This window comes from Herpailurus yagouaroundi, unplaced genomic scaffold (assembly GCF_014898765.1).
Source record: "Herpailurus yagouaroundi ecotype Mexico unplaced genomic scaffold, PumYag 100, whole genome shotgun sequence".
NCBI classification, from domain to species: Eukaryota; Metazoa; Chordata; class Mammalia; order Carnivora; family Felidae; genus Herpailurus; species Herpailurus yagouaroundi.
In genome coordinates this window covers 22,984,591-23,056,679 of record NW_024412391.1, presented here as the reverse complement: position 1 = coordinate 23,056,679, position 72,089 = coordinate 22,984,591, and the positions used below count along the sequence as shown (strand labels likewise).

Below are 72,089 nucleotides of genomic sequence, written 5' to 3'. Positions count from 1 at the left end.
TACTATTTCTCTTTTGTGATTATGAATATCTCTGTGAATTACAGGGTATAATAATGAACCAGTTACCGTTTCAATTTGCAATTTTCCTCACAAATGAGCTTATGCTGCAATTTTCAATTTTGCCACTGGATGGCACCAAACTTTACCTTTTAAAATCAATTTCCAATTGCAATTGAGACTGGTGCACAGCAGTTAATATTTAAATTATATGAGTTAATCAAGAACTAAACACTTCAATCAGGTAAAATCACATCCTGATCCCCCAATTCAGTGCTGAAAACCAATGGTATCACTGTATGTTCATAACTGAAAAAACAAATTATGTGTATAATAAATGAACATTTCAATTCAAAAGTGCTGATTCAAAGTAAATTCTGTATAACAACACTAATGAATGTTTAAACTAGAAATTAGATTAATCCAGAGGAAAACTGTTCAACTACATAAGTCACAATAAACTAATTCACGGTAAAAAGGCACAGAAAGCAACGCAAATATGCTCCAGCTTTGTGAATTCAGGTTAGACAATATGTAAAGCTTATGACCACATATTTTCTTTTCTTTTTTTCTTTTTAAAATTTTTTAAGTTTATTTATTTATTTTGAGACAGACAGCGTGAGTGGGGGAGGGGCATAGAGAGAGGGAGACAGAGAATCCCAATCAGGCTCCACACTGTCAGCACAGAGCCCAATGCGGTGCTTAAACCCATGAAACCATGAGATCATGATTGGAGCTGAAACCAAGAGTGGGATGCTTAACCAACTGAGCCACCCAGGTGCCCCGATAACTACCTATTTTCTCAAAAAATCTGCTCTGAGAGTTCACTCCAACGGTTTGTGCCCTTGATAGGTTTTATCTGTCTTGCTGTGATCTGGGAAGTCATCTTTTGATTTCCCTATCAAAGCAGTCTTCTCTTAAAGGGAATAAACCTTCAACATGTTCTTGCCTCATCCTTCCTCTTTCCTCTGGTGGTAATTTACACATTCAATCCAAAATTGTATTTTTTTTTTATAATTTTTTTTCAACGTTTATTTATTTTTGGGACAGAGAGAGACAGAGCATGAATGGGGGAGGGGCAGAGAGAGAGGGAGACACAGAATCGGAAACAGGCTCCAGGCTCCGAGCCATCAGCCCAGAGCCTGACACGGGGCTCGAACTCACTGACCGCGAGATCGTGACCTGGCTGAAGTCGGACTCTTAACCGACTGCGCCACCCAGGCGCCCCAATCCAAAATTGTATTTTAATCATTTCACAATATATACAATATATATTATATATACACAATATATATCAAATTGTCACATTCTGCACCTTAAATTTCCACAATGTTATATGTCTATTATATATGAATAAAACCAATAGTAAAAAGTTGTACTTTATACAGAGGTTGGTTATATATGCATTGTAACCAGCCCTCTTATGGACTATGAAGAAAAAATTATGCACAGAAGGAAGAAAACCAGAAAAGGATAGTGCATGGGAGGCAAGAGAAAAGTCCTTTTGGACAGTTCCTTCCTCCCAGTTGTTCAGACTGGAAATACATGAATTATCCTTGACTCCTCTCTTTTTCTCACACTGTAGATCCAATCCACTAGGCTCTATTTCTCTGCCTTCAGGACTACTATGCTCTAAATGTTTGCGTCCCCCTAAAATTCGTATGTTGAAATCCTAATGATCAATGTGATGATATTAGGATGTGGGGCCTTTGGGAGGTGTTTAAGTCATGGGGGTGGAGCTCTCGAATGGGATTAGTGCTTAAAAATAAAAAAAATTAAAAAAATATTATATATATATGCAATCTCTACACCCAACATGGGGCTCGAACTCACAACCCCAAGATCAAGAGTCACCCGCTCCAACAACTGAGCCAGCCAGGTGCCCCGGGATTACTACTTTCATAAAAAGACCCCACAGAGCTCGCTGGCCCTCTCTGCCATGTGAGGATGCAACAAGAAGTCTGCAAGCCAGAAGAGGGCCTCATCAGAACCCAAACATGTTGGCACTATGATCTTGGACTTCCAGCCTCCAGAACTGCGAAAATTAAATTCTGCTGTTTCTAAGCCACTCAGTGTGTGGTACTTTGTTATAGCAGCCCAAAGGACCATGACAAGGACCCGGTCACGTCACTCTATTCCTTCCCCTATAACCCTGCTCCAAGCCACTACCATTTCTTGCCTCAGTTAATTCAACAGCCTCATAACCAATCTCCCTGCCACCATCTTCCCTCCCTACAGTCCACTGTCAACACAGCTACCAGTGATCCTGCTAAATGTGAAATATCACTCTGCTGCTCAAAATCCTCCATTGGCTTTTTCTTCCTCATTGATTGGGAAGGTTGTGATTTTCAAGATGAATCTTTGTATTTCCTAATAGCAAAAATTTACCTTCCTAAAGCAAACCTGGAAAACAAGTCAAGTGGCTTTCAGCACAGTTCCTTCCTTAAAGCGTCCGTCTTTCCTATTGTAGTAAAACCAACATCAGCGATGGCGATGGTAATGACAACAGCTGACATACATTGAGCAGGTATAAATATGCCCAGGCTCCATGGTCTGTGGCCAATACCTTACCAAATGTTCTCAGCATCATTTGAGATAGGTGTTATCATTCTCCCCTTTTACAGAAAAGAATACTGAGTGCCTAGTAACTGCCAAGAGCAGTAAGCAATAGGACCATGTCTGAAAATTAGATCAGCCTATTCTTTACGCCCTTAGTCTCACGGTGCCCTCTTGTGTTGTCACAGGGAGGCCAGAGACCACATGGCTGGTCTGTGTCTGTGTTTCAGATTCCATCATTTCTTCCACTTCACTTGGATCAGAACTTCCCCATTTTGTGCCGCAGCTCTGGGCTGGAAATTTTTTTTAGCTGATCTCAAGGACAAAAACGTACTTGGTTTATGGATTCCAATGTCCATTTTTAAACACATTTATATGTGTTTGATGTAATTGTCTTGATGTAAACATGTAATGTCTTGAAGCAAAAGAGGGGCCCTGGTGCTGGACTCTGTGGCAGAGGGAGATAGGTTGGGCAGGCAGAGGTTCCCAGTACCCAAAAGATATTCCTTTGTAGGAAGCAGTGTTGGGGGAGGCAGCAGAAGAAAGCCCCTTCTGCAGGCGATTCCCACCACAGGACACTTCCTGTTATTACCTAAATGTTGCTCACGTGATCTTAGTCCTTACATCAAAGCGAATTCTCTCCATATTTTTTATTAATTCCATTTCACTACTCTCCTCCGACCAAGGAAATATGCTGGAAATACTCAGGAAATATGCTGAAACTGTAGGATACATAATACACACTAGTTATAGGAATAAAAGTTCCCCTATATTAAATCTTTGGTTCCATTATCTTTGAGGATCAAGGGAACCCCAATCTTTAAGAGTCTCATGCTCTACTGACTGAGCTAGCTGGGTAAATGGAACCCCAATCTTTAAAGGGTATTTTTTTTAATTGTACCAATGCCTATAATGTACTCTCAAAACTGCTCCCCTGCTTGTATGAACCAGACTTGGAACAGTTATACCTGGGAAGAGAAATGGACCTTCAGATTTCTCAAGGACTGATTATTTATGTTGCTTTGTAAGCTTCTTTGCATGTTTTTTACATATGTATTATATTTCTATATTGGTTAGAACTGTTAGTTGAAAATAACAGAAAGACACCTCAAACTGTTTTCTAACCAAAAAGGTAACTAGGAAGTTCAAGGGATGAACATACAGAGCTGAATTCAGGTGCCCTAACTCTGGCATCAGCTTTGGTCTCTCCTTCTGCTGTTTTTCAACTCAGCAAACTTTTGTACTGGCTTCCTTCTTGGGCGTGTGGTCATTGTTGCTGTTGTTTTGGCTTTTTTGGTGAGGTTTGATTTGGTTTGGTTTGGGTTTGGGTTTTGGTTAATTATGGCCCACGGACAGCTTCAGACTCAAATTTTCCTAGGGTAACAATCTGTAGAAAGAGTTTCTTTTCCCAACAGCCCCAGCAAAAGTCTCAAGAGTTTCAGAGTTTATTGAGCTGATATGGGTCCATGCTCAGACTTGAAGCAATCATGGTAGTTGGGAAGTGGTCATCTCTAAAAGGCCAGGTCTGTGACATAGATGCCTAACTCTGGAGAAACCCCAACCCAATAAAGAAATTGAGAGTAAGATGGTCAAATCATGAAATGGTGAGAAAAGGTGCTGGACAGGAAGAAAAGGACAAGAAAAGATGTTCTAAACTCTACAATGTCTGTGTCTTCACCAGGCTACAAACTTATCAAAAGTAAGGACTATATCTGATAATTATTTGTATTCCCCAGAAAGTACCCAAAATAGTACTATACATAGAAGTTCATGAATAAATGTTTACTTACAAATGTCCTAGCTACCTGGACTTCATGGGTTAAAAGGGGCCTTTATCTAGATCAAAAGATACGTTTCTCTCCCTAAATAAATTACTGCTTAAATTCCACTAATATCTATGTAGCAAAGAACATGCTCAAGGCACTATATGTAGTGCAATATTACTTATTACTTCATGTAATAATTAGTAAGTATTAATGCATAAGTATTATTTCTTTTTCAGAATAAGGAAATTGAGCTTCTGAGAGGTTATTTGCTTAAAGTCTCCCAGTTAATAAATGGAGAAACTTGGAGACGTTTTTGATTCTAATATCAAATTATTTCCACTAGACTAGAAGTAGACATTTAAATGCCAGAGAAGTATATGGACAGGAAGTTGTATTAAAAAGTTGAAATGGAATTCCTTTAGAAGAGACATGTAATCATATATGTATGGTATAGACCAATCTTTATTGACTTAGTGCTGACCTCCTTCTCTATTTATGATACCTTCATGGCTTCCAGAAGCATTTGAGTTGGGGCTCTGCATAGGACCATGATGGCCTCCTTTCTCTAAGAAGTCATTCACACTCCATAGCCTTACATCCGTTTCATTGCCTTGTTTAAAAAGTACAATATTTATATACTTTTGAAAATTACATCTAGGGGCGCCTGGGTGGCTCAGTCAGTTGAGCATCTGACTCTTGGTTTCGGCTCAGGACATGATTCGGGATCTGAGCTGATGGCGCAGAGCCTGCTCGGGACTCTCTCTTTCTCTCTGCCTTCTCTCTCCTCTCTCAAAAATAAATAAATAAACATTTAAAAAAAGAAAGCTACATCTAAATTATACAGTACTGGTAGAGTAAAAGAAAAATAGAACACAATGGAGGGTACAAAAACACACAAATCTATATGATAAAATAGCATTCTAACCAATAGGAAAGGATTGGCCATTCAGTAAGTGGTGTTATCACAAGTGGCTATTCATTTGGGGGAAAAATTAGATTCTGTTTACACGACACATAAAAGTAAATTCTAAAAGAAATGAAGTGCCAAAATAAAATATATTTAATATATTTATATATATATAAATATATATATAATATATATAATATATGTAATATATATAATATTTAATATATTTATATTTAATATATTTTAACCAATATAATTTGGTTTGGGGGAAAGTCTTTATAATAAGCAAATCATGAAAGTCAGAGCAATGAAAAAAAAATTGATATATTTGGCCAAATAAAATTAAGACCTTCCATGTGATGGATGGCATCAAAAGCCTATAATAAACTATGGTGGGCAAAGAGTGCCTGTAAAACTGATGAAATTAGAATCAACTATGTGGAAGGTGCCAATGTCAGTTTCCTGGTTTTGACAGTGTATTATAATTATGCAAGATGTCACCATTGGTAGAAGCTGGGTGAAGAGCTCCTGGTATTCTCCTATGAACTTTGTGTGCGTTTGTGGCAACTTTCTGTGTATCTGTATATAATGGTTAAATTTATGGGTCACCTTGACTGGGACATGGAATGCTCAGGTTAAACATTATTTCTGGGTGTGTCTGTAAGGGTGTTTCTTGATGGATATGCATTTGAAGTAGTGGGTTCAGTAGACTGTCCTCCTTAATGTGACTGGGCATCATCTAATCCATGGAGGGATTGAATAAGAAGAAAGGTGGCAAAAAGGGGAATCCACTCTCTCGGCCTGACTGGTTGAACTGGAACATCAGTATTCTCCTGTCCTTGGATCAGGACTTACACCATTGCCTGTCCGGTTCTTGGAAGTATTACCACTGGCTTTCCTGGGTTTCTAGCTTACAGACAGCAGTTCATGGGACTTCTCAGCCTCCACTATCATATATATATTTATATCCTCCTCCTGGGTCTCTCTGGAGAACCCTAATATGCTGCAATTATGTTAAAGTAAAAAGTTTAAAAAATATATAAATATGTGTGTGAACTGAACAATTTTAAAATTGTGTTTAATTGTAGGAAATGATAAATATATGAGTATCTGTAGAGAAGATAAGCAAATAAACTTAATATTTCCATGGAACAGCACTGTCAAGAAAAGCCAGGTTCTGAAGCCAACAAAACTGTGCTGGAGCCCTGGCTCCATAATCTTTGTATGCCTCAGTTTCTTATCTATAAAATGGACCTCATAATACCTACCACACTGAGGCTGTCGTGAGAATTAAATGAACTAATAATGTCTACAGAGCACTAAGCCCAGTTGCTGGCAAATAGTAAGGATACTTACTATTAGCACATAGTAACTACATAGTAGTTACAATTAGTAGTAACTTAGTAACTTACTTAGTAGTACATTAGTAACTACATAGTAGTTACAATTAAAATATAGTCATTCGTGTTTAAATATATTTTATAAGTACCAATACCTTCATAATATTGGATTTTTGTCATAGTTCTAAATCTGGTACAAGTATAAAAAATGTTACAAGAGCTATTTTCAACTCACTTTTTTACTAGAAAATAATTTATGAAATCCTTACAGGAGACCACTGGAGCTTTAATTTTCTTCACCCTCTACTTCTCAGCACGCTGGAAAGTATATTATGCTATTGGCTATTTGGTCTTGGAATTTTGTTCACACTATACTCGGGAAGTGTTGCCAAGGTGCACAGATGAAAATCAGAATTATGAATCTTTCTTATCCAAATCTCACTGCTAACTCCAGCTCTGATGGCTGGTCATATTAAAGACTAAAGTGAGTCATTATGATGTGACCTTTAAATTGCACAATCTTTTTATTTAAAAACCATGATTTATTCAAATGGCAGCAGAGAGCCCAGATCCCACAGTTACTTACAGTATTTTCTAATACAGGCAATTTTCTGTCCTGGAGATAAAACATGAATGGACCAGATATTGAAACGACTAATGAAATGATTGTGACAGACATCTAGATAAAAGATTAAAAGATAAGGACACAATTAAATGTCACTGACCAATCTCATTATCATTAGAACATCAGATTTTCTGGAACATTGTTTTCACAATCAAGTATTGAAAATTGGGTGAAAATGATCACCATTGGATGAAAGCAAACATAAGGAAAATTCAGGCTTAATATTCTTCATATAAGTCAATCAGTTCATTCCAAACTTTTACTATGAAATGTTTTTTAATTCAAATTTGTGTGTATTTACATTTTCATTTACAACTTCAGATGGGTCATGCAAAAAAATGAGTAAAGTTTAAATGTAAGTAGCTGTCAAACAATACATTCTAGTTAATTGGGAGACAGAATTGTATAAGCTATTGTCAGGAACATCAGGGATTCTAACTAAAATGATTAATTCCATGATATATGAATAAAGGTCTCATTTGCCCAGAGACCTTCAGTCTGCAGCAAGTAGTCAGGATTAAGCTTTTTTTTTTTTTTTAATAAAATGAAGAATTTGAAGGCTCTAACTTCTAATATTGATTATTCTAGCAACCAGGTATTTGAAATTTTCCAAATCTAATTTGTGAAAATTCTTAAAACTCCAAAGAAAATCTGGTTTGCCCAAACTGACCGGCATGTTATGGTTTTATTAAGGATCCAACTCTGGCCTCAATTTGATTTGCACAGCACTTATGGTTAAGCTGTCCTGGGGACTGCTCCCAAAGCCCAATTTAGTATCTCTGGACATGAACTACTTCTATTACTTCTTAAGATTGGTCAGGAGTCTTCTTACTGTGAGTGATGGAACTTTACTCAAACCAACTTAAAAAATAAAACAAAAGGAAATATATGGGCTCATATACTCATTTGTTCCATTAGAAACTGATGTTTACATAACACTCAACCCATTTTCCCATTCTTACCCCTTTAACCCATAAGATGTGACAAATTAGTTCATTATTATTTACTATTTATTCACTAGTATTTACATTATTCTTTAAACATATAAAACAACTGTAGTTGTTGTATTAAGCAACTATCTTGGCTAAGGAAGATTAAAAAGATCTAAAGTAACTGACCTAGCTCAGTCATTTGCTCAACTTAAACTAATTATGATGACCCAGATCTGTAATTTGGGACATTCTGATAGGCTATGTCCAAATTCTGTGCTCAAATCTTATGCTCTCCCAGATGAAGGGCGAAGGGGTACTAAACAGACCTAAAAAAGTGTCCAACTTTAAAAAATTTAATATTTATTGGCTATTTAAAACATGCCAGGCACTATAATTATAATGAATATAATTACTATAGTTATACCTACTCATACAAATATTTGTATATATAATAGGATAAATACATAATATATTAAATATAATGTAATAAAAATAATGCAATGCTTATTTATTTATATATCAATTATTAGATGTATTTATAAATATATAATTGTATATAACTTTGTATGTAAACATTATAACTTCATATTGTGTAACTTTATATATAATTATATAATAATATAAATAGGAGTATCATGCATATATAATGATGCTTATATACATTTACATAAAAATTATAATTATAATTAATATAATACATAAGCATCGTATCTGTAGGGTTGTTTCTCATCCTTACATCACCCCTAAGAATTAGATGTTACTCTTAATTTACAGACAAGAACACTGAGGATTCAAGGGTTGTTAAGTAACTTCTCCAAAGTCTCCCTGCTAGTGAGTAGAGGCATGGAGACCTGAGCCTAGGCAGTCTGAGTCCCTCCTGACTGTCACACTGTGCTGCTGGCAGGACAGTCACAGCCCTCTTTATCTTCGGGTGTCTCCTTATCTAGTAAATATCTGCAATCCCTTTGGTCTTCAAATATTTGGTCTTCACTTCTTTCCTATGAACTGCAAGGTCATTTTGACAGTCTGATCTATTACTCAGGACAGCATGGCAAAGAGAGAGGGCTCACTTTACACAAGTGAGAAAACCAAAACACAAAGATACCTAGTAAAGATTGGACAGCTCTGTCCTTTAAGCAGAAAGCAACCTGGAACTCAGAGCTCACACAGGGATGAAGAAAAGAAAGGGGATCCCAACAGCAAGTCCTAGTTAAGGCTGAAGCAGTCAAAGGTAAGAGGGCGAACTGGTTTTCACTTTCTGATATAACTATTTGCCTAGCACACACATTCAGGGATAGGATAAGAACACTTACACCCTAGTTCACACTGATATCAGTAATATTGCTCAGAATCTGCAAAGCAAATCAGCTTTACTCTTCTTTTTAAGTTATCCGAGCTCCCCAAATTCATGACTACTGAAAATGGAACCAACATACTGATGACAGCTGGCCTTCTGTGAATCAAAGAGAAGCTCAGGGCAGCATAAACAGCACTAGAAGAGAATAAATACAATCAGAAGTTCCTTGTTCTCAGTCTTTGATCATAACGTGATGAAACAGTCCCTAAAATGACATGCAAAGGGATTATACTAAATTCTTACTGAAACTTTCCTTTCACTGTTTCCTTTATTAACCAATTCTGAATTGGTATTCCAGAGATGGTAGTATATTTTATTAAAAGCTTATATAGAAGCATAAATATTATCCAAGGTATAAGCACAGTAAGGTGATAAATGACTTCTCCAGAAGTGCATGCAAATTAAATTAACATTGGAAGTGAAGTTCTTCTTTTTCAAAAGAATCCCACACAATCTACTGCTTTCCCCCCTGTTGAGAGTGCTAATTTATTTTTTCTTAACTAGAAAACCAGGAGAAGATCTCTCTTAAGACTGGGTTTTCTGTTTATTAATTTCTTTCATTGATTCTAAGACACTATAACAACAACAGTGCATCAATGGCTACAGTATTTTCAAGCTATTTAATCTAATGTCAGACAATATGTTTCATAGTGGAAAGAGAATCCCTTTGGAGTGTTCTGCAGTTTGCCTCCTTACATAAGGCATCAAAAGACAAACAGTAGCAAGTATTTATCGCTGCTTCAGAAACCCAGGGATTGGATGGAATTCTTCAGTCAACAACAGATACAGAGAGATTAATATTAACTTTCCAAGGATTTTATTTGTAAAGCAATTCATGCAAACATGTTCAGGTAAAATATTTAGTATTAACGGTGGTTGTTTATGACTTTTCCTTCTGTTCACAGGAGCTAGAAAGCTCAGGAAATTAAAAAAAAAAAATCCAGCACCTCTCTGCTTGTCAAATGTAATTTATATTATAGCTAGTAAGTGGAGACACTGGGTTAAATAACTTATCTATGTCTCCAGGCCCAAGACTCCAACTTGAAAACTGCTTCTGTTCTAAAAACCTGTAGCTTTAAATACTGTCAGGGTAGGATAGCATAAACTATTAGTTGTATGATATTGGCCAAAAACTTAGTTTCTCTGAGTTAATTATTCATATATAAAATGGACCCAATTTCTAACTTATAGGATTATTGCGAAGATTTAATGAACGCAAAATATTTAGTACACCTCCTGGTGAACAATAGATGCTGGATATAAAATAGCCCACAAAGGCCAGTGTGAACCATTTAAAAAATTGAAAACAAATATTAAATATGTTAGTATCCCAAGTGTTTTCAAGAATATACAGGTTGTTTTCTCAAGTTAACTTCTTACTGAAGTATAAATACATATAGTAAAGTACACAAGCAATAAATGAATTGCTCAATAAACATTTAAAATATAAACAGACCCAAGTAATCAAACTGAAGAAATAGAACATTACCAGAATTTCAAAAGCCCACTCCTTTGTACTTTCTCCCTGTCACTATCCCCTTCTCAAAGGTAATCAGTATTCTGACTTGTAACACCATAGATTAGTTTTGCCCATTCTTAAACTTTCCATAAATGGAATATACAGAATGTACTCTTGTGTCTGACTTCTTACCTTTCACCATTATTTCTTGAGATTTATCTATGTTGCTGTGATGTCACAGTATCTCATTTTCATTGCTCTATTGTATGACTATACCACAAGTTATCTTTCCAATCTAGCGTTGATGGATTCTCGGAGCTATTACCGGACAGTGCTACTATGAAGATTCTCTGTACATGCTTTTTAGTGCATATATGTATACATGTCATTGGGAGTGGAAGTGCTAGGTCCCTTACGTGTAATTTCAGTAGATATTGCCAAACTGTTTTCCAAAGAGGTTACATCAATTTACACTCCCAGCAGCAGCATATAAGAATTCCACATGTTCACAAACACTTGGGATTGCCAGTCTTTTTTATTTTAGCCATTGTGTCAGGGGTGTACCGATACTTATTTAATTTTAATTTTAATTTCCCGGCACTGTAATGAAGTTGAGCACTTCTTTATTGGAAATCCTCTTTTGTGAAGTACTTATTCAAGTTCTTTGCCCAATTATCTAGTGGTTTGTCATTTTCTTACTGATTTGTAGGTGCTTTTTTTTTTTAATTCTAGATATGTCTTTAATCAGATATATAGGTGCAAAATTTTTCTTTCCCTCTAATTTCTTTCTTTCCCTTTACTTTTAATTTCTTAATGGCTTTATTTGATGAATTAAAGTTCTTGTTTTTACTTTGGTCCAATTTATCTATCTTTTCCTTTTCAGTTACAAGACACATGAGTAACAAATTGCATTAAAACAAACAACAGATTCAGAAAACTGAAGTCTTCAGATATTGAAATTGATATACAATATAAAATTACTAGGTGGGAAATACGTTAAAATACAAAATATAATTTTTTTTAACGAGAAAAACAATTCTTTAAAACTTGCAACTGCCAGAGGGGAAGCGGTGGGCAGATGGGCCAAACAGGTGGAGGGGACTCAGATGTACAAACTTCCAGTTACGATACAAATGAATCATGAGGATGAAAAGTACAGCATAGGAATATACTTAATTACGCTGTAATAACTTTGTATACTGATAGATGGTAATTACACTTACCATGATGAGCACTGGATAATGTACAGAATTGTCAAATCACCATGTACTACACCTGAAACTAATATAACACTATATGTCAAGTATAGTAAAAAATAATTAAAATATAACAAAATAGCTTAAAAAATGAGATATCCGAGATGATTTAAAAACTTTTATTATTTTTATTAGAAATTAGGTGCACAGAACTGGCTTAATCATAACCCTTGAATCATGACACACTAGAATCATTTGCCAAGAACTGCCTTTTTAAATTTTATTCTATTTAAAAAATATAATGAACACTTGGAAATTCAACATCTAACCTGAGAACTAACTTACATTTATTGCTACTGCTACGATTACTAATAACACCTTAGTGACTATGTTAACAGCATATGAAACACAGTTGAAAGCACATTGAAGAACCAAAGAAGAGAGCTCAAGAATTAACATAATGCAACACAAAGAGACAGGAATATGACAAATACGAAAGAAATTTAAGAGATAAAATGTTGAAATAAGATGGTCTAATTGGAATCTAAGAAAAGACAAGAGGGAAGATGGAGAAAAGGGAAAATATGAAGAGGTAATGACTAACAATTTTCCAGAACTGATAAAAGATACCAAGTCTCACATTTTAAATATATCAAAACTAAAACAGAATATATAAAAATTCACACCTATAAATACTGTAACAAAATTGGAGAAGAAGGTGGAAGCAAATATTTTCAATTTAAAACTTTACATTTTAAGTATTTTTTAAATTTACGTTTGAGAGAGAGAGAGAGACAGAGTGTGAGCTAGGGAGGGGCAGACAGAGAGGGAGACAGAATCGGAAGCAGACTCCAGGCTCTGAGCTGTCAGCACAGAGCCCAACATGGGACTTGAACTCATGAACCATGAGATCATGACCTAAGCCGAAGTTGGACACTTAACCAACTGAGCCACCCAGGTGCTCCAAACTTTACATTTTAAAACAGCTGGAAAGCAAGAACTGATGGATAAACCAACAACCACTATGTGAGCATCCATAATTGTTAGAGAACGGTAAAATCATGTATTGAGCTCATTGAGGAAAAACCTAGAATTTTGGAACCATCAAAATTATATTTTAGGAACAAGAATGTTCTTAAATACCTGTCTGGGCTTAGTGTCATCTTTGAGGGAAGATACAGAAAACTGAGCACCTAGTGATAGAGATCTACTAAGGAACTTCCTAAAGATGTGCTTCAGGAAGAAGCAAAACAGGTCCAGAAAAGGTTTGAATACAAAAAGGAACAAAAGTTAAAAAATAAAAAGTAACTGTAGATAAAGCTACAGAAATGTTGATCAGAATTAAGATGTGCTAAGATCATTGTCTGGGATAGGGGTTAGGAATAAATTTTGGACTTTGTTAAATATAAATGGTAAAATTTCAAGAATAACAGCCAGTAGAATAAAATAGGGTGTATAACTTCCAACTAATAGGGGAAAAAAGTGTGTAATGAGAAAAAACAAAATAAACAGAAAAGGAAGAAAAAAAGAAAGTAAATCAAATATGAAGCACAAAATAGTAGGTATCAGTAAAAGATCTCAGTACTATACCAGGGGAAAAAAAAATTAGCCAAAGACAGTTGGGATAGGTATTTTAATATCAAACAGAATATATGATTGTTTTTAAAGATCACTGTATAAAGATGAAAAGTTCCATTAGTCAAGGCAGCTTAAAAATTTTAACTTTGTATACATCTAGTAAAATATCTTCAAAATAAGCAAGAAAAAAGATCATTAAAAGCACAATGAGGAATGGATAAATCACCTTCATAGGGGGGAGATATCAATATAGCTCTCTCTATTATTAAAAGGCTAGCAGACAAAAAAGATTTGAGCAATAAGCTAGATGTATATGGAATACTCCATCCAAAAAGATAAAAAAATACACATTCTTGTCCAGCACATAAGAAACAAAAAACTGACTGCAAGCCATAAAGTAGACTCAAGAAACTTAACTGAATTGGTATTATTCAGACCACAACTCAACAAATATTGGAAATTAATAACAACAACAACAACAAAAAGTTATAACCACAAGGGAAATTTAAAACCACAATTCTAAATAACTTCTGGGGTCAAATATTTTATTATGAGCACTGAATCTACTCAAATATACAACTAAAACAAACAACTATGAAAGTACGATTACAGAAAATAAGGTCTTTAAATTTTGGCACTTATAACAAGTAAAAATTTGGACAGGAAATGGGAATAAAAATAAACTTTATACTTCTAGCAGTTTTCTTAGTAAATAAAAAATATTCCTATTTTGATAAATCAAGATTTAACAATATAAAAATGTTTTTAAACACTACCAAACTATTGAAAGTGACTGAAAATAAGAATGTAACTAACAATATTTGGAAGGTGGAGGATAAGGAAAGAGCTAAATAAAAGCGTAAATTGCTAATTTTCTTATTTCCTTCTGCAAGGAATAGTATTGTCTGAAATTGTTAAGTTTATTTATTTATGATTTATTGTATCTTAGAGAGGGTGTGTGAATGGAGGAGAGGGGCAAGGGGAGAGAGAAGGAGAATCTTGAGCAGGACTGAGTCCCACAACCTTGGGATCATCACCTGAGTCAAATCAAGAGTCAATGTTCAATTTATTGAGCCACCTAGGCACCCCAAAGTTGTTATATTTAAAGCTAAAGGATCAGGGGGCCTCGGCGGCTCAGTAGGTTTAGTGTTTGACTCTTGATTGCAGCTCAGGTAATGATTCCTGGGTTGTGCAATTGAGCCCTGTGTCAGGCTCCGTGCTGAGCGTGGAGCCTGCTTAAGATTCTCTCTCTCTGTCTCTCTGTCTCTCTGTCTCTCACTCACTCCCTCTACCCTCCTCCCCAACTTGCACACACTCTCTCTAAAATAAAAAAAGTAAAAAAATAAAATGAAATAGATTTCAAAAATAAAGATAGAAGATCAAGTACAATATAAAGTTATAAATGTAAGTAGAATTTTAAAAATAGATAATAATTGTCCAAATTATTCAAATAAAAACATGAATACATCAGAAAAAAACCCATGCAACAACAGAATGCGTTAACAACTTAACATAAAATAACAAAATATATAAATAAATAAAACCCAATATATTTGTTCTATCAATAAATACAGCATAAATTCATCTGCTAAGAGGAAGAATTCATATTTCATACTTTTTAAAATTATGTATTATTTATTTTATTTTTATTTTTTTTTTATAAACGTTTATTTATTTTTGGGACAGAGAGAGACAGAGCATGAACGGGGGAGGGGCAGAGAGAGAGGGAGACACAGAATCGGAAACAGGCTCCAGGCTCTGAGCCATCAGCCCAGAGCCTGACGCGGGGCTCGAACTCCCGGACCGCGAGATCGTGACCTGGCTGAAGTCGGACGCTTAACCGACTGCGCCACCCAGGTGCCCCAAATTATGTATTATTTATAAGAAATACATTGAAAATAATGTGATTCAGAAGAAGTTTTAAAATGAGAACATATAAAAAATGGTTACACAAAGCTAAATAAAGTAAAGCAGGAATTAAAATATACTGTTTTGACAATGAACTATTCAAAAGAGAAATTAAGAAAACAATTCCATTTATAAAACATCAACAACAATAAAACAGGAATAAATGTAAACAAGGGGGGTGAAAAACCTATATATTCAAAACTATGACACAGATGAAAGAAACTAAAGACACAAGTAAATGGAATGATATTCCATGTTCATGGATTGCTATTGTTAAAATGCTCACGCTACCCAAAGCAATCTACAGATTCAATGCAATCTATCAAAATTCCAATGGCATTTTTCACAGAAATAGTAAAAATAATCCTAAAATGTATATGGAACCACAATACTCCAAATGGCCAAAGCAATCTTGCGAAAGAAGAATAAACCTGGAGTCGTCACATTTCCTGATTTCAAACTATATTACAAAGCTATAGGAATCAAAACATTATAGTATTGAGACTTCCAAGGAGACGGCAGAGTAGGAGAACCCTAAGCTCCCTTCCTCCCATGGATACAACTAGATAACACTCACATTAGTACAAATAACACAGAAAACAACCTGATGACTGGCAGAACAAACTCTGCAACTAAATGTAGATAAGAAGTTACACTGAAGAGAGGCACCTGGGTGGCTCAGATGGTTAAGCATCCTACTTCCGCTCAGGTCATGATCTCCTGGTTCCTGAGTTTGAGCCCTGCATCGGGCTCTGTGCTGACAGCTCAGAGCCTGGAGCCTATTTCTGATTCTGTATCTCCCTCTCCCTGCCCCTCCCCCACTCATTCTCTTCCTCTCTCTCAAAAAAAATAAACATTTTTAAAAAATTAAGAAGTTACACTGAAGAGAGTAGGAGGGCAGAGACACAGGGAGGGAGACAAGTGTGTGGAGAAGGGAGAAGAACAGGCTATCCTATTGGAAAGCCTGCATAAGAGGACAAATCTCCATAACATTTGGCTTTGAAAACCAGAGAGGCAGAATTTCATGAGCTCTTACAACCAGCAGGATCTAAACCCTGGAACTTTAAAAAATCAGTAGGCACATGTGGGGAATAAGTTTAGTAAATCCCCGAGCTTGCACCAATGGGTTAATAAAGCTTAGAGTGGAAAGTGGCCACAGGACAAAAGTGCCCCAGAGTAGAACAAAAGTGTAGAGCAGGAAGCTGCTTCCACAGGATGAAAGCATCCAAGAATAGTAAACAGGTAAATGGGGCAAAAGACCACCACAAAAGGGTGAAATTGCCTGGGGCTAATTAGCAAAAAAAAAAAAAGTGCCTTGTTGACCCTGAGGTAGCATACTATCTTATCCCCTAGGCAAGTTAAGATAAACAGACATGGCACCTTGTGCCTGCCATAAACTGCCATAAACTGCTTGGTGCCGGGATTTTGTTTTGTATTGACCCAAACCTTGAACACCACATATCTTCAAAACCCTCTTTCTCTCACACACTTGAGTTAATGATCACTGTTTCATTGTCTCTTTCTGCACATCCGTCATGTTTGTAAGCCTTCTGATGCTAAGAAATACAGAGCAAGGACCCTAACTCAGGGCTCTTGTCTCCTCCGGAACATTAGCCTCTCTCATATTCAATTCTGTGTCCACTCTCTTGCTGGAAAAGAGACAACTCCAGACTGCAAAGTCTGCAACAGACACAACTCTGGGAGAGCTGGGAGGGTGATAGAAAACTGACTCCTCACCCTGAAAGAGACAGCACAATAAATAGCCCATGGAGATACAGCACTGAAGCAGAAGTTTGAAAATACACCTGGGCATATGGCAGGGAGTTATTTACTACTCTCTGAGTTCCTTGAGGGACTTCTCCAGGAACAAAGGAACTGACAGGTGTCATTTCCCTACCCAGCCCCACCCCCCCCTCCCCGCATAAACACACAGCCACCTACTGGAAACCAAGCCTGCACCAGCATTTCCTGCCTAACTTGCTTACACTATGCCCTGCCCCCTCCTGCTGGGCCTGTCTCAATCTCAGTGCTATGTGTCCCCCCTCCCTCAGAAGACAGGTGAAAACCTTGCCAACACTATGTCTCCCTACTCTGAGTTTGGCAGGGCCTCAGTCCAGCAGCATTGGTGGCCAGTACCTCCCAAGGAGGATGTGTGCACCTTGTTAAAACTGCAAGCCCTACCCCCAACCATTTTGCAAGGTGGCCCTGGTGGCTGCACATCCCCTATGGAAGAGGACCAGGACCACCTTGTTAAAAGTGTGCATCCTCCCCACTACTTGCAAGAATAAGACACATAGCTGAATTTCCTAACACACAGAAACAGACACAGATAGTTAAACAAAATGAGGAGAGAGAGGAATATATCCCAAATGAAAGAACAGGACAAAATAACAGCAGGAAACCTGTGAAACAGAGATGAGTAATATGCCTGATAGAGAATTTAAAGTAATGATCATAAAGAATTTAAAGTAATGATCATAAAGTAAAATCATAAAGTAATGATCATAAAGATCATAATGATCTCAAGATGTGGACTTGAGAAAAGAGTGGAGGACATTAGTGAAATTCTTAACAAAGAGATTAAAAAGAACAAATCAGAGATGAAGAACACAATAATTGAAATAAAAAATACACTAGATGTAATAAATAGCAGGCTAGAAGATACAGATCTAATTAGCAACCTGGAGGACAGAGTTATGGAAAGTAATCAAGCTGAGCAGGTGAGAAAAAACAAATATGCAAAATGAGAATATATTTAGGAAACACAGTGACTTCATCAAGCGTAATAAAAATCTCATTATAGGGATCCTAGAAGAAGAGAGAAAGCAGGAAGAAAATTTATTGAAGAAACAGTAACTGAAAACTTCCCAAATCTGGGGAAGGAAACAGAAATTCAGATCCAGGAGGCACAGAGATCCCTCAACAAAATCAACCCAATGAGGTCCACATCAAGACACATAGTAATCAAGATGCCAAAAAGTAGTGAGTGATAAAGAATTTTTAAAGCAGCGGGAGAAATAAGTTACATACAAGGGAAACCCCATAAGGATATCAGCAGATTTCTCAGCAGAAACTTTGCAGGGCAGAAGAGAGTGACATGATATATTCAAAGTGTTGAAAGGAAAAAAATCTGCAGCTGAGAATACTCTATCCAGCAAGACTGTCATTACGAATATAAGGAGACAGAGGATCTCTTTTGCATTGTTGGTGGGAATGCAAGCTGGTGCAGCCACTCTGGAAAACAGTATGGAGGTTCCTCAAAAAACTAAAAATAGAACGATCCTACGACCCAGCAATTGCACTACTAGGCATTTATCCACGGGATACAGGTGTGCTGTTTCAAAAGGACACATACACCCCCATGTTTATAGCAGCACTATCAACAATAGCCCAAGTATGGAAACAGCCCAAATGTCCACTGATGGATAAATGGATAAAGAAGAGATGGTATAGACAGCATGGTATTGGCACAAAAACAGACACATAGACCAATGGAATAGAATAGAAACCCCAGAACTAGACCCACAAACGTATGGCCAACTCATCTTTGACAAAGCAGGAAAGAACATCCAATGGAAAAAAGACAGTCTCTTTATCAAATGGTGCTGGGAGGACTGGACAGCAACATGCAGAAGGTTGAAACTAGACCACTTTCTCACACCATTCACAAAAATAAACTCAAAATGGATAAAGGACCTGAATGTGAGACAGGAAACCATCAAAACCCTAGAGGAGAAAGCAGGAAAAGACCTCTCTGACCTCAGCCGTAGCAATCTCTTACTCGACACATCCCCAAAGGCAAGGGAATTAAAAGCAAAAGTGAATTACTGGGACCTTATGAAGATAAAAATCTTCTGCACAGCAAAGGAAACAACCAACAAAACTAAAAGGCAGCCAACGGAATGGGAAAAGATATTTGCAAATGACATATCGGACAAAGGGCTAGTATCCAAAATCTATAAAGAGCTCACCAAACTCCACACCCGGAAAGCAAATAACCCAGTGAAGAAATGGGCAGAAAACATGAATAGACACTTCTCTAAAGAAGACATCCGGATGGCCAACAGGCACATGAAAAGATGTTCAGCGTCGCTCCTTATCAGGGAAATACAAATCAAAACCACACTCAGATATCACCTCACGCCAGTCAGAGTGGCCAAAATGAACAAATCAGGAGACTATAGATGCTGGAGAGGATGTGGAGAAACGGGAACCCTCTTGCACTGTTGGTGGGAATGCAAATTGGTGCAGCCACTCTGGAAAGCAGTGTGGAGGTTCCTCAGAAAATTAAAAATAGACCTACCCTATGACCCAGCAATAGCACTGCTAGGAATTTATCCAAGGGACACAGGAGTACTGATGCATAGGGGCACTTGTACCCCAATGTTCATAGCAGCACTCTCAACAATAGCCAAATTATGGAAAGAGCCTAAATGTCCATCAACTGATGAATGGATAAAGAAATTGTGGTTTATATACACTATGGAATACTACGTGGCAATGAGAAAAAAAATGAAATATGGCCTTTTGTAGCAACGTGGATGGAACTGGAGAGTGTGATGCTAAGTGAAATAAGCCATACAGAGAAAGACAGACACCATATGGTTTCACTCTTATGTGGATCCTGAGAAACTTAACAGGAACCCATGGGGGAGGGGAAGGAAAAAAAAAAAAGAGGTTAGAGTGGGAAAGAGCCAAAGCATAAGAGACTGTTGAGAACTGAGAGCAAACTAAGGGTTGATGGGGGGTGGGAGGGAGGAGAGGGTGGGTGATGGGTATTGAGGAGGGCACCTTTTGGGATGAGCACTGGGTGTTGTATGGAAACCAATTTGACAATAAATTTCATATATAAATAAAAAAAAAGAAGAGATGGTATATATATACAATAGAGTATTACTTGGCAATCAAATAGAAGGAAATCTTACCATTTGCAATTATGTGAATGGAACTGGAGGGTATCATGCTAAGTGAAATTAGTCAGAGAAAGACAAAAATCATATGACTTCATTCATATGAGGACTTTAAGACACAAAACAGGTGAACATAAGGGAAGGGAAGGGAAGGGAAACATAAAAACAGGGAGGGGGATAAAACAGAAGAGACTCATAAATATGGAGAACAAACTGAGGGTTGCTGGAGGGGTTGTGGGAGGGGGGATGGGCTAAATGGGTAAGGGGCACTAAGGAATCTACTCCTGAAATCATTGTTGCACTATATGCTAACTAATTGGGATGTAAATTTAAAAAAATAAAAAATTAAATAAAAAAAAAGAATATAAGGAGAGATAAAGAGTTTTCAAAACAAAAGTTAAAGACGTTAATGACCACTAAACTAGCCCTATAAGAAATGATAAAGGGGACTCTCTGAGTGGAAAGGGAAGACCATAAGCAAAGGTAAGAAAAGCAGGAAGCACAAAAGCAGTGCTTATTTTTAAATAAGTTAAAAATATATGTTAAAGATCAATCAAAATTTTTAAAAAACTGTAAAGTATGATACCATACACCTAAAACATGGGGAAGAGAGGAGTAAATAGGTTCAAACTTAAGTGACCATCAGCTTAACATAGACTGCTATATACAGAAGATGTAGTATAGGGGCGCCTGGGTGGCGCAGTCGGTTAAGCGTCCGACTTCAGCCAGGTCACGATCTCGCGGTCCGTGAGTTCGAGCCCCGCGTCAGGCTCTGGGCTGATGGCTCAGAGCCTGGAGCCTGTTTCCGATTCTGTGTCTCCCTCTCTCTCTGCCCCTCCCCCGTTCATGCTCTGTCTCTCTCTGTCCCAAAAATAAATAAACGTTGAAAAACAAAAATTAAAAAAAAAAAAAAAAAAGAAGATGTAGTATATAAACCTAATGGTAACCACAAATAAAAAAACAGTAATAAATATGCAAAAAAATAAAGGAATCCTAGTATATCACTAAAGAAAGCCAACCTATGGTGAGAGAAGAGAGCAATGGAAGAAAGGAAAAGAGAATATCCACAAAAACAGAAAACAGTGGTACCTGGGTGGCTCAGTTGGTTAAGCATCTGACTCTTGATTTCAGCTCAGGTCATGATCTATGGTTCGTGAGTTTGAGCCCCACATCAGACTCTGCTTTTGATAGTGCGGAGCCTGCTTGGGATTCTCTCTCTCTCTCTCTCTCTCTCTCTCTCTGCCACCCACCTTGTGTATTCATTTTCTCTCTCAAAATAAATAAATAAACATTGAAAAACACAAAACAAACAAAATTGCAGTAAATACATACCTATCAGTAATTACTTGGAATGTAAATGGACTAAATGCTCCAACCAAAGACACAAAGTGACAGAATGGACCAAAAAAAACCAAGACCCATCTATATGCTACCTTCAAGAGACTCACCTCAGACCTAAAGACACATGCAGATTAAAAGTGAGAGGATGGTGGGGTGCTTGGGTGGCTCAGTCAGTCGAGTGGCCGACTTCGGCTCAGGTCATGATCTCACAGTCCGTGAGTTCGAGCCCTGCATCGGGCTCTGTGCTGACAGCTCAGAGCCTGGAGCCTGCTTCTGATTCTATGTCTCCCTCTCTCTCTGCCCCTCCCCTGCTCATGCTCTGTCTCTCTCTGTCTCAAAAAAATAAATGAAGACATTAAAAAAAATTTTTTTAAGTGAGAGGATGATGAAATATTTATCACCCAGACAGATGTGAAAAAAGAGCCATGGTAGCAATACTTACAATAGATAAGATAGACTTTAAAAGAGACTGTAACAAGACAAAGAAGGATGCTATGTAATCTGTAAGAAGCAAATCAACAAGAAGACATAAGAATTGTAAATATCCATGCACACAACATGGGAGGACTCAAATACATAAAACAGTTAGTAACAGATGCACCTTTGGTGGCTCAGTCAGCTAAGCATCTGATTCTTAATTTGGCTCAGGTCATGATCTCACAGTTCGTGAGTTCAAGCCCCATGTCAGGCTCTGTGCAGAGACAGTGTGGCTCATGACCCTGAGATCAAGAGTCGCATGCTCTACCAACTAAGTCAGGCAGGCACCCCAGAAACAGTGGCTTTGAATGACACTCTAGATGAGATGGATTTCATGGACATATTTCAAACATTCCATCCTAAAACAGCAGAATACACATTCATTTCAAGTACACATGGAACATTCTCTAGAATAGATTACATATTAGGCCACAAAACAAGTCTCAACATAATAAAATAAAATAAAATAAAATAAAATAAAATAAAATAAAATAAATCAAAGTCATACCACACATCTTTTCTGACCATGCTATGAAACTAGAAATCAACCACAAGAGAAAATTTGGAAAGAGCACAAATACATGAAGGTTAAAAAACATGGTATAAACAATGAATCGGCCAACTAAGAAATCAAAAAAAAAAAAACAAAAATTCCAGGAAAACAAATGAAAATGAAAACACAATGGCCCCAAATCTTTGAGATGCAGCAAAAATGGTTCTCAGAAGGAAATTTATAGCAATCCAGGCCTACCTCAAAAGCAACATAAATCTCAAATAAACAGCTTAACCTTATGCCTAAATGAGCTAGAAAAAGAAAAACAAACAATACCAAAACTCAGTAGAAGGAAGGAAATAATAAGATTGAAGCAGAAATAAACAAAACAGAAACTAAAAAAACAACAGGACAGATCAATGAAACCAATAGCTGGTTCTTTGAAAAGATCAACAAAATTGATAAACCTCTAGCCAGACTCATAAAAAGAGAGGCAGGTGAGGGAGGGAGGGAAAGAGGACTCAAATAAACAAAATCAGAAATGAAAGAGGAACAATAAAAACCAATGCCACAGAAATACAAAAAACTTTAAGAGAATATTATGAAAAATTATATGCCAACAAACTGGACAACCTAGATGAAATGGATACGTTCCTAGAAACGTAACCTACCAAAACTGAAGCAGGAAGAAATAGAAAACTTGAACAGACTGATTATCAACAGTGAAACTGAATCAGTAACCAAAAATTCCCAACAAACAGAAGTCCAGGACCAGGTGAACAGGTGAATTCTACCAAACATTAAAGAAGAATTAGTATCTATTCCTCTCAAATTTTTCCAAAAAATAGAAAGGGAAGGAACCTTTCAAATTCATTCTATACCCCTATCCCAAAGATAGATACAGGCACAGCACAAAAAAAGGACTACAGACCAATATCTCTGATGAACACAGATGCAAAAATTCTCACCAAAATATTAGCAAACCATTTCCAACAATGCATTAAAAAAATCAGGGGCGCCTGGGTGGCGCAGTCGGTTAAGCGTCCGACTTCAGCCAGGTCATGATCTCGTGGTCCGTGAGTTCGAGCCCCGCGTCGGGCTCTGGGCTGATGGCTCAGAGCCTGGAGCCTGTTTCCGATTCTGTGTCTCCCTCTCTCTCTGCCCCTCCCCCGTTCATGCTCTGTCTCTCTCTGTCCCAAAAATAAATAAACGTTGAAAAAAAAATTTTTTTAAAAATCATTCACCACAATCAAATGGAATTTATTCCTGGGGTGCAAAGGTGGTTCCATATTTGCAAATCAACCAGCATGATATATCACATCAATAAGAGATAGGATAAAAACCATATGACCATTTCAATAGATGCAGAAAAAGCATCTGACAGAGTACAACATCCATTCATGACAAAAACTGTCAACAGAATAGGTTTAGAGGGAACGTATCTCAATATAATAAAAATGTGATATGAAAAATCCACGGCTAACATCATACTCAATGGTGAAAAACTGAGAGCTTTTCCCCTAAAGTCAGAAACGAGACAAGGATGTCCACTCTCACTACTTTTATTCAACATAGTACTGAAAGTCCTAGCCATAGCACTCAGACAAAAGAGAGGAATAAAAGGCATCTAAATTGTCAAGTAGGAGATAAAACTTTCACTACTTGCAAATGGCATGATCCTACATATAGAAAACCATATAGATTCCACCAAAAAACTGCTAGAACTGATAAATGAATTCAGTAAGGTTGCAGTTTTCAAAATCAATGTACAGAAATCCACTGCATTTCTATACACTAACAATGAAGCAGCAGAAACATAACTTAAGAAAACAGTCCCATTTACAATTGCACCAAAAATAAGACACTTAAAAATAAACCTAACCAAAAAGGTGAAAGACTTGTACTTGGAAAACTATAAAACACTGATGAAAGAAATTGAAGATGACACAAATACATGGAAAGATAGTCTATGCTCATGGGTTGGAAGAACAAATATTGTTAAAATGTCTATACTACACAAAGCAATCTATAGATTTAATGAAATCCCATCAAAATGACATTTTTCACAGAACGAGAACAATCCAAAAAATTGTGCGGAACCACAAAAGACCCTAAATAGGCAAACTAACCTTGAAAAAAGAAAATCAAAAGTGGAGGTATCACAATTTCAGACTTCAAGCTCTATTGAAAACTGTAATAATCAATCAATCAAGCAATAAAGAAAGAAAGAAAGAAAGAAAGAAAGAAAGAAAGAAAGAAAGAAAAAAGAAAAAAACTGTAATAATCAAAACAGTATGGTACTGGCACAAAAATAGACATACAGATCATAGGAACAGAATAGACAGCCTGTAAATAAACCCACAATTATATGGTCAATTAATCTATGGCATAAGAGGCAAGAATATACGATGAGAAAAAGTCTCTTCAACAAAATGGTGTTGGGAAAATTACACAGCTACATGCAAAGGAATTAAACTGTACCACTTTCTTAAACCACACAGAAAAATAAACTTAAAATAAGTTGGGGACTTAAATATGATACCTGAAACCATAAAAAACCTACACTAAGAGAGTACAGGCAGTAATTCCTTTGACATTGGCCATGGCAACATTTTTCTAGATATGTCTCCTAGGCAAGGGAAACAAAAGCAAAAATAAACTATTGGGACTACATCAAAATAAAAACTTCAGCACAGCAAAGGAAACAACACATAAAACTAAAAGTCAACCTACTTAATGGGAGAAGATATTTGCAATGATATATCCAATAAAGCGTTAGTATCCAAAATATATAAAGAACTAATATAACTCAACACCAAATAACCAAATAATCCAATTTAAAAATGGGCAGAAGACAGGAACAGAAATTTCTCCAAAAAACACATACATATGGCCAAGAGACACATGAAAAGATGTTCACCATCACTCATCACCAGGGAAATGCAAATCAAAACCACATTAGATATCACCTCACACCTGTCAGAATGAATGGTTAAGATCAAAAACACAAGAAACAACAAGTATCGGTAAGGATGTGGAAAAAAAAGGAACTCTCATTCACTGTTGGTGGGAATGCAATCTCTAGATGGATAGATAGATAGATAGATAGATATTCCAATACACATGCATAATGGAATATATACAAAATAATACTGCATTATATATTACATATATTCCGTTATTATACATTAATATATATTAATGTATATATTATATAATACATCATAATTACATTAAAATTAATGTATACACACATTAATATATATTATATATTTTTATAATAATATGTATGTGTACATATGTATACATATATGTGTACACATGTATACATAATACATATATATATATATATATATATATATATATATATAATGGAACATATCTGGCCATGAAAAATAATGAAATCTTGCCATTTTTGGCAACATGGATGGAGCTAGAGAGTTTAATGCGAAGTGAAATAAGCCAGAGAAAGACAAATACTATATGATTCCACTCATGTGTGAAATTAAACAAAACAAATGAAGAAAAAAAAAAGGTACAAACCAGAGTCTTAACTACAGAGAACAAATGGATGGTTATCTGAGAGGAGGTGAATGGGAGGATGAGTGAAATTTGTGAAGGGGATTCAGAGTGCACTCTCATGATGAGCACTGAGTGATATATGGAAGTGTTGAATCACTATATTGTACACCTGAAACTAATATAACACTGTATGGTAACTACACTGGAATTAAAATTTTTTAATTTGTATATTGGCTATAAACCATTTATTTTTAGTAGACATAGAAATAAGAAAATTCATGCACAAATGTTATCATTAATATTTGAAATAATTTTTCCTTGGAATGTATACTTTTATAAGTAATTTGTCAAAGAAATAAATTTACCCAAGTTCTAATATCTTAAAAAAAAAGGTATGGTATTGGCATAAAGGCATGTAGATCAATGGAGCAGTATAGAGAGCAAAGAAATAAACCCATGCTTATATGGTCAATTCATTTTCAACAAAGGAGCCAAGAATATACAATGGGGAATGATAGTCTCTTCAGTAAACAGTGTTGGGAAAACTGGATAGCCACCTGCAAAAAAATGAAACTGGACTCCTATCTTACACTATACACAAAAATCAACTCAAAATTTTTCCAAAGAAAACATACAAATGAGTGGCAGGTACATGAAAAAGTGCTCAGCATTACTAAACATCAGAGAAATGCAAATCAAAACCACAATGAGATACTGCCTCATATTTGTTAGGCTGGCTATTATCAAAAAGACAGAGATAACAAACGCTGGTGTGGATGTGGACAAAAGGGAAGCTGTGTGGAGTGTTGGTGGGAACACAAACTGGTATAGCCACTATGGAATATGGTATGGAGGTTCCTCAAGAAATTAAAAATAGAACTACCATGTAATTTAGCAATCCCACTTCTGGGTATATATCCAAAGGACACAAAAACATTTTCTCTAAGAGATATCTGTACTTCTACGTTCATTGCATCATTATTCACAATAGCCAAGGTGTGGAAACAACCTAAGTGCCCATTAACGGATGAATGGATCAAACAAACGTGGTATATGGATGCCTGGGTGGCTCAGTCGGTCACGCGTCCAACTCTTGATTTAGGCCCAGGTCATGATCCCACAGTTTGAGCCCTGCTTCAGGCTCTGTGCTGACAGTGGGGAGCCTGCTTGGGATTCTCTGTCTCCCTCTCTGCCCCTCCCTCTCAAAAATAAATAAATAAACATTAAAAAATAATGTGGTATATACATATATAAAGGAATATTATTCAACCTTAAAAAAAAAGAAGCAAATGCTTTCATTTGCAAAAACATGGATGAAACTGGAGGACATAATGCTAAGTGAAATGAGCCCTACAGAGAAAACAAATACTGCATGGCATAACTAATACATGAAATCTAAAAAAAAAGAAGAAGAAGAAAAAAAAGTCAAACTCCTAACACACAGAATAGAAAAGTGATTGCCAGGGGCTAGGGCATAAGGGAAATAAGTAGAGGCTGGTAAAGGGGTATAAACTTTAAATTATAAGATAAATGACTGATGATCTAATGTATACCATGGTAACCATAGGTTGGTAATGCTGTTTTGTATAACTGAAATTTGCTTAGCGGTGTCTGGGTGGCTCAGTTGGTTCATGAGTTTAAGTCCCCATCAGGCTCTGTGCTGACAGCTGGAGCCTGGAGCCTGCTTCGGATCTGTGTCTCCCTCTCCCTCTGCTCCTCCCCAACTTATGCGTGCATATGCGTTCCCAATCTCTCTCTCTCTCTCTCTCTCTCTCTCTCTCTCAAAAATAAACACACATTAAAAAAATTTTTTAAAGAAATCTGCTTAAAGACCAGAATTTAAATGCTCTTACCAAAAAAAAAAGGCAATTATGTAATGTGATGGATGTGTTAATTAATCTATTCACAATGTACATATGTCAGATCATCATGTTGTACACGTCATGTATCTTACAATTTTATTTGTCAATTATATCTCTATAAAATTGAAAAAAAAAACAATCTGTTTGGCATAAACAGTAACTGTAGTTCTCATTTACTGAATGCTATGTGCCAGGAGTGTTTTTAACATAACACATCCAATTCTAAAAGCAACCCTCTGAGGCTTCATAGCTCCATTTTACAGATGAAAGAACTGAGGCACAAAGAGATTAAATAATTTATTTAAAGTCACATAATGTCTTTGGAGGATCCAGGATTCCAGCCCAGGTTTTCTAGCTCTGGAGTCTGAGGTCCTGCCTGTACTATGCTGTCTTTACAGTCCAATAAAAGAAATATTTAAAATATGTATTTTTATATGCATAGAACATTTTCAAGAAAGATACACAAGAAATTGGCAAAATAGTAGTTTCCTTTAGGAAGAGTGTCTCAGAATGAAGAAATGTTTACTTTTTATTTCAATCTCTCTATTTTTGTTGTTGATTTATTTGAGGAAGAGTTAAAGATTGTTCTTCATGTAACATTGGATATATACAAAACTATGTAATGGAACTATGTAATGGAATATTTTGAAGAATAATAAAATGAATTCCTGTGAATTACACATCTTAGAATATTACCAATACTACACACTACCAATACATCAAGAATTCAGTTCTACTGTAACTTTCTAATCATGTGAATCTGGTACTTTTTTTTTTTTATTAAAAAGTTCAACTGGAGGTATTTGGATGGCACAACTACACCACTTTTGTATTCTTTATGAATTTCTAAATATTTTTTAAGAAATTAAAAAATAAAGTGGAGCAGTGGATTAGAATGTTACCTTCTCAAAAAAGTAAGAGCTCTGAGTCCCAGTTACACAGGGGGATATGAGAGCATGATAAACCTTGCAATGCCCAGGTTAAACCCCTATGTTCCTCACTGGAGACAATGTGAGACACCAGTGAAATATCCATTGTAAGTTCATCTAACAGGTTATTTTATAACCTCTCAAAGGGCAAGTGGATTTCAGAGGGAAAATAGCAATTTTAGGCAAGTACTTTGCTTAAAAAAATAAGTGTATGAAAAAAATTACCCATGTCTAGAGACTCTTATCACTATTAACAATAACACGAGAACTTGTCTCCACAGGTACTATCCGCTTTTGTCAATCTACTCTTTGTCTTTGCCAACATCACTTTTGCTTTAGAAGAAGAAGAAGAAGAAGAAGGAGGAGGAGGAGGAGGAGGAGGAGGAGGAGGAGGAGAAAAGAAAAAAGTGCCTAAAAACCCTGGAACCCAACGATCTTTCCTACATGAGTCTGGGATGAACAAGCACGTATTGTTCAACAGTTCTATAATAAGGTTAAGGACCTTTAATAATAATGTCAGCACATTGATGATATTGTCAAAAGCTTTATTCTAATTCTGAACACACGGGCAGAATAAGCTGTTTATTGGTGCTTTTAGGTGTTCTTTTAAAAGACTTTAAAAACCTGGTACCATATGAAATCTTTAGCACTTAATGGAGACGTTTCAATTCTTGAGAAAGCTACTTACATGAAATAATGTTTTTCATTAACAAATTGAGCCCCAACAAAATTTTTCAAATAAATTCAAGTTTCTTAGAAATACATTTTATATAATACATTCTTTTCAAGTGATAGTTTACTTCTTTCACTACAAACTATTGAAATGACAATTCAGGAAATTGGATGTGAAGATGCTATTTGAAACACTACAAACATAAAAAACACATCCTTCAGCATAATCTTGGCATTGCTGGCACAGATGTGATTTCAGCAGAAGGATCTTAAAAGTATAAGCCAACAACAAGCCATGTTTCTAGAATAATGTATACATTTTTACATTCATTTTAGAATACATTTTAAATACATATAGGAGCCACTTGAAATAATGTATCATTCTACTTCCAAACAGTTACCACTGTTATTATTTATATTATTGCTACTGTTCTTTGAATATAATTTATTGATGGTCTAGTAGATGTCAAGAATCTACTAGATGCCTTGGGGCGCCTGGGTGGCTCAGTCGGTTTGAGCACCCGATTTTGGCTCAGGTCATGATCTCACAGCTTGTGAGTTCGAGCCCCGCGTTGGGCTCTGTGCTGATGGCTCAGAGCCTGGAGCCTGCTTCGGATTCTGTGTCTCCCTCTTTCTCTGCCCCTAACCCACTCTCATTCTGTCTCTGTCTCTCTCAAAAATAAATAAACATAAAAAAAAGAAAAAAAGAATCTACTAGATGCCTTATCTAATCTACACAATTCCACAATTCTTTGATGAGGAAATGAAAGGTGACTCAAGGTCCCACTGCAGGAAAATGGCAGCAATAGCCTATAACCTGAGCTCAACCACCTTAAAAGTCTCTCTTTAATGACCAACGCATCCTCCCATGTTTCTGTATATAAACCATAGTTTTCCATCTGGGTTGGAAATCAGCATTCACTGTAATTTTAAATTAAATTTTTAAATTTAAATTAATTTTACATTGGCACTTAAAAAACTGGGGCAGCTAATCAATCTGTAATAAACTGACATTTTTATTCCTTACCACTGAACTCTCCATCAGTCTTCCTTCCTCTCCTCATACAACATTTTAAATCCACCTATCCACACAACTTTATGATCAAACCAAGTGCTATGAAATACATTAGGGATGACCCAGAAAGCAAGATAAGAGACTGATACCTTCAGCAATTTGAAAGGTGATAGAAAACATTATCTGTGGCATAGGCCAGCTTGAGACATAGGCTCAGATAGTGACTCAAGAGCAAGACTCTTTGACATTTTAGGAGTCTTTGATAAATGCTACCTTGTGTCATAGACTGGAAGCTGACTCTGAAACAGTGATTGGCCTGCAGAAGGTTTCTAGGAAGTGCCCCTGGGGAAGGGAGGGATCAGAAGCAAGATGGGGCAAAGGGAGAAGGTAGGCTGGGATGCAGTCCCAATGAAGGCCCATCTGACCCTACAGGCAGCTCTGCAGCTGGGATGTTCCTTCAGCAATATCCAAGTTGAGGCAAAGGTGCTAGGAAACTACGCCTACTGATTGCTCGGTTTTCGAGGCTGCTCTAGAAGGAAGCCAGATCTTGGGAGAGGTAGTTTTCTTCAGCTGAAGACATGCCAAAAAGGTGTTACAGCTGCAGACCATCTTACAACAGTATCTTCAGCAGCTGAAAGGGGTCAGAGCCACACATCACAGGTTCACCACATGTTATGGGTAGAATTGTATCTCCCAAAATCCGTATGTTGAACCCCTATTCTCTAGGACCTCAGAATGTGAACTTATTTGGAAATACAGTCACTGCAAAGTAGTTAGTTTGTTACTTAAGATGAGGTCACACTGGAATAGAGTGGGCCCGTGATCCAATCTGACTCACAAGGGGGAATTCGGAGAGATGCACACTGGGAAAACAAGTTCTCACTCAAGACCCACAAACCCACATATAACTCAGTGGTTCATCCCAGATGCAGACCCATACACAGATGCACAGGGAAGATGTAGAAGTCATAAAGCACCTTTCTCAGAACAGCAGCTTCTTCTGACTTGTAGGAATCCGTTAGCTTTCCGAAGAGAACAAAAACTGCTTCTGATGAGAGCTCCTAGGGTCAGACTACAAGGCTCTGACCTGCCTTTTCACCACATGTTTTAATCATTTAGATGGACACTGATGTCATGTTAAACCTTGAGGAGAACAGACCTTGGAGGAAGTTACTTTTGTGTAACAGAACCAATATCCAAAAAGATTAAACAATAAGATAAACCTAAATGATGAAATACGTCACAGAAATATGTAGTATCATGTCCTCTGTTAAAAATAAGTGCATTTATTTATTTTTTAATGTTTATTTTTGAGAAAGAGAGAGAGAGAGACAGAGCATGAGCGGGGGCAGGGCAGAGAAAGAGGGAGACAGAATCGGAAGCAGGCTCCAGGCTCTGAGCTGTCAGCACAGAGCCCCGACACAGGGCTTGAACTCACAAACCATGAGATCATGACCTGAGCTGAAGTCGGATGCTTAACCGACTGAGCTGCCCAGGCAACCCAAAAATAAGTTTAAATACAGGATGAGAAATAAATATACATTAAAAATGACTTGTAGGTTTTCATGGACCATAAGCTCATTTCGGTCAACTATAAAGAGACTGGCCAGGGGCTAATGAGATAGCAGTCTTTGTCAATGAAGTCCAAGATGAAAGCAGAGATTGTCCAGCTCTCCTCCAAGCTGGTCAGACCACACCTAGGGTGTTCAATTCAGGTATCACATTCCCCAGGGCTCCTGCCAAACCAAAGTCTACTCAGAAGAAATTAGCAGGATGATCAATGACCCATGTCATTTCACGTTCAGAAGAAAATGGAAGAAACTGGGAAGAATTCACCATAAAACAAACAGGAAACAAAGGTTGAAAACCTACTGTAGACAAGAGATTAAGTTTGCTCTGATGGGTCCTGAGAAGCAGGGCTTTCTGAGACACCAATCACTGTTAGTTGAAGAGGAACTTAGGAACCATCAGAGCTCTGCAGAGAAACAGAGAGAGAGCAATGAGCTCCCCGAAGTTTGTTCCAGGTGTGTCTCACCCCCTTGCCAGGCATAGCAGAGAAAATACGTACATCAGATAGAGAATATGCCTTCTGTGAACCAACGTTCTGTGATTCACCCAACACCTCAGCGCATACTTCCCACCTGTTCACCAGCCCCTTTGCACTTTGTATTTCAATCTTCTACCTTCCAGTGCCTGCCAGGCAGGTGCTTAGTAATTGTTAGCAATTATTACCTTATACACACTCTTCCTTCTCTGTCCTAGGTCTCTAACCTCTTCTGTCAACTTCTATGGGCTTTTTACTCCTCTCTTTCCACCCCCCCAAACAATATAGGCACTCGTAGCCTTAGCTAAGGTGCTGCTGGGAAGCTGTGAGTATAGGGAGGAAACTCAAAATATGGTGAAGCCTGTCCCCTCTTATTCTTCCATCTGAGCAATTCCCCCACTGCATTTTATAAAAACAGGAAGAGTAAAGACAGTTTCCAAAGGCCCATTTCTTGAACTAAACCATGTGATAATGCTGGTAAGATAACACTGTACAAGGGAAGCAGTGAGGAAAACCATGCACAAGTCTCTCCGTCTGCTGAACATCATCTTTTCACTCATGCTGCTGGTGATAACACTTCTCCAGTGGCTTAGTGTATCAGCAACCTTCTAAACCAACCACATAAGTGTGGGCCACCAGCGCCCAAATTAATTAGCATTGTGAAATCATTACTGTGCTAGTCTGTGCAAACCCTTTTATATCCCCACCTTTATCCCACCATCCCTAAAAGATATAAAACATGGGCTCAGAAGAGCTTGCCCTATGATACTGCTATCATTATGAACACAAGTGTATTGGGAACAACAACAACAAAAGGTTTCTTTAAGAGAAAATACAAGTAACAGCATTAACTAAGTTACTGCCATCAGAAACTAAAACTCCCCATGCTGTCAGTATCTCCCTCTCCTGGATGTCCTTCATATCCAGATTTTTCTGGTCCCACCTGGATTTGCTCCCTGCCAACTACAGCACCATTTCTTTCAAGCCCTCAGCTGGGTTCTTGGTTCCTTAGATTGCTTGAAACCCAACATTTATTTTCCAGAGCCTTAATAAGGTTTCTTTCTTTGCGGTGATACCATACGCCCTACCCTATGCTCACCACACGTTCCCATGCTAGGTATTTAGGTGGGGAGGGGGAGATGGAAGAGAAAAGTTGCTAGGCAATCACCAATCACCTTTGGCAATAATTTTGCAGTTCACAGATCCCACACCACCACCACCACCACCACCACCATCACCATAAGAATAGTTTGTCCAACTCATACCACATTCTCCACTGGTGACGTGCCACATTTGAACTTGTTGTTTACAATCTATTAATTGCAAAACAGCCCAATTCTACTTCTAACTTGCCCTGGCTTGTAAGCAGGTCATCTTCTGCTACTACCTCAGTAGAGAGAATGACTCAAAGGGAAAGGCCAAAAGAACCTTTTATTCCAATTCACTGTGGTTCATTAAGACAACCTTAGGAGTGATGAACTGACCTTTCAGTTACCTACAAATTCTAAGCCTATAGAAAATTAGAATAAACCAAATCTTTGGATGGTGCCGGACTCCAGGAAGCAGAGGCAAGTCCTTTTCCCAGAGAATTCTGATCTGAATGCAGTTAGAAGCTGCTTTTTCTGTGACCTGTTGAAGATTATCTTGAAACAATTTAAATAAAGTTTCCCCAAAAAATCCAATAATGCTGTACTAATTTTAACTGACAAGTCTAGGTATTTAAGACTTTTAAATGTTAAGTAGTTAACTTATTCAAACTCCAAAAGGTAGGTCCTTAATAACATTTCAAGAATAGGAAAACCTAGCAGACCACAAATGTCTCTCGATTAAGAAATGTGTAATATGAGGGAAATTATGCATGTATATGTATGTATGTGTTGTGTATATTAAAAGTAGGACCCATGGGGCCCATTTTATGTTAACTGGAAAAATAAACACAAAATCAGGGATGGAGTTAAGCTTAAAACCCCAAATGTTAATTTCGTATCACCTTCCAAGCAAATGCTTTATGTATCTTAAAACATAGCCATCATTCTTTTTCTTTTGATAATTCCTATCTAACAGATAACAGGATAAAGGGGCAAATGTTTAAATGTGCCATAAAACTTAAACTATTGTAGATATATTTTTTTCTTTAAAACTGAGGAAGGTAAAGTCAAACAAATTAAAAAAAAAAAAAAAAAAAAACAACTGAGACCGAGTGAGTCCTCTTCAGGATACCAAAGACAAACACCAGGCTGTTTTAATGATATAAGTTTTATCGAAAATATAAGGACAATCACTGGTTTGGCTGATATTTCCTGAATGGAATTTTTTTATCAAATACACACCCTGGTTTGCTGCAAAGTAGATATATCTTAGACTTTCTGAATTTCTCTTCTTTTTACTGGGACTACTTTCTAATACCTTTTGAACTGCATATTTGTTACTTCCGGCACCATGGTACACAGCACAGGGAGGCAATATATGCCTAGTTTCTAGCCACTATTTTCCATGAAATAGCCACACTATTTCCATGTGTAAAAACCGACATCTAAAACAAGTACTTGCTTTTCTGAATATAACGACAACTTCAATTCTGCAGTCCAATTAGGTAAGTCACAGTGCTTGATATAAATTCTCCCTCTGCTAGATCTAATTGGTAACAATTAAATTTCACCAGTAGGTCTATTCCATATTATTTTAAAATGTACCATCCCAACTTAGCCACAGGTAATAGACACTGTTCTGAAAAGGACTCTCGAAGGTAAAGCTACTTTGCAATTACAGGACAGCGTGAAACTTCCATCTGTCTGCCCTTCTGTATTCAACAACCACAGTCCTTGGGTTTCAGCCAGCTAACAAAAGACAATACACTGCCATCCTTCTTATTAGATTATGCTGTTGACAGTATGATAATCCATGTGTGTGAGCAAGGCTGAAAAGAAGGTGAGTGAACGGAATTGTCTTTCTTCACAGCAAGCCTGTGAAAAACGTCATTTGGAATTTGGCAAAAGACACTGCCCTAAGAACATCCCTGGTTGTAGTTCTGTGTCTGCACTGTTCGGACTGTATCATCAAAACACCTGCTTGATCTGTTTGTTCTTTGCCCCCACTCCTACCCCATGTTGTCAGCTTATTGAAGGCAGGAAATCCAGTGTGTATTTCTCTGAGATCCCTGGGGAACCTGTGATCTTCTCTGAACAGTAGGGAATCAATGAGGACTTGTTTAGCTAATTTGTTTGCCACTCCTGTTTGCCAACAGTTCACAGTTACACCACATCACTTGATATACTGCTTCAGTGAATCCCTTATAGGGCCTTATAACAGTGTCACAGAATGGAAAAGCACAGGAGACAAAGGATACTAATACCTGGATTTGGGCCTCAGTTTGCTGCTAACTTAGGTGAAATGGGAGATGCTTTGAAAAATTCCCTTCGTTGGGCTTTCAGACTCCTTGACATCCTCCCACAGATAATCTTTAATGTCACCTTTTTAGTAAAGTCTTTTCTAACTACCCTGGTTAAAATTATAACCACTACCAGCTCCAATCCAGCAGCTCTCTCCCCTGTTCTTGTTTTATTTTTCTCCATAGCACTTAATACCATCTCACACATTAACTTATTTACTGACTGCCTCCCCTCACTAGAATGTAAGCTCCATAAAAGCTTTTGTCTCTTTTAACCAAAGTACCTCCACCAGGAACAATGCATGGATGATTGCAGATGCTCATTAAATATTTGTTAATAAGCAATATACAACTACCATTCCACCCATGGGAAGGAGATGGAATTAACAGATTGGAACTAGACTAGGGTCCATGGCTTTAAGATTTGTGGGCTTCTTTCCCAGAAGATAGACTACATAATGCAACAAAGAAAAAGAATAAATGACATTTGCAAATTTCCTACTATAAGTCCCTCTTTGTTTAGAAATTATGCAAACCCAGTCTTTGTGTTTCTTCTGGAGAATAGGAAGACACTTACCCTCTAGAGTCCTGTTTAGTAGAAATTATCAAGAGAAAATGAGTGATGAGTAGATTCCAAGTTACCTAAAGCATTTGCTGGAATTTGGCACCCCAAAGAAAATTTTAAAAAGGGGGTCATAATATCTCCTTTGGGAGATAGTACTTCAACATAGAAGAGATTTACTTGGAAGTTTCAAGAACCTCTCTGTTCATGGTCCATTCCCAATAAGGAGAGGGTAATGAGAACTCATGGCCCAGAATTCTTCAATAACTGAAGAATCCTACCTTCAGGCAAAGGACTGGAAGCAACCATGAAACATCTCAGTATTGATCAGTTTTCTATCTAGCAGGGCATAAATGGATTGAAAAGATCATTAGCATGTTCTGTCTCTTGGTGTCCTTCAATTTTCCATTTTATTGTCACTCGAAAGAGTTACAGAATAATGTAACCTAGAGAGAAGTGCCGTGAGAAAGAGCCTTTCTGGCAAGTATATATGATATTAATTATTCTAATCCTTCCCCAAAGGCTCAGAACCCCAGATACCTGGGTAACAGTAAACTGGGGAGAGGAAATACACAGTTTTATTTCTTGTTTTTGTTTTATTTTAGGACTCTTGGACAAACAGTCTAAGTTGAAATTGATACCCAGGGACCTGACGTGCCATTAGAGCCTAACTGTTAAAGTGAAAGCATATAGGAACAAAATAATAAATGGTTTTCTGGCCTAGATTTGATTCTGGGTAGATCCACTGGATCCAGTTAATTAATAGAGTCATCCAATGGTCATTTTTCTGGGCCATGAATGAATATACTTAGTGGTTGGCAGAATTAACACATTAATTCCTTGACGTGGGATAAGAGATGTTGCAGTGGAGGAAACCAAATGGAAGTTTCTGAATCTTGCCTTACCTTACCTGAGATAGTGAATAAATGAGAGAATTCCACTTCCAGTTAGAATATATACAGTAATGAGACTATTACTCCAACACTACTGCCAACAAGCTAAAAAAGCTTAAAAAAAAAAAAACAACCAAAAACCTAAATCATGGCTTTATTTAACTGATGAGAGGGCTTAGGACACAAACCAAAGTAAACAAAAAACTAAAAACTAAAACCAAACTAAAAACCAGAAAATGATGAGATGCTTCTACTTCTGGCAGAGCACTGGGAAGAGGAGGAATACAGCCTTGACAATGGAAAGGGGAAACCAACCAGACATTTAATAAGCCTCTGAGAGCAGAACATGTGAATTGGAATCCCAAGGAGTCCCCGGCCAAGAGCAAGTCTGCATCTACCTTAGCCTAACATTTCCCGTAAGTTTTCACCAAGTACACAAGGATTATATACCAAAGATCGGTTACAATGTGGCAGAACCGAACAAAAAAAACAAAAAACACTGGCTGAAGCACTCTTCAGGAACACTAAAAGCTGGCAACTAGGCTATGGAGCACAAAGACTCCAGAATCTGGGCAGAGCCCAGATTCCAAGCACTGACGAATGAAAAGTTCTGATACTGCCAAAAAAACAAAAACAAAAACAAAAACAAAACAACCCCACACAAAATTCAAGCCAGAGGTGAACTGAATTTAACTAAAGCTACAACAGAGTCCAGATTCAGTTCAAAGTCCAGATATGATAGTCTTCGTGTCCTATACCGGTGACCTGCCAGAAGAAGGATCGCCATATTATCTACTTCAGTCTCTACTATTCTCTTACACATAATATTGGGCCATATAGTCAAACAATATAGGATATAAGAAGAAGCAAGAGAATCTGGTTCATGACCAAGAGAGGAAAACCATGAAGCAGACTCTCTCTTTCTCTATATAGCTATCTCTATATCTCAGACTGTAAAATATCCCATAATTAAAAGATAGTGATTTTAAAGTAATTATGAACATTAAAAGAAATACTGGAGGGGTGCCTGGGTGGCGCAGTCGTTAAGCGTCCGGCTTCAGCCAGGTCACGATCTCGCGGTCTGTGAGTTCGAGCCCCGCGTCGGGCTCTGGGCTGATGGCTCGGAGCCTGGAGCCTGTTTCCGATTCTGTGTCTCCCTCTCTCTCTGCCCCTCCCCCGTTCATGCTCTGTCTCTCTCTGTCCCAAAAATAAATAAAAAACGTTGAAAAAAAAATTTAAAAAAGAAAAAAGAAAGAAATACTGGAAAAGATAGACAAAATGTGAAAACAGATGGAGAATTTTAGAAGAGAGATGAAAATCATACACAAAGTTAAAAGAAATTACTATAAAAGAAAAATATGGTATCAAAATTAAGAATTCAAGCAATAGGCTTAACAGCACATTGGATACTGGCAGAGGAAAAATAAGTAAACTTAAAGAGAAGTAATAAAAATTACTCAAATTGAAATATAAAGGGAAAAAGGAATGAAAAATGAAACAGAACATCTTAAATTTCTGAGACAAATATTCAAGAGTCTGGTACACATATACATGGAATGCCACAAGTCAGGGAGTAAGAAAATGGAACAAAAGAAATATTCAAAGAGATAATGCAATTTCCCCCAAAGCAATAAAAATACGTCATCCCATGAATACAAAAGTTTCAGTGAACCACAAGTGGAAAAACACACACACACACACTTATGTGCAACATAGCCAAACTTCTGAAAAACAAAGGTAGGAAAAGATCTCAAAAAGCAGAAAGAAGATAAAACACATTATATACCGAGGAAAACTGGCATCACTTCTCATCAGAAACAATAAGAAAGCTAATGGAAAAGGCCAAAAGAGAATGGAAAAATATTTTAAAGTGTTGTAAGAAAAAGGAAAAGCCAACCTAAAATCCCATATCCAGCAAATTATTCTTGAAAAATGAAGATGAGATAAAGGCATTCTCATTAGCAACCTGAAAGATTTTGTCTCCAGGAGAGCTGTACAAGAAACACTGAAAGAATTTCAGACTGAAGAAAAATGCTATCAAATACTGGATATGAGGAAAGGAAAAAAAGCACCAAAATATGTATACTTTAAAAATTTAAAAGATTATTTAAAAGATGATTGACTATGAAAAAGAAAAACAAGTAACACTGGTAATAAAGTTTATAGCATATACAGAAGTAAAATATATAAGAATAAGAGAACAGAAGTCAGGAAAAGGAATAAAAATACTTGCATTGTATTTTAAGGTTATTATACTCCTCATGAGGTAATAGACTATTATTTGAAGATATTTTGTGACAAAATATATATCATAATCTCTAGAGAAAACACTAAAGTCAAATGAGATACAGCTAAAAATACAATAGAGGAGATAAACTAGGGTCCTAAAACATTACTTCACCAAAAATAAGATAACAGTAGGGGATAAAAGAAAACAAAATGCAGATGGTAAAATTAGAAGAGGAAAGTAGACAAATCCACAATTATAGTTGGAGATTTTAACAGGTTTCTCTCAGTAACTGGTAGAAAAATTAAGCTTCTCCCCAATCACTAAGGATATATAATATTTGAATGACACTATCAACCAACTTCACTTAATTAACATTGAGGAAAAAATCACAATTAAAATTTCATAATACACATTCTCTTCAAATGCATAAGGACCATTTGCCAGTATTTAAAGTCCGTATTTAAAGTACTTAAGGGGCACCTGGCTGGCTCAGTCAGAGGATGCAACTCTTGATCTCGGGGTTGAGTTCAAGCCCCTCATTGGGTGTAGAGATTACTTAAAAATAAAATCTTAAAAAAAATAAAAATAAAAAATTAAGCATTTAAAATGTCAATATTTAAATGTCAGCATTTAAAATCATAAATGTATAACAAAGTATGTTCTCTAACCATGGTGGCTTTAGATCAGAAATCAATAAAAATTAAGGCATCTAGAAAATCCCTAATATTTGTAAATTAAGTAACACATTTCTAAATAAACCATGAGTCAAAAAGAAAAAATTATAATGCTAGAAAATATTTTGTACTGGAAGGTCATTAAAAGATTGTAGTATATTAGCATATCAAAATTTGCAAGACACAGCAAAAAGTAGTGCTTCAAGAAAAAATTTATTGGTCTAGATATTTACATTAGAACAAAAAAACATAAAGTCAATTATCTAAGCTTCCACCTTAAAACTTATTTTTCTTTTTTTACTAGGCAAAGAACTTTATTAATCTTGTTTCAAACTTTACTCCCAGGCTTCTTCAGCTTAATTTAGCTGCAAAGAATGAATTGTGTATAAGCAAAAACTGAAAAGAGCTGCAGTGTCCAAGGGCTTGGGGTTAAAAATATTAGAGACCTAGATTTTATCAGATCCATGAACAAAATTTTTAGAAAGCAGTCATAATATAAAATAGCAGCTCCCAGTAACTGCTTCAAGTTTTTTCTTCTTCAGAAGTTGGCTCAATCCAGTCTGCTTCATTCTTAGAAGCTTCATCAAAATTCTCCACAAAATCTGGAACTTCATCATCATCCTCCTCTCCAGTAGCAAGTGGTGCCTTTCCATCCACAGATTGTTTGGGCAGAGCTTCAGCCAGCCTTCTTAAACTCGTCAGACTGTCTGCACCAAGTTGGTTTAAGATACTGGGTAGCATTTCTGTCAGCTGCTTTGTCTCAGCATGGCCTGTTCGCTCCCAGGGATGCCTGAACTTTAGGGTTGTTAAAATGGATCACTGTTCCTTGGTTTGTGAACATACTCACTTCTTCAATACCAGAGATATTGTTTACTCCTCACTTCTTTAAGGAGAACTGAAGTTTTTTATCATCTGCTGTAGCTGTTCTATGAACCACCTTCTTCTTTCGGGGAGCACTTCCTTTCCCACCAATGTGCACTTGTGCTTGCAGTTTGGTGAGTTTCTCCTGGTTCATGATAGTTTCTTTCATCTTGTTGGGGCGGAAATGGGACCGCGCGCAGGGGACTAGGGTTGGCGCTCAGGCGGTCTCGGGTGGACCAGCTGAGATTAGGCGCACACACGTGGGGACGCAAGATGGCCTAAAACCTTATGTTTTAAGTAGAGTAAATTAAGTCCAAAATAAAGAAAGAAAACAATAAAAAGGATGGAAATCAGTACAACAGCAAATAGACAACAGAAAAAAATCAACAAAATGTTTTAAAAGTTTAATTGACTTTATAATCCTCTAGTAAAGACTTATCAAAAAAAAAAAATAGAAGGCACAAATTACTAATAGCCTTCTGAAGGCTGAAATGGGGACCCTTCTGAAGATGAAATGGGGACATCACTACAGATACTACAAATATTAAAAAGATAATAAGTGGATATTTTGAACAAGTTCATGCCAATGAATTTGATGGATAAAGGAAATGAACAAATTCCTTGAAAAATACAACTTTTTAAAGTGGACAGGAAAAAATTTAGAAAATCAAATAGCTTTCTATCTATTAAAGAAAGTGTATTTCCAACTAAAATCTTGTAACAAAAATAACTGCGGGCCCAGAGAGCACTACCAGTGAATTCTGTTAAACATTTAAGGAAGAAATAATTCTAATCTCACACAAACCATTTTAGAATGAAATCTTGCCATTTGCAACTACATGGATGGAACTGGAGGGTATTATGCTAAGTGAAATGAGTCAGTCAGAGAAAGACAAAAATCATGACTTCACTCATATGAGGACTTTAAGACACAAAACAGATGAACATAAGGGAAGGGAAACAAAAATAATATAAAACCAGGGAGGGGGACAAAACACAAGAGACTAATAAATATGGAGAACAAACTGAGGGTTACTGGAGGGGTCTTGGGAGGGGGGGATGGGCTAAATGGGTAAGGGGCACTAAGGAATCTACTCCTGAAATCATTGTTGCACTATATGCTAACTAATTTGGATGTAAATTTAAAAAATAAAAAATAAAATTAAAAAAAAAAAGAAAATGTAAGAGGAGGGAATACTTCCCAAATCAATTTAAGAAATTAGACCTGAAAAGACACAAACAAGAGATGAAAGATTCAGAATAATCTTCTTTAGGAACACAGGAACAAAATAATCTTAACAAAACATGAGCAAATCAAACTCAGCAGCATATATACTATATAAGATAATACAACATGATCAAATGGGGTTTAATCCAAAAATTCAAGGTTGGCTTAACATTTCTACATCAATCTGTGTAATTCACCCAATTAATTAACAGCATAAGGAGGGGAATCATTATTATTTTAAGAGATGGAGGAAAAGTATTTGACATCTTAATAGAAAAAATGTATTCATCATAAAAACTTAGCAAACTAGGAAGAGAAGAAAACTTCTTTCTGATAAAGTGAATCCTTGGAAAACTATAGCTAACATTATACATAATGGCAAAACACTGAACTCTTTTTCATTAACACTGGAAATAATGCAAACGTGTCTGCTGTCACTTATTCCATTCAACATTATAATGCAAGTCCCAGCTAATGTAATAAAGCAAGAAAAAAAGAAAGAAAAAAGAAATATGAGGAAGTATAACCCTTGATTGCTACACTCCAACTACATGCAAACATACATAGAAAACCCAAATGAATCTTCAAAAACACTTATAAAATAACTAATAAAATAAAACCTGAATAAATAACATTAGTAATAAAACTACTAATCCTAATGAATTTTTAAGGTGATCGAATACAAGATCAGTATGCAAAAATCAAAGTATGCAAAAACTGTAATCCAAAACACTTTAAAATTACATTTAAAAATGTTTTTTTTTCCACGTTTTTATTTATTTTGGGGACAGAGAGAGACAGAGCATGAACGGGAGAGGGGCAGAGAGAGAGGGAGACACAGAATCGGAAACAGGCTCCAGGCTCCGAGCCATCAGCCCAGAGCCTGATGCGGGGCTCGAACTCATGGACCGCGAGATCGTGACCTGGCTGAAGCCGGACGCTTAACCGACTGCGCCACCCAGGCGCCCCTAAAAATGTTTTAAAATAAGTTTATAATTCAATAGCAAACATCATACAATTAAGAATAAATCCAACAAAGGGCGTGTAATACATCTACCTTGAAAACTACAAAGCATTGCTGAAAGAAACTAAAGAAGACATAAACTAATGAAAAGATATATGTCATTCATGAATTAAAAGACTCAATATTGTATTTCCTGTCTCTCCAAATGCCATGCAATCCCAGTCAAAATTCCAGTAAGGATTTTCATAGAAATTTATAAGCTTATTCTAAAACTTATATAAAAATGCAAAGCACTTAGAATATCCAAAGCAATATTGAAAAAGAAGGACAAAGTAAAATATTTGCATTGATTTAATGATTTTACAGCTAAAATAATTAAGACAATGTTGTTGGCCCAAGCATAGATGAATAGATCAGTGGAACAGAATAGAGAGTCCAGAATAGACCAACACACATATGGTCAACTGAGGGGGAAAAGAAAAGTTTTTTTTTTCCCTAACAAATGATTCTGGAACTGGATAAACATGTGGAAAAAATGGACCTCTGCCTCCATGCAACCATACACAAAATTTAATTTGAGATGTATCATAGGCTAAATGTAGAAGCTAGATTCATAAAGCTTTTAGCAGAAAATATAAGTATATGTCTTCGTGACTTTGAGGTAAGAAAAGGTTTCTCAAATCACAAAAAACATTAACCACAAAAGAATAAATTCTGCTCATCAAAGACACCTGAAAAAGTGAACAGCCAAAACAAACAAACAAAAGAACAAACAGCCTCTTATATATGGAGAACTAGTGGCTGCCAGAGGGGAGGTGGGTGGGGGAATGGGTGAAATAGGAGAAAGGGAATTAAAAGATACAAACTTCCAGTTACAGAATAAATAAATCATGGACATGAAGAGTACAGCGTAGGAAACATAGTCAATAATATTATAGTAACACTGTATGGTGTCAGATGATGACTATACTAATGGGTGGTAAGCACTGAATAATGTATAGAATTATCAGGTCACTATGTTGTACCTGAAACGAATATAACATTATATGTAAACTATACTTCAATTAAAAAAAATGAAAAGTTGGGGCACCTGGCTGGCTCAGTCAGAAGAGCGTGTGACTCTCGATATTGGGGTTGCAGTTCGAGATCCACGTTGGGTGTAGAGATTACTTAAATAAATAAAATTTAAAAAAAAGAAAAGAAAAGAAAAGTCAACCCCTGGGGAAAATATTCACAGTATATCCTTAAGAAAGAACTTATAGCTGGAATATACTTTTAAAAACTACTACAAATCAATTATTAAAAAAAATTTTAACGGGCAAAAGGGTTAAAGAGACAGTAAGAGAAGACCAGGTATAGCCAACATCATGTGAAAGGGTGCTCAAAATCATTAATCAGGAAAATGCAAACTAAAACCACAAGGAAGTGGTTGAAGTGAATGAAACCACCATTTCACACCTCTTAGAGCGGCTTAAGCCAAAACTATGCTAGTTCCCCGTGCTGATGAGGATCTCTACCTCATATATTGCCAGTGGGAGTGAAAAATTAGTATAACCTTTTTGGGGAACACTTTACAAAGTTTCTTAAAAAGATAAACATCTCCTCTATAACCCAACAATTCAACTCCTAAAAATTTACTCATGATAACTGAAAATATATGTTCACACACACACACGAAAAAACTTGACATGAGTGTTAATAGCAGTTTTACTCTTAACAGCCATAACTAGAAAATAATTCAAGTATCCATTAATAGGAGAATGTATAAATGAATTATGACATATGCATTTACTGGAATACTACTCAATCTTAAAAGGAACAAACAAGTGATACCATGAACAATATGAATGAATCTCAAAATAGTATGGTGAGAGAAAGAAGCCAAAAACAAAACAAAACAAAAATCATACTGTATGATTCCATTTATATAAAACCCTAGAAAAGCCAAATATAATATACAAGCAGAAAGTGGATCAATGCCTGCCTGGGGTCAGGGCTGAGAAAGCAGGTAAAATTAACCTGAAAATGGTATATGAAAACATTTTTGGATGTAAAAATGTTTTCTATTTTGACTGTGTTAGGTTACATAGTTGCACACGACTGTCAAATTTCACTGGACGACATACACTTAAGATTTTATTGTAAGGAATTATACTTCAGTGAAAACCAACCAACCACACTAATTAATTAATTAATTGCATATATCTTGCTCTTGAAAAAGGATAGAGATTTACAGCACCCTGAGAAATCTAAAGGTTGCAAGGGTGGAAGTGTTCAGCACATTTTCATTTGATTCTCCTGTATGGTCCTTATAATAGTGATGGGTCCTGAAGAACGACAGTAGATATTTTCAAGTTCAATTCAACAGTAGTCCCAATTGCAATTAAGGTGCTAGATACGAAATATTTTCTAGAGCAGATTTACATGATTCCAGATACATGATATGTAGCTATTCATCTGGCAAATGCTTTCTTTTCCATCTCTCTCAAGGAAGACCAGAAACAATTCACATCCATGTCAGATGGACAGCAGTATACATTTAGAGTCTTCTCTGAAGGTTATATTATTCCTGCTCTCTGTCACAATATAGTCCAAAAAGGCCTAGACCATCTGGACGTTGACATTTAGCATGACATAACATTGGCCCACTATACCAATGGCATCATGTAAATTGGATCAGTTGAGCAAACACAGCTAGTATGTTGGAGACTTTCAGTAGATTTCTGTTTTGTTTTGTTTTGTTTAGGATTTCAGTGGTCTGAGGTACACCAGGATTATCACACATGAGGCTCTGGAGACAACACATTTTATACTTGCAAATACTACTCCAACCTATTTACTGAGTGACATGGGAGATTGACAGCTTGTAATGAGATCCAGACATGCAAAGGACTCTATGGCTGTAGCACACGTTAGCCCTGGCTGTATAATCTAACAGACCCTAGAGGAATCTGTGATGAGAAGAGATGTTGTAGGGGGTTATGGCAAGTTCTCATAGGAGAGTTATAACATTAGACACCTAAAGTTCTGGAGTAAGGCCATGGCATCTGCAGCAGAGAACTGGCTATAGTAACACAGAAGTGGTACATCGGAGATGAGTCATAAGCAAGACCAGAGGGCACAAATAACTGCATGAGCTGATGATCCAGATTCCTATCACATCCATTATTATTGCAAGTATGCCTCCCCCTCTGCTCACACCTATCGCAAATACTACCTTAGACCCATAGTCCAGAGGTGAGAAAAGGCCATGCTGAGTTCACAGATGGGTTGGCTCAGTATTTATATGCAAGCCAAAAATTGGCTGCAATTGCACTATATCCTGACTTGGGGGGCGGAGAGGTATCATCAGGAAAATCCTCCCCAAAGGCAGTCTTGGAGGTGGATTTCCCCTGGAGAAGGGGAGTTCAAAGGCTCAGGCCCCTTGCCTCAGTTGGAGACATTTCTTCAGAACTCTCCCAGCTATTTAGTACACTGTGGGATCAGTTGGGGCTTCTCTTATGACTGCATCACAATTCAACTTCTCCTTCTGCCCAATCCTGCTTCCTTCACATGATTACAGATGTTTTTCCCAAGAGCACATCAGAACAATCTCCAATTCAATCTGCTTCCCAGGAAACCCAACTTGCAACAATTAATACAAAGAATCAGTATAATAAGTTAGGATTAAAAGTTCTGCATTTATAGTTTTGGGGATGCATGGAGGAATATTAGTTCTGCTGGGAAATTCAAGTTATCCATTTTGACACTTAGGTTTTTCAGTTCTGGTGGAGACCTACCTATACCTTGAGCTCCACTACAGATCTGGTGGTGCTCATAGGAGTGTCATACCACTACCTGAAAGCAGAGGGCGCTTTTGCCTGAAACATGTACCAACAAATTATTTTTCTGCAGCAAGGGGAGAGTATCTCCCAAGAGACTAATACTTGCTGGTGGAATTGAGAAATCTTCACAGGTATGTGTGTGTATATATATATATATATGAGGATTTTGTGTAAAAAGAGAAGAAATAAAGACAAAAATTTAATGTTTTTAAAGGAGCAGTTGAGAAAAAAAAGGTGACATCCATAGATGAATTTCCAGAAATGGATTAGGTTTTTTGGTGTTGCTCCGAGTTAACACATTATTTTTAAAATGGCAAAGGAAGTCAATAAACAAAATGAATGAACATTGCTACATATGGTAATATGGGTGAATATATGAATTCATATATATATGTATATATTAATTATTCTTCTTGTCTTTAAATACGTATATGTATATATATAATATATACATATATACATACATATATGTATATACACATATATGTATGTGTATATACATATACATACATATATGTATATAATATGTATACATATATACATATATGTTATATATATGTATATACATACAATAATATGTATACATATATACATATATATGTATGTGTATATACATATACACATACATATATATGTATATAATAATAATAATAATAATATATACATATATAAACATATATGTATTTAAAAGCAAGAAGAATAATTAATAACCAATTCCGGGGGAAAGAAATATACTGTATAGGAACAGCCATGCTTAGAATATGCTACTCAAAGGAGAAATATTTCTTTCCCCTTTTCCTTTGTCAGATTTTTAAAACTGGACCTCAGGTGCACAGAATTGCTTTAATCATAATCCTAAATCCATAACAGCCTTCCATTATTTATACATAAAAAGTTCTCCTTTATTTGTTGTTCATTTGTTGGTTTGTTGGTTTTAAAAACAAACAATTATGAAATCATCACCCAACAAAAATTAAAATGATGATAACTGATATCCACATGAGATCCTTGCCCATCCTATCTCCCTGTCTCTCACCTTGAAACCTGAGTTCATTGTTACCTTGCTTTCCTTTGCATACAATTATATCAGGTTTATCTGTATTTATTAATAGCATATACTTTTGGTTTGGTTGTTTTTAAACTTATAAAAAGGGCATCTCTATACACTTTTAGTATGTTATATTTCACAATAAAAAGGGCTATTTAAAGGTATCATGCAGGATGTAATCTCTGGGGACTTTTCACTTAAAATTATATTCCTAACATTCACCCATATTACCATATGTAGCAATGTTAATTCATTTTGTTTACTGACTTCCTTTTCCATTTTAAAGATAATGTGTTAACTCGGAGCAACACACACACAAAAAAAAAAACCTAATCCATTCCTGGAAATTCATCTATAGACGTCACCTTTTTTTCTCATCTGCTCCTTTAAAAACATTAAATTTTTGTTTTTTATTTCGTTTCTTTTTCCACAATATCCTCATTTATTTTACTCAGTATCTCGTACATGCCTTGCTTTTTCTTTTTCCAACACAGTTTCAAGGAACCCTGGAATCTGTTCTTTAGTCTCAGAAGGAAGGGTGCTTGTTTTTCTAAAAAACCAGAATAGAGAAATTTAAAATGCCTTTTATATAATGCCACATTTGAATATGCCCTGTGCCTACACATAAACCTTGTTCTTGTGGGTCCCTTAAGCCCACCTGAGGCCTTATACCAGTTGAGCTGTTTGTAAAGATTCATTTGGTTGGGCATAAAGAAATCTCCTGTGGTATTGAAAACACATCCCCAGAGAATAAAGGACCAAGCTGTTGGGCATAATGAAAATCAAGTATTAAACCTAAGCCATACTGGCACTTCACACACCTGGAACAACAGCCTGATGCTTTGGAGACACAATGGCAGAAAACGAATCTCATGTGTATTCCAGATGGTTCTGAAGGATCACAGACAAAAAGCGTTTGTCCCCACCCCCTTCTCAGAGCAACTCCAATTAAAATTTCCTCCTAGTCTCCACTAAACACTCAAAGTTAATAAACCCCGAGGATGTGACAGGTTATCCTTGTCTCCTGACCAGTGGTGTGCATGTGAAGTCATCTTGAAGAAGAAATTACAAACACCCAAACTACAAGGTTACATGAACTTCTTTTTTGTGGATGTAATGACCAACAGAAAACACAGGTTTCCACCCAGAGATGAATGCAGATGGGAATTTAAAATGATCTGAGCTCCACAGCGCTGGAGGCCGGCTGGGAGAAAGAAGTCCCCTGCTCAAACGGGTGGCAGCAGTGGACAGTGCAGCCACATTTCTGCAGATACGGAAAGAATACAGTTCCACCATTCACAGCAGCTTTTAAAAGAGCAAATATTTTCTATTCATTCTAAAGAAAATTATGTTTGTGAGACTAGAAAATTGTGTGGATGCAAATTCTCCAACCTGGTAATTATCTCTGATCCATTTCAATAAGCAAAGGTTTGGAGGAATTATTCACATATGAATCATTTTCACTGCTTTTTATTTGCAGAATAGATTGGAACTGTATGAATAAGAGACCTTCAACTCCTATTAACATTTTTGCATGCAATTGAGGCTCTCCAGAAATTAAAAGACAAACATTGGTAAATCAATAAAAGAAAACATTATTTTACTTCACCTTGGGCTCAGCCACCCACTGCCTATCTTCTCTCCATCCTTGAAAATTTTTCTTTTCAGCTGACCCAGCCAGAATGTAGACAGGTGGTGAGGAGGTGGGAATGGGCACTGCAGCTGAAGGGAGCTGCTTGAGCAAAGGTGAGACTACATGGAGAGGGAAAAAAAAAAAACAACAAAGTGACTCCTTTAGCTGGATTGAAGGGTTCATGTGGGGAAGTGGTTGGCTGTAGAGGAGGAGGCTGTTTGTGGATGGATTTGAATGTCAGGATAATTGGAAGCCACAGAGGCCACTGGGGTGAATAAGTAAGAGGGAATGTGTGTGTGGGGGGGGGGGGGGGATGGGTGTCAGCCAAGGACTTAGGCTAACAAGGGAGAGGCTGTAAATGCCAGTAAGTAGATCACTGCAGTAAAAACCAAAGAACTGATGTCAGACCAACCACCAGAGTTACTTCATAACTCCACCACCTTGGGCAAGTTACTTACCTTGTCTAAGTTAAAACTACTTCCTCTCTAAAATGGGGATGATATTAACAAGTCCTAATTCATGGGATGGTTGAGAGAATTAAAAAATCACCTATAGAAAGTATTGGACATCTTGGAAGATTCAGTATACATAGCAGAAACTATCATTGTTATCTTCATTATCATAATTATCATTTCAGGAAAATTAATTCTCTATATGAGATGAGTAGAAATATCCATCCTCTGTTGCACATGGCTATGATAGAAAGAACCCAATTATCAGCAATTATATAAAGTGACAGTTTTTATTTTGAATAACCTTAAGAATGTGCCTTTATTGGAATAAGCTATTACAAATTCCTTATTTAAAATGTCCTTAGGGCAAAGTGAATTTTATCTCTTTAAATTACAAAGAATAGGGGCGCCAGGGTGGCGCAGTCGGTTAAGCGTCCGACTTCAGCCAGGTCATGATCTCGCGGTCCATGAGTTCCAGCCCCGCGTCGGGCTCTGGGCTGATGGCTCGGAGCCTGGAGCCTGTTTCCGATTCTGTGTCTCCCTCTCTCTCTCTCTGCCCCTCCCCCGTTCATGCTCTGTCTCTCTCTGTCCCAAAAATAAATAAACGTTGAAAAAAAAATTTAAATTACAAAGAATAAACACAGGTGAACTTCAACTTAAGCTTCTCTGTAAATTTTCTGTGAGAAAGAAATTGGCCCAAGTTTAGAAAAAAGAGCTAACTCACACGTTAAAGACAAGTCTGTGCAGAGAATATACAGTAATGGCTGCACCAGCCGGGAATCACCTCCCTCAGGGAGGAGCAAGGTAGCTACAGATTGTAGCAGATGGGGATTATGTTTTCTTTGTTTGGCTTTCTCGGTCTGAGGCACAAGAACACGATGGAACACAATTGCAGAATTAGGCAATTCCATACCCACCTAGTGCCTCCAGTTTTCTTTCTGTTGAAGGAATGAGGAAATTCAAAGGAACAGCCATGCTCATTTTCTAAATAAGCTACTTAAAAGTTGAGATTTATGTGACTTATTTTAGTAGGTGGTTGTGTGAGGCAGAGGAAAGCTTACTGACATAAGGATGGGATGACTCAGATCAGATCCCAGCTCCTTTCTTAGGGAGAGATAGACTGTGTTCCACCTCATTTATCAGAAAAGGAGAGGGCTTGAATTACATGATCAAAAGTTTCTTCCAGGTCTCAAATTCTGATACTACATTAGCCACATTTTATACAGCAGTGTCTCCTAACTCCTCCAAGCCAGATATGGTTTTTCCCTCCATTGAAAACCTGTAGGATTCCCCCCTCTTTTAGAACACTTGATATGCTCCACCTTGGATTCTATACTTAAGTATGTGCTCATCTCTTTATTTCCCTCTAATTGACTATAAGATCCTTTAAGGGAGGAGATTTTTTAACTCATATTTACATAATCCAACAATGTATAGAAAGAATTAAACACCACAGCCAAGTGGGATTTATTCCAAATGTCCAAATCTGGTTCAACATTCCAAAATCAATTAGTTTGGGGCACCTGGGTGGCTCAGTTGGTTAACCGTCCGACTGCCCCTCGGGTCATGATCTCGCGGTTCGTGAGTTCAAGCCCCACGTTGGGCTCTGTGCTGACAGCTTGGAGCCTGGGGCCTGTTTCGGATTCTGTGTCTCCATCTATCTCTCTGACCCTCCCCCGTTCATGCTCTGTCTCTCTCTGTCCCAAAAATAAATAAACATCAAAAAAATTTTTTAAAAAAACAAAAATCAATTAGTTTAATCCACCATATCAGTAGCCTAAAGAAGAAAAGTCACATGAACATATCAATTGATGCAGAAAAAGCATCAATTTTCTGCTTTAGGAAGAAAGCAGAAACACCATTAGTGATAAAAACTCTCAGCAAACCAGGAAGACAGGAGAACTGTCTCAACTTGATAAATAACATATACATATACATGAGTTAAATAGAATTTTTAAACAAAACTTAAAAAAATAACATTTACAAAAAATCTACAGCTACCATCAAATTGACTGGTGAGAGACTGGACCCTTTCCTCCCAAGATTGGAAACAAGACAAAGATGTTCTCTTTACTCCTATTCAACATTATACCAGAAATCTTAGCTAATGCACTAAGACAAGAAAAATAAATAGAAAGATTTACAGATTTGAAAGGAAGAAATAAAAATATTTTTAGTGATAGATGGCATGATAGTGTATAGAGAAATCCCCAACAAAGAACTTCTGGAACTAATAAGCTTATATAGCATGTTCATAGGATATAATGTCAATGTGAAAAGGAAGACTGTGTTTTTATACACCAGTAATGAACATTTGTAACCTGAAAATGTTTCTTAATACTATTTATAATAACACCAAAATATGATATACTCTGGTATAAATCTAGCATAATATATGCAGAACCCATGTGTGGAAAACTATAAAACATCAATGAAAGAAATCTAAAGAAATGGAGAGACAGTGTGTACCCATGGATTAGAAACCAGTGAGTTTTTGCCAGAGGTTCAAGGGGAGAGGGGCTGAACAGATGAGGCATAGATTTGGGGGTGGGGGTGAAATAATTCTGTATGGTGCAGCAGTGGTGGATTTATGATATTATATGTTTGCCAAAGCCCTTGGAACTTTACAGCACAAGGAGTAAAGTTTAATGTGTGCAAAATTTTTAAAAAGTTACTTAGAAGTTCTTAGAATCCCAGGAAGGAAGGCAGACTGGGACAAGATCTAACTGTATTACAAATATGTAAAACAACTTCACTGGGAGGGATGAGACAAATGTTGCTTATCTAAGTCACGTTGCAAAATAAATGGACAATGTCAGACAAAATGAATTGTCCACAAGCATGATATTCTAGCTGATGAAGCTTTTCCCCATAGTTGTACAGGTTACCAATTCAGAAACCACTCTATGTGAACAAGTAAGTAAATGGATAGTGGACGGTAGGAATGAGATTTCTCACTCTTTGAGTGGGAGATTAAAAATAAGAAAGAGAGGAGGGCTAGAATGATCCATGTATTACTTGAGTGAAGTCTGAGACAGCAATATGAACTCATGTTTAGGTTCATATAGATACATAGACATATTTGTGTGTGTATATGTTTATATATATGTATATATATGTATACATGTATGTATATATGTATGTATGTATATATATAGGTGTGTGTGTGTGTGTGTGTGTGTGTATAGCCAATTTTTTATCCACCTCTGAGAAGCTGCTTATTTCTCAAAAGCATTGGTAGTGTCCTTCACTGACTATGAGTCTGAGTCTTTTTTTCCCCAGCCTTTACTGAAGTCTGGTTGACAAAATTGTATACATTCAGGTTGTACAATGTAATGTTTTTATAAACATATACATGCATATATATATATATATATATATATATATATATACACATATGCCAGTTATTATACACATGTATATATCCCTGCTCTGACAGCTCTGAGGGCCTGGAAGCAATGAATGCCCAGTAGCAAAGAGCATACCTAGTGACCAAATCTTGATTTCTACTATCATTCTCCAATAAAAAGAACCAGGGATTCTTGGAAAAACAGTGAAATCTATGACTCGGACAGTAAATTTATAAGATGAGCCTGGAACATCTTCTAGTGCCAGCATGTAAGGAAGCACTCAAACACACACACACACACACACACGCACATGCACACGCACACGCACACGCACATGCCCTGACAGTGATGGGGTTATGTCAAAGGGACATAGGAGCCAACTGAAAAAGATCTCAGTTGCCAAAGCTGGAATAATTGGAGCAAAAAAATAAACTAGAATCGTATTATAACTCAAAGTATAAAGTGAACATCTATGAGTCAACACTGATATACATAAATGCTTAAACAGATAAATAAATAAATGGAGAAAAGGCAAATCTCCCGTGCAGAAGAATTCCAAATAATTTATGTAGAAGCTCTGCCTTCAGGGAGGTAGAACTCCCCACCTGAGGTTGAAACCAGTTATATACAGTTTTGTGATTTTCTCCAGTAGCACATTAGCAACCTGTGTACAGTAAGAAAGCAAGCAGGTACATGAATTGATTCAAGACTGGAGCTTAAGGTGAGGCTTGCAGTAAAATTAGATTAGGATGCTGAAAATACTGGCAAGGAAGTGGCTGACATCACGTGCTGTGAAGTGTAGGCTAACTAGGGAAGGAGGCAAGACCCTGGAGTGGCAGTGATCTAGATGAAAAAGAATAAAGAGGTCTCAGAGAAGTGTATTGAAGAGAGGTTAGCAATGGCATTCATGAATGGCTTGAAAGATGACAATTACTTTGTATAAGAGCAAAATTGACCAGGGAGACCTGCATTTTGAGTGTGGCAGGGGATTCAGGGATGAGAAGGCAGCAGGATCAAATGGTTTTAAGTCTCAGATTTTAAGCAGCTCACTGGAAGCCTTGAAGGGTGTCAGCAACTGTATTCTCCCTAACCGAGCATATTGCCTTGGCTGTTGAATGTCACAAATGAAAGGGTAGTAAGAAACTATCTAGCTGCTTTTGAAAGGCTGAAATTGGAGACTGCCATTTTTTTATCCACCTCTGAGAAGCTGCTTATTTCTCAAAAGCATTGGTAGTGTCTTTCATTGACTATGAGTCTGAGTGTTTTTTTTTTCTCCGGCCTGTACTGAAGTATGGTTGACAAAATTGTATACATTTCGGTTGTACAATATAATGTTTTGATAAACATACACATTGTGAAATGGTTACCACAATCAAGCTAATTGACATATCCATCACCTCATATAGTTACTCTTTTTTGTGTGTGGTGAGAACACTTGAGATCTACTCTCTTACCAAATTTCAAGTATGCAATACATTATGATTAACTATGATCACCATGCTGTACCTTATGTCTCCAGAAGGTACTCATCTTATAATTGAAAGTCTGTACCCTTTGATCAATATCCCTTTTTTTTCCCATCCCTTTGCCCCTAGTAACCACCATTCTCTTCTCTGCTAATGTGAATTCAACTTTATCCTTCAGATTCCACATATAAATGACACCATTCAATATTTGTCTTTCTGTTTCTGGCTTATTTCACTTAGCATAAGGTCCTCTAGCTTCATCCATGTCGTTACAAATGATAGGATTTCCCTCTTTTGGGGGGGGAGGGCTGAATAATACTCCATTGCATATATATATATGCATCTTCTTTATCCATTCATCATCTGCTGATGGACACTAGGTTGTTTCCATATCTTGGCTATTATGAATAATGTTCCAGCGAATATAGGAGTGCAGATATCTCTTTGAGATAGTGATTTCATTTCCTTTGGATATACACCCAGAAGTGAAACTGCTGGGTCATTAGTTCTATTAATTCTATTTCTAACTTTTTGTGGCACCTCCATACTGGCTACACCAATTTAAATTGCCATCAGTAGTGCAGAAGGTTTCCTTTTCTCCACATCCTTCCAGCAATTGTCTTTTTGGAGTCTTTCACTTTCAGGAGTGAGGTGCATCCAGGCCCCAAAGAAGCAAAGGCAGGAAATTGTGTCCCTTGAAAAAATCAGTAGTACCCACCTAAATGCAAATTCAAGATATATCTTCTAAAACATTCTCAGTACATTCTACCACGGGCCTGGTTCTTTTGCCACTTTGGAATTTGAGCTTCTTTGATGGGAGCTTCATACCAGACTCTGTGTTAAATGCATGGGTGGATGGATGGATGGATGGATGGATAGATAGATAGATGAATGGGTGGATAAACATGGATAAATGTTACCTGTGCTTTAAGGACCCTCCTGAATACTATCTCTTCATTGAAGTTCTCTTTGATTTCCCCAAATGAAAAACAACCTCTCCCTTACTTATAAGACTTATGGAAAAAGTTTTTGTCTTACCTATTCACAGAAATATCTCCATTTTGTTATAGGCACTCAATAATATTCAATTAAATAAGCCTTTGATTAAACTTCTTTCACAGAATAGGTCAAGGTATATGTTCAATTTTAGTCTATTCTACAAATATTAAGCTAAAATTTCTATAAAGGCAAAATTCACATTTTCTCTAATTTTTATTTACCACAGTAGTAAATGTTCAAGTAGTATATATGAAATAAAGGTATTAAGAATGACACACTTGTCCAACTTTTCCCCAAGAGCTTCAGATCAATGTCCTATAATATTGCTCTAGAATTTCCTGGTATTATTTAGGAGTCTGATCTCAGTCAGGTATAAATTTGGAAGAAGTATTTCTGAGCACTTCAGGCCACAGAAGTGATCGCTGTTAAATGAGAACAAAGCAGATTTGACACTTCCTAAATAAGAGAAGTGTGCACTGAAAGAGGGTTTGAGATCATTGCTAATCATGAGGAAGACTAGTTAAGGAGCACAGTCCAAAGCAGAAGTCAATGCTGACTAGACTCACAGTAGGGGAATTTCAGATCACTAATTTTTCAACCACAACTACCAATTCCAAATGCCAATAATGAGGAACCAAATAAGAATTTTTAAGTGGGGCCTAGCCACAGGACGCCATCCAAAGCCCTTCTCTATATTTATGCTAGGAATTTATCCTGTACTGTACTATTTTAATTGAATTGACTCTACTGACATTTATTAATTAGATAGAAGACTAATACTACACAAAATATTACCCTTGACTATACCTCTTCAAGGTTTCTTGATTTTGTGACCTGCCCAATGCAGTACCTACAATCATCATATATTGTTGCTTCCTCTGTTCTAGCCCCAAGGTTGAATGCCACCAATGCTATTGTCCAAGTGGGTTCTTGGCAGCAGCCAATCAAGGAAAAGGAAGCAAGAAGCCTAGACAAAGAACTGCAGAGCTCATGAGAGACTGGTGCTTAGTGAAGGAGAGGCAGAAGGCAGAGACTCCAACAGAAACCAAGAGAACAGCAAACCCCAAATCCATGCAAATATGCAGAAAGCAGGAGACTGACAGGAATTGGAATGTGCTGGAAACTAGAAACAAGCATGCAGATGGAAAGAGCTAGCCACACAAAAAAGAAACCTGACAGGGAAGAACGTGCTGCTCCTGACTTGATTCTTCACTAACTCAGGAGAACATCAGTCCTAGTAAGACTGGCCAAATGGACTATGGCAAAAGATTGCAGATCACTGCTGGTTTGGGAGGAAAGTCAGAGGCAAGAGTCCCACCCTCTGGCAGAGGCTGCCCTCAGGAAACTTCGGCAAGACCAGCAAGCCCCAAAAAGCTGGAAGTTCTACTGAAAATGAGACTTCAAAAAATGGACAAAGGACATAAGGAGACAAGGTACTGATGACACAAATATGTAAGTGGTTAATGAACATGCAGAAACTATTCAAGCTCATTATCAATAAAAGGACATCAAAATGCTTTTTATTCTGTCACTTTAGTTCTAACCTTTATGAGGATGGTACTTGATGCTGGAGAGGGTGCTGGTTAGAGCATGAGGGGAAACACCTCTGAAAAGCAGTTCAGTTATCATATATATATTATATATATATATAATATATATTATATATTATATATATACATATATATATATAATACAGAATACATGCATTCGCTCATTAATTCCACAGTTTTTATTGTGTGCCCTGTGATAGGTACTAAAGTCAGCACTATCCATTAACCTTTCCATTAGAAGCTTATAGTGTAGTGGGGAATAGAGAAATTAATCAAATAATCACAGAAATGTATCACTTCACTCTGCAATAAGTGCTATTAGGAAAAATTATAAGAAGCTATGAAACTTATAAGGGAGTTGCTGATGTAGCCTTAGTGAATCAGGAAAAACTTCATTCCTCAAGGAATTGATATTTTAACTTGAGATTCAAAAAGTCGAATGTGAGGAGGTGACTTCCTGCAGAGAAGAGTGACTGTTAAATCAGAACAAATAGCAAACAGCATAAGCAGAAGCCCTGATGTGGGAAGGGCTTTGCTATGTCATCTCATTTCTCTTCACATTGAAGAAGCTAAGAGAAAGTGTGGGAATTATGGAGTAAATGACAGAGGATGTGGCAAAAGATTTAGGCATGATTATTCCGCCTTTGACTTGGTGAAGAAATGTGTTAAGAATAACCCAAAAAAATTGTTTTGGGGACTTCCAGAATATCTACATCTATGTATCTATATCTAAATCAGGATAAAAGTGTTCTAAAGTTATATTTTAGTAATGATTGCACAACTCTGTGGGCTTACTTTTAAAAATTAGCTTATACACTTTTTTTTAAGTTGTTGGGTTTTTTGTTTTTTGTTTTTGAGAGACAGAGCACCCGAATGGGGTAGAGGCAGAGAGAGAAGAGGAGAGAATCCCAAGCAAGCTGCACTGTCAGCGTGGAGCCCAACGTGAAGCTCTATCTCATGAATCATGAGATCATGACCTGAGCCAAAATCAAGATGTGGATGCTTAACCCACGTAGCCACCCAGGCACCCTAGGTTGTACACTTTAAATGGGTGTTTTGTCTGATACATAAATTATACTTCAATAAAACTGTTGAAAAATTTTCTGTGGGCTTTTACTGATCTTTTTTTCGTGTTTTAAATTTATGGAAAGGAAATTATTTTAAAACAAGTTACAGGACTCTCAAACCCATTAAGTTCATTTCCAAACTTCAGGGTCATGCTGGGTGGTAGGTATGCAAAATAAAGACTTGTTTTCTCTCCCTTATCCAGTAACAACTTGCTACAAGGTGAGGATGTACAGCCTCCCAAACTAACAGTATGGTCAACTTACTGTCCTACTTGGCTACAGTTTATCCTGGAAAAAGTTCGTCAATGAGCAAAGTTACATCACACAATGTTATATATTATAGAATAACCTGAGGTTTGGGATGTTGTGGTGGTGGTGGTGGTTTTTTATGATTGAGGTATTTGGTTACAACTGCTTTGAAATTTCTCCAGGCTAAACTCATTGCAGCTCTGCCCTACAACAGAAAAACCAAAACCAAAACCAAAACAAAACAAACGAACAAAAAAGCCCGTAGATTTCAATGATTCATTGTTGGTAAGAGCAAAGTCAGAATTACATCTTCCAGGAATCTTGGCCCTATACTATATAAAGGTATCCCTCAGACCTCCTGTATACCACTGTAGTATAGCAATGTATTCTGGCACATAACCTAACCTGATTCCTCAATTTTCATAATGGGATTTTGATTCAATCTCCCATCTCTGTTGATTTTTAAAACATTGCTTATTGATTACCTAGCAATCTATATCCCAGATTATATTACCTTAACTCACTGGTGATGCCCCCAAAATTTTAAATCTCCATTAGAGGAAACCCAACATTCATGAAAAAGTACCTGAAATACAGTCTAACTATACCCATAGAATCTCTATTGTTAGGGGAAAAAAATGAAGAACTGAATTCCTGACCCAAACTGCTAGGCCCGTCGGTGGTTGTTTTTGTTAAGTTTTACTTTCATAGCTCACCGGTGGCCCAGGCTAAGCAAATCTATATGACACAATTTTTCAAAGTTTACTGTATGGAAATCTTTGAGGATGAAATTCGTTCCATCCTGTCAGTGTCTTCTCTAGGAAGACCCGGTATAAAGATTTCTGCTGCGTCTCACTCCTAGTACAGTTTTATTTCTTTGCAGCAAATCTTTGTACAGTCAATCACACCACTGATGATTTCTCCCTTTTCATGTTTGCCTTTCGAAAGCGTAAAACACAATTTGTGTCTCAGTGCCAGTAAACTGACAAGATCTGCCAACACAGTTTCATGTCCTAAATCCAGTCCAGGCTTGATTTCATCTTTCCTGCCTTCATTTTCTCACCTGTTAACTTGAGACCTTATTTTCTTATTGTATTTATATGTTCTAGTAATCTATTTTAAATTCCTCCTGAAGCAAAGAAAATCATTTTTAGTGCCCCTACTGAAATTTTTTCAGAAAAAAAAAAAAAAAAAAGCTGAAGGCATTTCAGGTAGCCAAGTAGGAAAAAATATTGTATTTCATTACAGAGGTCCTCCTTTAAATGCTACTCTTCAACCTACACTACCAGCCTGCATAGAATGTCGCCATGGGGGAAGAAAGAAAGGATGTTCTGTAGCTCATTTTTGAAGACTTTGTGATGAGTCTTGAAACTATAATCTGGGGAAGCTCAGGAGGATGACTACAGAGAACATCCAAGCACCATTCTCTGAAAGGTCAGTGATAGTATTTCTGGCCAGAATTCTTTGTTCTGAGATATTAGCACCAGGCTCCATGGCTGTGCTGCTGTCTAGTATCCAGTAGCAAGGGAGTCTGTGGCATCATCCTGGGCAGGATCAAGGCTATATTCCCTCCTTCTGTTTCTGAGTTCCGTTTAAAGCTTTGGGATCCAAACTGTAAGCAACTGTGTCTGTGAAACAATTTCCATTCAATAAATTCCTTTTTTTTTCAGATATACAAATCCAGCTTTTGGGTTGTCCTCAGAAATCCTAATTAGTACACAGGGTCACTATTTCTTAAGGGGAGAGGCCCCACTTTCTGATTCAAATGTAAATACTATGATGATGATACCTGGCAAGCGATCCCAACCTTGAGATATGCTCTGACGAAGGAGGGAAAAACAAAGAAACAACAGAATTTATTTTCTGTCAGAAGATGCTAAAGGACACAAATGCCATACTACCTCTTTATTTTTTAGGATGCTTTTCGCTCCAAATAACAGAGATCACAACTCAAAATGGCTTCAACAATGGAAGATCTCAGGCAGATTCAAGCATTACGAAACCTGAGGCTTCGACCATTTTTGAGGATCTCTTCAAGCAAAAAAAAAAAAAAAAAAAATGTCCAGTTATAAATTCAATACTGCTAGGCCACTCTCCAGGTCTCAGAAACCCCTGGGCACAAGAAACACCTTGATTTTTAAGCTTTATGTTAAATCTGCCTCCAAAAATGATTTCTACCTCCCCTCACCAAAAGTCTGGAAGTAAATTTGAAATAGGTAATTAATTCAGTAGCTTGATGAAGTCATTAAGGTGCAGGTTCCCTGCAGATTTATGCTCTGCCATCTCCAGCATGTTATTTTCAAGTTATCTTCCTTCATTATACAAAATGGCTGCTAAAGTTCTAGGCAACAAATAAAAACACTAAAATATCCAGAAGACACTGGCCATTCCAATAAGGCAAGTAAAAAGAAATAAAAGGCAAAAGGATAGGAAAGAAAGAACTGTTTTTATTGACAGATTATGATACTACTCAGATATTACTCAGAAAACTCAATGGAATCTACTAAACAACTACACAAGTTAATAAATTTAGCAAGGTCACAGGATATGAGGTGAATGTACAAAACTCCACTGTGTTTTTATAAACTACAAGGAAACAATTAAAAAAGTAAATTTAGAAATAATTAAATCTATAATAGGACCAAAAAAAGCATGAAATATTTAGGCATAAATTCAACAAAATATGTAAAACCTCTACACTGAAAACTATAAAACATTTCCCAGAGAAACTAGATAATTTGTAAATAAAGAGATAAACCATATTCATGGATCGGGGAAAACTTGGCATTTTTAATATGTCAATTCACAGTGCATGAGTTTGATCCCCGGGTGGCCTCCGCGCTAATGGCACAGAGCCTGTTTGGGATTCTGGCTCCTTCCCTCTCTGCCCTTCCCCAACTTGCTCTCTAGCTCTTTCTCAAAATAAATAAAAATAAACTTAAAAATAATAATAAATACTTACTATAGCTACGATAATCAAGATAATACACTATTAGAATAAAGATAATTTTTTAAATCAATGGAATAGCATGCTAATTCCAGCTATAGACTGTCAATTATATGGTTACCTTATTCTCAACAAAGGCACCAAAGAAATCCAATGGGAAAAAGAAAGGTTTTGACAAATAGTTCTGGGAAAACTAAATATGCATACGGAAAAGAAATGATCCTCAACCCCTGCTCCATATCTACTCTAAAATTAAATCAAGATGGATTCTAGACCTCAACATAAAAGCTAAAACCATAATACTTTTAAAGAAAAACAGAAGAAAACATTTGTGACTTTGAGGTAAGAATACATTTCTTAGAGAGGATGAATAAAAGAAAATAGACTGATAAATTTCATCAAAATTAAAAACTGCTTATCAAAAGTCATTAAGAAAGTGGATATGGAGGCTATAGACTTGCAGCTGTAGAGAAACATTTGCGAAATGTATTTCTGATAAAAGACTGGTATGTAGGATAAATAAATAACTCCTACAACTTAATGATCTAAAGGTGAGCAACCCAATTAAACAAACAGATAAAACATTTTAATAAGTATTTCATTTAAAAGAATGAATAGCTAATAGGCACATGAAAAAGTGCTCAACATCATTGGTCATCAAGGAAATGAGATACCACTATACAACCACCACAATGCTAAATGTGGAGTACCTGGAACTTGGATATATTTTTTGTTGAGTGTAAAATTTTACAATCACATTGGAAAGCTTTCTTATAAAATTAAAACACTTTCCCTTTGACCCAACAATCCCACTTCTAGGTGGTTACTCAAGAGAAATAAAAATAGGCTTCTGAAAAGACTGTATAAAAGGTTTATAGCAACTTTACTCAGAATAGTCAAAAATTGGAAAAATCCCAGATGTCCACTAGTAGAAGAATGCACAAACGGTGGTATATTCATACAATGCAATATTACTACTTAATTTAAAAAGGAAGAAATCACTGATACATGCAACAATGTGGATACATCTCAAAAGCCAAATCAATGCTGACTGAAAAGAGTTTTACACAAAAGAGTACATATTGTATGATTCTATTTATATAAAATTGTAGAATAGGCAACATTAATCTATGATAGAAAAAAAAACCAGAATAGGTGCTTCTTGGGGCAAGAGGTAAGGACTGACTTAGAAGGAGAATAAGGAAACTTTCTAGAGTAAGAACAACGTTCTGTATGTTGGGGGCGATTTGGGTTACACAGTGTATGCATTTATCACTTAAGATTTTTACATTTCATTTGCAAATTTTACTTCAAAAGAAAAAAATTGTAAACATATAGTGAACTCTACTTAATATTATACATGATGAAGTATCTAGTGAGAAGAGTATTGACATCTGTAATTTGCTCTGAAGTGCATTAAGAAACAAGATGGATCAATGGAATTATAGATGGATAGATATGGGATAAATCAAACATAGTAATATATTAATAGTAGAATTCAGGTGATAAATATATACCTTTACTATAAAAATCTTTCATCTTTGCTAAAGAATTTTTTATAATAAAAAGCTAGGAAAAACCAGCCAGAAGAAAAAGGATTGTTTTGTTCTTCTGAATCTTTTTTTATGAATAATAAAAGTTTTCCCCCAAATAATTTGCAGAATAATTTTCCTCGTTTCTCATTGGCAGAAGCAATCAGATGTTCACTCTCAGGGGCGTGTTGTAACTAGCTCATATTGGCTTGCAAGAGTCAATTGTTAAATTTTCGGGAATTTTATGAGCCCGGTGATTTGAATCAGTCACAGTGGGAGTATTTACACCAGAGATATTGTTGATTGCTACAAATCAGGACTTTTTTTGAGAGCCAGTTGTTAAATATTTACCAATACCCCACTGCTCATTTTCAACAGCCCCCCGACAAGGGTAAAAAACACAATGATAGGCACAAATTAAGCAAAATTTACCTGAGTTACAAGTCAAAATGTGAACACCTGAACCAAATCAGGTCTCTTCCAGCGCGAAGAAAGGAAAGTGATTAGGAGATAGGCTAGTAACAGTGTCTGCCACACATATATACTGATTCACAATTCAAAAGAGTATGTAGTAAAAGGATATACCGTAGTCCCCCCCTGTTATCCTCAGGGGATAGGATTCAAGACCCTCCAGTGGATGCCCAAAACTGCAGATGGTATTAAACACGATATATACTATGTTTTTTCCTATATATACACACCTATGATAACATTTAATTCATAAATTAGGCAAAGTGTTTAACAACAACTAGTAAAACAATTTTAACAACAGACTATAATGAAAGTTGTGTGAATGTTGTCTCTCTCTCTCTCTCTCTCCCTCTCCCTAAGCATTTTATTGGGCTGTACTCACCCTTCTTGTGATGATGAGACACGGTACGTGATAAGATGAAGGGACGTGAATCTTGACGTAAGGTTAGGCTACTATTGACCTTCTGCAGATTCGTCAGGAGGATCATCCGCTTCCGCACTGCCTTTGACAAAACTGCCTATAGCAAAACTGCGGGTGAGGGGGAGGGTTATTATAGGTAGAATCTTCCCTCCCCCGACCACCCCTTGCCTCAGACCCTCAACTTTCCCACCCTTCCAGCTACCAGTTCTCAGATTGGGTAACCAAAGTTACCAGTTTCTTGCATATCCTCCTAGGAATGTTACGTTCTCGTACAAGCAGAAGACATTTTTCTCTCTCTCACACAATGATAGCATACTGCTACACTGCTATAAAACCTTGGTTTGGTTTTATTTAGTTGGTTAAAACTATATTGAAGGGGAGCCTGGCTGGCTCAGTCAAAAGAGCATGTGACTCTTGATCTCTGGGTCATGGGTTTGAGCCCCACATGGGTATAGAGATTATTTAAATAAATAAAGCTAAAAAAAAAAACAAACAAAAAACTATCCTAGGGTGCCTGGGCAGCTCAGTTAAGTGTCAGACTCTTGATTTTGGCTCAGATCATGATCTCACTCGTGGGTTCGAGGCCCATATCAGGCTCCACGCTGACAATGCAGAGCTTGCCTGAGATTCTGTCTCTCCCTCTAGCTCTCTGGCTCTCCCCTACTCAAGCCCCCAGGCACACATTCTGTCTCTCAAAAGAAATAAATGTTAGAAAACAAAACAAAACAAACAAACAAACAAACAAACAGAAAAACTATCTTAAAGACAATTCTACCCACATTCGGTATTTAAGGACTTGTATTTTCTTCTGGTTTAGTGGTTTAGTTGTATACTAGAGGTTCCAAAATATAGTATTTTTTCTAAACTTTTTTTTTATTAAGTGTTAATCAGAAAATAATAGCTATAAAATCTGTTAGGAATCATCATAACAAACATCTGTATACACACAATCTATTTTGAAGTTTTTTTAATTAATTAATTTATTCTTGAAAGGGAGAAGGAGATAGAGAAAGAGAGCGAGACGCAGAGAGGGAGAGAGAGAATCCCAAGCAGGCTCTGTACTGACAGGCCAGAGCTGGATGCACAGCTGGAACCCAAAAACCTTGAGATCATGACCTGAGACAAAGTCCAGAGCCCAACTCTCAGCCAACTGAGACACCCAAGCACCCCTACACACAGTTTGTTTTAACAAAAATACCATAAATATTATCACTGATGCCTCCTGTGTATCCCATCTTATTCACTTATTTCCTGCTCATGGGTAACCATTATTCTAAATTTTTTATTCTTCGTTTCTGGGTTTTATTGGTAATTTTGCCACAGACGGTTTTAAGATGTTTTTAATGGATTCACATAGAGTACATCCTTAAGTAACCTGCATATTTACTCAAATTATCTTCCTGAGATTTGTCCCATGTTTTTGCATGTAATAGTAATCCATTTATTTTCACTCCTGTATACTACTCCATTGTATAAGCATACCGCTATTTATTTCTTTTCCTGTTAATAGACATTTGGGTGGTTCCCAATTTTTTATAATTATAACGGTGCAAATATGAGGTCTTCTACCTTGTACCTATATGTCCCGTGTACAAGAAGCTCTTTAAGTTATACAGCTAATGGAGGAGTTTCTAGGTGACAGGGAAAGTGTATAGACAAATTTGCTTGATAATGCCCACGTTTTCTAAAACGATTTCTAAAGCCATTATGAGTTCCTTTCCTATTGAGGGCAGAGGGCATATAGTTGTTGTGGATGCTCTAGGTGTTCACCACTCTTGGTATTGTAAAAACTTGGTCTAATTGGTTAAGTATGAAAATGGATCTCACTGGGGTGATAATTTGCATTATGATGATCACTAAGAGGATGAGGCATCTTTTCACATGTATATGAACATTTTTGGTTTCCTCCTTTGTAATTCCTTGTCAGTTTTTTGCCTGTTTTTCTATTAGTTTTGTTTTGTCATTTCTTTTTAATGTACAAATTTCTTTATATATGCTGGATACTATTAGTCAATTACGTGTGTTGAATGTTTTAGCCATTTTACTCATTGCAAATACTTTCTGTAAACTCACTGCATATTCACAGTGAGTGAATTTTCTTGCTATAATATTTCTTGCTCTGAAAACTTCATGTGGCATGAAGGTAAATGAGGAATTTAGAGAATCCACGGATGGAAGTTCTGGCCAAAAAAAAAAACCCAAAAAACAAAACCAAAAAAACACCTGTGTACAAAAAAGACAAATATATATACATGATAAATGTCTACTCCAACAAAGACAACATGCTATCCTCCGTGAGGAAGGAGTCCAATGTGATCAGTGTACCACCAGGTAGTCAGCTGGTCCCGTAATACCATACCAAAGGCTCTGCATAAGATCTTACTATTAGTAAGGATGTCATTCACCCATGAAAGCCACATCAATCTTAGTGACAGGGAAGTCCATTGAGCCCACACATAATTTTCACCCTTGTCACCAAGGCCACCTTGTTTATGAACCCACTGGGCGAGTATGGGATGACTGGGGAAAGAGAACAGGTAATCTTGTCCACCTGATAAAATTACATTTCATCACGGGTGTTGATTGTCGCAACCATGTAAGCTAGAAATATCCTGATGTTGGGCCATACAGAAAGGTCCATTCACATATTTGTTTTTCCAGATCTCGTCTTCATAAATTTTCCAATCATGTTCCTTCTGGGCGAACAATTAGCTACTGATTAAGAACATATGTATATCTATACTTCTTGCCATCTCTCCTTCAAATGGGCAATCAGATATGTTACTCAAAAGTTCTTTCCCAAGGGCGTATTTCCCTTACTTGTCTTTGAAATTGTCCTCTATTTGGGATTATAATGTTCCAGGTTTCACTTCTGACTGGTGTCAGCATATCATGTGGACCAATCTTTAAACTAGGCTCATGGGGCGCCTGGGTGGCGCAGTCGGTTAAGCGTCCGACTTCAGCCAGGTCACGATCTCGCGGTCCGTGAGTTCGAGCCCCGCGTCAGGCTCTGGGCTGATGGCTCGGAGCCTGGAGCCTGTTTCCGATTCTGTGTCTCCCTCTCTCTCTGCCCCTCCCCCGTTCATGCTCTGTCTCTCTCTGTCCCAAAAATAAATAAAACGTTGAAAAAAAAATTAAAAAAAAAATAAACTAGGCTCATGTTCTTCTCTCAATTATTATAAAGAACACCACGCAGAAGACCATAAATATGGGTTAAAACAGAAGTGACACAAAAGCCTGAGGCATCTCCTCTTGCAACTTACTTATGCCTTTAGAATGTAATGGGGCCCAACTTCAAGTCTACCACTTTCTCTTGGTAAAGGAATCATGCTTCATAAACTCAACTCTGTGACATGGTGGACCAGAGACACCCAGTTTCACATTAGGAATACTAGGTTTTAAAGCTATTTGACATCCATTGTCAGGCACCAAATCTCCTCCAGGGCTCGGTATAAGTCAAAAGTTTTTTCTGAAATAGAGCGTTAAGTATTTGAAAAAAAAAGATACTTCTTTGCTTTAAAACCCAAGGATATGCTCAGACATTCTCCTACTGAGTTTTGAAAGAGTATTCATTCAGCATTCTGATCTGCCACTGACATTTACAACACTATTGAATTTGTTGCACAGCTCTTTGAACTGTAGCGGTACCATTTCTGAAGACTTATTTTGCTCTTGACCCCACTCAAAACTTTTAGCCTTTCAGGCCCCTCAGTAAGTCAGTCCCAGGAGCAAGGTCAGCCGTGTTTGTTACAGCATAATCAAAACCACCATGTGTTGTGACACTTATCTTAAAGATAGGCAGTGTGAGATGAGATGCAGCAATATTTTCACTTTGGAGGTGCTATCTCAACACACCCCAGACCTCCAGACCCCTCAAACATCGCTAAAATGACACTCTCCTGAATTTTCATTTGGTTTCTCTCTAAACTTCTGACACACTTGTGCCTTACCAAGGCCTCTAATAGACTTGCAATTCCCTGCTAAACAAAGCCAGTCAGCATGATATAATCAGTACAGTGGATCGACATGACTTCCTGAGGGACAGCAAGACTCAAGTTTCTAGCAGTTCAGGTTGTGCAGAAAGCATGAGAAATCACATAACTCAAAGGTAAGACAAAGTGTATTGCTGTCCTTTCCAAGTGAAAACAAGTGGCTTCAGGCAGTCTTTACTCCTCATTACAGAGGAAAGGAGCATTCAGCAGATGGACAACAGTATGCCTGCCTAGGGCGCATGTTCACGCACTCCAGAAGAGAGACCATAGACGGACGGCAGCTGTAATTAGAACCAGCCCCTGATTCAGTTTCATAATTCAAGTGTCATTCTCCAAGATCACCTTACCTTAGGCACAAGCCAAACAGGTGTTATACAAACAATTATATTCTTTATCTTTTATATAAATGATACTAATTAGTTTGAGGCTAATACTTAAAACTGCCCGGAAGATATCTAGAAGGACTAAGTATGGGTTTTGAAACTAAGAAAAATCATTTGTCTGTTTAAAAAGCCTAGATTTTAAGACTTGTCTCATCATAGATAAGACTTATCTCACCATAAAAGTCAACTCTGACGCTCAAAGTAGAACGGTAATCTTTTTTTTTCTAGAATTTGTATTTTCTTTTATTCTCTAATACTAGTCTCTTGCCAAAAAAGACTGCCTTATAGACAAAGAAGGATCCAGATGGTGGTAAAAATGCTCCCATTGAAATCACTTCCTTAGGAAAACCTTTTCAAATATCTACCTCTCTCACTCCAAGACTTCATTAAATCTTCTTTGAGAGGTGCTCAGTTCTTTTCCACTGCACTTTTCATACTTTTAATTTTTTTTAGTTATTTCTAATTATATATATGGTTTCTCATATTTTAAGCTCACTCTATAAAATGTTTGTGCTTAATTGAACAGCAATAAATATGCATGTATACTGTATAAATATGTGCCACAATTGGGGCGCCTGGGTGGCGCAGTCGGTTAAGCGTCCGACTTCAGCCAGGTCACGATCTCGCGGTCCGTGAGTTCGAGCCCCGCGTCGGACTCTGGGCTGATGGCTCAGAGCCTGGAGCCTGTTTCCGATTCTGTGTCTCCCTCTCTCTCTGCCCCTCCCCCGTTCGTGCTCTGTCTCTCTCTGTCCCAAAAATAAATAAACGTTGGAAAAAAAAAAATATGTGCCACAATGCACCAAGGATTATGCAGTATTTTCTGCCAATTTGTCTGAGATTAAGGATAGTCCTGACTTCTGATCCACTTATATTAATTTTCTAACATTTTTATATAAATGATCATATAAATGAAAGACTACATTTCCTCAAAGCTAAAAATATCCAACCACCCAAATCACGTGGTATTCCATTTTCTACTTTTAGCGATGTAGTCTCTTGAACTTTACAAAGCAAGGTACAAAGAAGTGAGTCCAAACAGAAAGGAACCATCTCGCTGGATGGAGAAATCCAGACTGTGGGATTGCTGAAGTGGCTGCAAATTGTAGGATAGCTTACGGGAGAGGAATGAATTGTATGGGGGGGGGGGGGGGCCCAGAAGTATGAATGGGGTCCCCATGAGTCTTTGGTGGAATATTAAACTCTATATGCATAGGGAGAAATTATATGAAGCCTGGCAGAGAATAACTGGGGACTCTGAGCTAAACAGATATTTTAGAGTTTGCCAATGTTGGGAGATATTGGAATTCTGACCAGCAAGGGTGGAAAGACTTGCCGAATACAAATCATTCAGCAGAGACCCCAGAAAAGCTATATCTTAACTATGCCACTACAGACTGTGCTAACACAACCTAAATCCAATCTCCAACAGGATCACACTGATTCACCAGCAAATTAACTGCCTGCTTTAAAAGATACTTATCACTATTTAAAGGATATGAAAACAATAATACAGTATCTCATATTACATATCTAGCATAGAATAAAAAAATTAATAGACATAGAAAGAAGCAAAAAAAATGTGACATGATCTGGAGAATAAGCAATAGAAACATATCCCAAGATGACAGAGATGTTGGCATTAGCAGGCAAGGACTTTGAAACAACTATTATAAAAGTCTTCAATAATTCAAGGGAAATTATCAGATATAATGAGCTAATAGATGGGGAATCTCAGTCAAAAGGAAAAGGATACTATAAGGGGCACCTGTGTGGTTCAGTCAGTTAAGTGTTCAATTTAGGTTCAGGTCATGATCTCACAGTTCATGAGTTTGAACCCCACCTTGGGTTCTCTGCTGTCAGTGCAGAACCTGCTTTGGATCCTCTGTCTGCCCCCCTCTCTCTCTGCCCCTCCCCCACTCATTGTCTCCTTCTCTCTCAAAATAAGTAAATAAATAAACTTTTAAAAAAGAAAAGGATACTATAAAAGAAGAATAAATGGATATTCTAGAACTGAAAATATAATATCTGAAATAAAATTTTCACTGAATGAGCCCACTAGCATATTGGACACTGTGGGAGAAAAATGGATACCCTGGGCCACAAGGTATTCATGTGGACCATGAATCAGTACCCAAATGAACAGGTCAAATGAAAAAACCGAACTGACCCCATCAGAACCTATCTGAGGAATTAGAGCCTCTAAGTCAGTTTCTCAATTTTGGCACTATCAACATCTTGGACCAGGTACTTCTTTGTTGTAGGGAACTGTCCTATGCATTTTTAGGATATTTAGTAGCACCCCTGGCTTCTACTCAGTAGATGCCCATTGTACTCCCTTCACAGTTATGAAAACTGCGATGTCTCCAGACATTGCCAAATGCCCTCAGGGAGAAAACTCCCCCCCCCCCGCCCCTTTGAAACCATAGCCCTGGCATGAAGCAAATGAAGAAAAATAGCTGGATTTCAGGCTACCCCAAAGATGACTCTTGTGTCTGAATACATAAGCACTCTGTTCACACTTAAAATAACATAAACTCACTGCTGACTTCTATTTCCATTGCTAGAATATAAATTCCAGGAAGATAACATAATAATCGTCTTATATCCTATTGCATAACCAGCAGCTAGGCTGATGCCCCTTGTACTTTGAATGAATCGATGAAATGGTGAATGAATACTGAGTTTGAGTTCTGCTTTTCTTAGGACCCGGAGTGACTATACAATGCTGAGGTGGTTTCCCTTTTATGTATTGCCTTTCTTCCTCACTACCTGAAATCGCCTAACCAATGGAAGTTTCCTATTGTCATCTGTTCTCAACTCTGTCTCCTCAGGAAAGTAACAGATTCACTGGTTCTCTTCCTTTACATCATAAACTGACAATCACTAGAATTTTTATGTGTCTTAAAGTCCATCTCCCCGCTTCAAATCCTTCTACATATCTTATTTTACCTTAACTTTTAAACATTTCTACAAAACATTTAAAGCTGTGTATTGTAATGGTAGTAGTCCTGGAATCAGA

General features: G+C 37.0%; 1 pseudogene; it reads right to left on the bottom strand.

The window, feature by feature from the left end:
* Positions 1–40,925: 40,925 nt before the first annotated feature.
* On the bottom strand, positions 40,926–41,763 carry LOC121028075 (transcription factor BTF3-like; annotated as a pseudogene).
* Between the last annotated feature and the right edge of the window lie 30,326 nt (positions 41,764–72,089).